The 54,249-nt window shown below is 48.2% G+C and overlaps 4 protein-coding genes and 1 pseudogene across 6 annotated transcripts in view; all 5 read left to right on the top strand.

The window, feature by feature from the left end:
• The first annotated feature begins 10,561 nt into the window (after positions 1-10,561).
• LOC147826033 (odorant-binding protein 2b-like) lies at positions 10,562-15,348 on the top strand. The gene is made up of 7 exons (XM_087183376.1): positions 10,562-10,651; positions 12,103-12,236; positions 13,431-13,507; positions 13,585-13,692; positions 14,941-15,042; positions 15,192-15,197; positions 15,281-15,348. The coding sequence occupies exons 1-7, from the start codon at positions 10,562-10,564 to the stop codon at positions 15,346-15,348; spliced, it is 585 nt and encodes a 194-aa protein (XP_087039502.1).
• Positions 15,349-20,775: 5,427 nt separating this feature from the next.
• On the top strand, positions 20,776-22,078 carry LOC101725796 (MORC family CW-type zinc finger protein 3 pseudogene; annotated as a pseudogene).
• A 4,560-nt stretch (positions 22,079-26,638) lies between these two features.
• Positions 26,639-31,781, top strand: LOC147826032 (lipocalin-1-like). The gene is made up of 6 exons (XM_087183375.1): positions 26,639-26,754; positions 28,036-28,242; positions 29,272-29,345; positions 29,427-29,537; positions 31,519-31,617; positions 31,753-31,781. Exons 1-6 carry the CDS (start codon positions 26,639-26,641, stop codon positions 31,779-31,781), a joined length of 636 nt encoding a protein of 211 aa, XP_087039501.1.
• A 13,614-nt stretch (positions 31,782-45,395) lies between these two features.
• LOC110350146 (von Ebner gland protein 2-like) lies at positions 45,396-51,069 on the top strand. 3 transcript variants are annotated; one of them, XM_087182975.1, is made up of 7 exons: positions 45,406-45,548; positions 45,815-45,971; positions 47,483-47,616; positions 48,675-48,745; positions 48,828-48,935; positions 50,641-50,742; positions 50,852-51,069. In XM_087182975.1, the coding sequence occupies exons 2-7, from the start codon at positions 45,873-45,875 to the stop codon at positions 50,878-50,880; spliced, it is 543 nt and encodes a 180-aa protein (XP_087039101.1). In that variant the 5' UTR covers positions 45,406-45,548; positions 45,815-45,872; the 3' UTR covers positions 50,881-51,069. The 3 variants fall into 3 exon arrangements, with proteins under 3 accessions (XP_087039102.1, XP_087039101.1, XP_021117454.2); XM_087182976.1 differs by lacking the exon at positions 45,815-45,971 and having other exon boundaries at positions 45,396-45,548; positions 50,852-51,068; XM_021261795.2 differs by lacking the exon at positions 45,406-45,548 and having other exon boundaries at positions 45,559-45,971.
• Positions 51,070-52,773: 1,704 nt separating this feature from the next.
• The window catches only part of LOC110350127 (odorant-binding protein 2b-like), a 6,270-nt gene continuing 4,794 nt past the window's right edge, over positions 52,774-54,249 (top strand). The window contains exons 1-3 of the mRNA XM_021261563.2: positions 52,774-53,004; positions 53,512-53,645; positions 53,870-53,940. Of these exons, the coding sequence (XP_021117222.2) occupies positions 52,774-53,004; positions 53,512-53,645; positions 53,870-53,940 (436 nt within the window). The remainder of the gene's footprint in view (positions 53,005-53,511; positions 53,646-53,869; positions 53,941-54,249) is intronic.

Raw genomic sequence — 54,249 nt, 5'->3', positions numbered from 1 at the left:
TTCAAATACTCTTGGCTTCTTAAAGCCTATTAAAAGACAATACATATGGGCCTGTTGTGTGTGTGTTAAAATATATTAAAAGAGTTTATTTATTTTTTCCTCCTGGGTCTTTACTAGATATAAACTTACTAAGCTTATATTAAAATTATTCTAAGTTTATATTAAAATTCTATATATACATAGCAATAAACTGTTCTTAAAATATCAATCTGCACTTAATAACACTTTTGAAAAATGTCTTAAAAAGGAATGATTTTATGTTTCACCAAGATAATTTCTTGTGTTTCCTGCTTAGGCTTTTAACTACTTAAGAAATGGAACTTTAAGAAAGTCAGGGTTTGTTTAAGTGTCTGTTTCTTGTAAAGTCTTTTTTTGTTTATGTTGTTTTAGATAACTACTTTATAATTCTGGTTAGACCTGGTTTATACCTCTGGGAAAGTGAAAAACAATTGTTCAAGATTATCATAGTGTATCTGACACCCTAGATATCTGTCACGATGTATTTCTGCATCTAAGGACAAAAAGTACTGTGTATCTAAGCTTTGTCGCAATATTATGCAAAATTTATAAAATTAAGGGTATACTGGGGCCGGGGGTTTAGCTCAGTGGTTTCGCCACCTGCTGCGCAAGCGCAAGGACCAGAGTTTGATCCCCGGTACCAAAAAAATTAAAATTAAAATTAAAAAAATAAATACAATTAAGGGTATATAGGTTTACTGCATGCAAAGTAACCAATAAAGTCTTTTTTTATATGATATACTTGGATCTGGGCCATGAGCATAAAATGGTCCTGATATAATAATGTCAGTCATAAGTGTTACCTGAACATGCTGCATATACAGTGGGAATCACCAATTGTCTTGTCAATTGCTAAACTCTCTTCAAAAATTTAAAAAATAACTGTTGGCTTTTGCCACCCACATATTTAATTCCTCTAGGCATTTGCAGTCAGATTCATGAAAAGGACTCTTAAGTACTCTCGCTGACAAAACTAGACATAAATTATGTTTCTTGTTTCAGGACTATTACAGTAGCCTTTATTTTTGCTCCTCCCAGATTTGTTTTGTTTTGTATCTTCTTTATAAAACTATGTAACCATTGCCTGTCCACTCTGTGCAAAAGGACAACTTTTAAAAACAGCCTGCATGCTATTTTGAGATGACAGCCATGACCTTTAGGACAGATAAATTATGACGCTCCGTCCCAGTAGTAATACTAGCATCTGTGCAATAAAAGCAACACTACTGTCCTCTGGTCTCACTTCATATTTCAGGCTGCCCCAAACATCTGGAAATATCACAATAGTTAGGATTACAACCTACTATCCCTTCTTCCAGACTATTGGAACTGAATTTTGGGTGTTCAACAAGCAAGACTGGAGATGAAAACTAAGGAGGATAAAAGGGCTAAGACAGCCGGTACTTGGGCCTTTGCCTTCCAAGGCCAACCAGGACCCAGGTAACACTGGGACACTAAAATGCCCTGCAACTCTGGTGAGCCACCCTCACTAGGTTTGTGAGGATGCTGGAGACTAGGAGACAGCCAATGTAGACTCTGTGTCATTGGAGGGGAGATGACTCCAGTGCTTCCGAGGGAACCCTATGGCCACGTCCTTGCTAGCATTTGTTATTTATTGAGTTCCATTCTCACTGGTCTAAGATGGAAACTCAGTGTTGTTTTGATTTGCATTTCTATAATTGCCAAAGAGGCTGAACATTTTTTTTCATGGACCAATTGACCATTGTAATTCTTCTTCTGAGAAGTATCCATTTCAACTGCCCATTTTTGATTGGATCTTTTATTGGGGGGGCTAATTTTTGAGTTTTTATAATATTCCAGATACTAGACCTCTGTCCAAAGAGTAGCTGGCAAATTATTTTTCAATCTGTAGGTTGTCTCTTCACTCTGTTGTGTGTCCTTTTGGTCTGCAGAAGATTTTCATATGATATAATCCCATGGATTGATTCTTGGTATTATTTCTTTCTCTTTTTTTGATATTATTTCTTGTCCAATTAGGGTTCTGTTCAGAAAGTTCTTCCTATACCCATGGTTTCAGGAGTTTTACCTATTTTTTCTTCCTGTGGATTAAATGTTTCTGTTTTAATATCTAGATTTTTATCCAGTTTGATTTGGTTTTAGTATAAGGTGAGAGATATGGGCCTAGATTCAGTCTTCTGCATGTGGATTGGCATTTTTCTCAGCATCATTTTGTTAAAGAGGCTATATTTTCTCTAGCATATGTTTTTAGCCCCATTGTCAAAGATAAAATGGCTGAATGTGCCTGGGAATTTTCAGTATCCTCTATTGTGTTCAATTGATCTGCAAGTCTATTTTCGTGCTAGTATCATGATGTTATTTTAATCACTGTGGCTTTGTAATATAACTTGAAATCTGGATTTGTGGTGGTTTCTTCTTTACTCTTGTTGCCCAGGATTGCTTTTGGCATTGAATCTCTTCTGGTTCCACATAAACTTTAGGATTGTTTTTTCTAGTTCTGTGAAGATTAGTGCTACTATTTTAATTGGGATTACATGAAATCTATGTGTCAATTTTAGTAATATGGCCTTTTGGGCAATATTTATTCTGCCTATCCAGGAACAGAGGATGTCTTTCCATTTTCTGATGTCCTCTTTGATCTTTTTTTTTTTGTTTCTGAATTCTATAGTTTTCATGGTAGAGGTCTTTCACTTCTTCAGTTAGATTAACTCCTAAGTTTTTAAGCTTTGTTGAAGCTGCTATGAATGGGATTGTGTTCCCAGTTTCCTCCTAAGAAGGTTCATTCCTGTATACATGAATGCTATTATGTGTTTTGATTTTGTATCCTGTCATTTTGTTGAGTTTTCTTGTTAGTTCTAAGAGTCTCCTGGTGGAGTTTTTATGTCTTCCATGTAAAGGATTGTTATCTGAAAATAAGGATAGTCTGCTATTTGTATCCCTTTTATTTCTTTTTCTTGCGTGATTGCTCTGGCTAATGTTTCAAGTTCTATATTGAACAGTTTAGTCATGATTTTAGATGGAATGCCCTCAAGATTTTCCATGTTTAGTATAATATTGTCAGTGGGTTTGTCATGAATGGGTTTTAGGAGTTTGAGGTAAGGCCCTTTCTACTTATATTCCTTGGATATTTTTTTTAAAATCATGAATAGATGTTGAATTTTTGTCAAAAGCTTTTTCTGCATTTATTGTAAGGATCATGTGATTTTTATTCTTACTTCTGTTTTTGTATTACATTTATTGATTTTCATATGTTGAACCATCCTTGAATTCTTGGAGTAAAGCCAACTAGGTCATAATGATTTGTTGCGTTCTGCCTGCAAATATCTTATTGAGGTCTTTGGCATCTATACTTATTAAGGAAATTGACTAGTGGTTTTCTTTGTTGTGTTGAGTCTTATCCAAGGATATCAGGGTAATTTCAAGGAATGAGCCTGGCAGATTCTTTCTCTTTCAATTTCATGGAAATGTTTGCAGAGTATCGGTGTAAGTTTTCTCCTGAAGTTCTGGTAAAATTCAATAGTGAATCCATTGGGTCCTTGGCTTTTTCTAGTTCTAAATTTTTATTATTACCTCTATTTCTATGCCTGTTATTCGTTTGTTAAGGGTTTTATACCATATTTGTTCAATTGTGGTAATTCATGCGTTTCTAAGAATTTATGCATTTCTTCTAGATTGTTTATTGGAATATCAATTTCAAAATACTTTCTTATAACCTTTAGATTTCAGTGATGTCCACTATGATTTCACCTTTTCCATTTTTATTTGTATTGATATGAGTCTTTTCTTCTTCTGGTAAGCTTGGTTAATGGTTTATCAGTGTTGTTTAACTTTTTTTTTTTTGGTACTGGGGATCGAACTCAGGACCTTGGACTTGCGAGGCAGGTGTGGTGCCACTGAGCTAAATCCCCAGCCCAGTGTTGTTTAACTTTTGAAAGGACCAGGTCTTTGGTTCATTGATCCTTTGCACTTTTTTCAGTCTCAATTTCATTGATTTCTGCTCCTACTTTTATAATTTCTTTCCTTCTACAAATTTTAGGTTTGAATTGCTCTTCTTTTCCTAGGACCTTGAGACTCATCATTAGGTTATGTATTTGAGATTGCTTTATTTTTAAAATGTAAGCAGTCACAACTATTAACTTTCTCTTAGATCTACTTTCATTGTGTCCCGTAAGTTTTAGTATATTGACCTGCCATTACTTTTGATTTTAGGACAGTTTTTATTCCTTCTGTAATTTCTTTTGTGACCTACTAGTTATTCAAAAGTTTATCATTTAATCTCCAGGCTTTTGCACAGTTTCTGTGGTTTGTTTTGCTGTTGATTTCTAGTGTATTACACTATGATCAAATAGTATGCAATAGATTATTTCTATTGTTCTGTATTTATTCAAGCATGCTTTGTAGCCTAAGATATGATCTGTTTTGAAGAAAGTTCCATGCACTGCATTTTGTTGCTGTTGGATGAAACACTGTCTCGTTACCAGTATGCACTGGCCTTCTTTGTCTATTCCAGTCAGTTTTGGCTGAGTCCACTTTGTCTGAAAATAGGATAGCTACTCCTGCTTGCTTTTGGGCTCCATTTGCATGGAGTATTATTTTTCATCCTTTCATTTTTAGTCTATGTATTTCTTTGTGGATAAAAATATGTCTCTTACAGGCAACAGATAGTCGAATTTTGTTTTTTGACCCAATCTGCTAGTCTGTGTCTTCAGATTAAGGAGTTGAGACTATTTGGATTGAATGTTTCTGTTGAAAGTTATTTACTAAATCCTGCCGTTGTATTATTTTTCCAGTGCTAATTTATTTTTTCTCTTGTTTAACTACTTTTCCAGTTAGATGTATTCCTTCTTTTGGGCTCCTTTGTAATGTTGACTTCACTATCTCTGTCTAGGATTTCCTTGGGTACTTCCTGAACGTTGTTCTGGAGCTCAAGACAATTCCTGTTCACTGAGTGCATCCAAGGTAAGTTACACTGACTGACACCAGCCAGTTTATAGGCATCATCACACTCTATATTCTCAGGGGCCCAGCTTGGGCACCCATTTTACAGATGCAGCAATTGAGACTGAGAGATGTGCCAAACCTTTGCATCAGTAAATGCTTATGAGAGGCAGATGTAGAAGATTGCAAAGCATCTGTCTGCATGCTGGAGACCCAAAGGGTCCAGTTGAGGGCTTGGAGCCCACAGCAGTGTCCCATGGAAGTCCGTATCAGGAGGCTGAAGGAGGTGGGAGACTGAAGGATCTACACCAGAAAGGCCCAAGGGCCAGTGGTGGAGGCTAGAGAGTCTGCACTGCCAGGGTGAAGGCTCTATGCCAGAAGGCTGAGAGAAGACGCTGGAAGCCAGGAGATGATGTCCAAGACCAAGATGAGAACTGAAGTTCCCCGGAAGGAAGAAAACAGCCAAAGCTTCCTAAAAACAAAACAAAACAGAAAAACCAAAATTGCCAAAAAGCAGCTTCTCCAGGAAAATCAGAAGCATTTAATCTTCCCCTCCAGTTCTCCTTTTATGCCATTCTGGCAGTGATCCTCAGGTGGGTCTTCCATTCCCAGAAGCACACTGACTCGGTTCAGCTGGGTGTTCCTACTCAAGGTGACCATTAAGTAATCCACCACAACTATGCAAGGGCGGGCAGGCGGCCTGAAGACTGAATGGGGACTTCACTCCACATTGGTGGCAGTGTAAATCACAGGCTGTAGCACCTGCAAACCGAAAAGGATAAGTACATGGGAGCTGGTGTTTTCCGGAGAGACGGTGGCAAGCAAAGTGGAACAAAGCATCCTGGTCTTGGATTGGGGTCTTGGATTGGGGACCCTGGGGTGACCGTACTGCTGATGAGCTATATATGTCTGCTTGCAGGCATCAATGTCCCCCCTGTGTTGCCTGTGTCCCTCCTGTCTTCCTGTGGGCTCTGTAGACACCCTCAGTGCATCCTAGTCTGCAATCTGGTGCTAGCCAACAACATAAGTTAATGCCATGGGGAGTGGCTTTCCAGGTGGGATGAGGTGTCCATTCCAGGACTCACTCATCCAGGCCCCTCATTGCTCTTCTCCTGCTACCTCACCTTCCCATAGCCCCTCTCTGTGTTCCCAAGATCATCGATGACAAACAATTTGTTCCTCAGAACTTGTCCACCTTTAGGGACCCAGATCTGCCAGGGCTCCCTGCTGCCTGAGTGACTTCACCAGAACTCTGGGCTTGCTGTACTTGAGTGTCTTCCTGTGTGAAAGAGGGACAAAAGGCCGCCCTTGTGGTATGATGGAAGGAGTCCTGGCATGTGGACATGGAGAGGGAGGCAGAATTAAGTCCCAAACTGATCACCAGACAGAGGTGGAAACTGTGCAAGAAACAGGGATGCAGGAGTTGAGGAAAGAGTGAGGGCCGCCTGCCTGGAGGACAGGAAAGGCCACCAACAAGGGACACCAGGCCGGGTCAGGCCACATGACAGTCACAGAAGAGACAATGGACAAAGGTCACAGGAGGGAGGTTTCCTAGGGGAATGACTTAAATATCGGGGTTAGAGAGCCCTTAGGGAAATTAAGGAGGCCCAAGAAGATTTTTGCTGGAATGCTATAATTTGGTCATGAAAATGCATCCCAAATACCCAGTCGACATTGAATTTACTTGGAACTATAACAGCTATTTTGCTAAATATAAGATACATTTATTCTTCATATCTTTATTTCATTTTCAAGATGAAATGGCAAGCAAGACTTTTCTATCTCTTTCAAATACAGAGCTGTTTTAAGGAAGTGTATCCTTCATTTTTCCTATTAATCCTGCTAACCCTGAAGCCATGACCTCTTACACCGTGGAGTGGATGTGAATTTCACAGAGGCGGAGACCTGGGGAGTCCAGGTCAGTATTTGCTGAATGAATCAATGGATCTTTCTCTCTCCACTTCTGATAACGCTGATCCCCCTGGGCCAGCCAGCAGCAGGGCCACCTGAGGAGGGACTCTCCCACCCAGGCCGGCCAGGTCCCTCTAACTACCTGGCATGTGGCCCAGCAAAGAAGGGCCCTACACGTCGCTTCTCACACAGTAGGAATAACAACCCACCAGCCCAACCTACCTATTTCTCACTTAACAGATGGGAAAACCAAGGCTCAGAGTGACTTGGGGTCACCAACCAGAAAATCTGAGTAAGACCAGGGCCCTCACCTCTCACTCGGGGGCCTGGAGTCCTTCCTGAATGTCATCCCTCAAGGCAGCTTCCTTGGGTCCCAGGGTTCTGGGGTGCCACTGATGGCCACGCCCTCCCGTCCTGGAGCACTCACTGAGCCACAGTGCAGAGCCATCCCGGCTGCTGGGCTGGGTGAAAGGTCAGGGAAGGTTTGTCAGTGGGTCCTGGGCTGTCCCATGTTGGGACTTCCAATTGGATGGGGCATGCTGGAACCAGCTTGGTGTAGGAAGGACAAGTCTTCTCCCCAGGCATCAGGAACAAGGTTCTTAGAAATGCAGCGGCAGAGGTCCCTCCTGTGACATGCAGGCACAGGCTCTTCTCAGGCAGCCCCATGGAATCCTATAGGCTCTGGGTTCAAATCCTGACTCTGCCACTCTGTAGGGAAGAGTGGGTATTCTCAAGCCAGAGGTTTGCCTACTCTACTGCCCTCATGGACTTGTCAGTGTGTGATGACTCCTGTGGGCAACAGAGGCCCCTGCAGGGACTCGGTGACCTCCAGCTGTTCCTGCTGATGCCACCCTGCTGCCAGCCCACCGCTGCCACTGACCTCCGCCCCCTCTGTTTCCTCTGTGGGGCAGGGTCTGACTCACCCCACTTCCATGCTCCTCCAGAAGCCTGTCTCCACCCTCAGCTGGGATCCTGCATCAGACCCGAGCTCCAGCCCTGGACACGGGCCTTGGCTCATGTCCGTGTGCCTGTGACATCCAGTGTCCTCAGTGTTGACACCTGCCTCACTGTCACCCCGACAAGTGTTGTCTGTCCCACAAGCCAGCTCTCAGGGTGACCAAGGACTGAGGTTCCTTCCCCCTGAGGCAGCCAACCTGAGCTGCCCTGGGACCCTGGGATGGGGCTGCCCAACTGACTCTCCCTTCACCAGGTAGAGAGGGACTCAGGCTCCCAGGAAGACAGAGACACAGGATCAGTCAATATGACAGCAGTGATCAGTGGCACTTTCCTGGGACAGTTTCGTGTGCATGGTGACTTCTGCATGCTGACACCCAGGACAGTTCCCACAAACACACGTGTAAAGTTCTATGGGGCTCGGCTTCACCATGCACAACACCTTCCCTACCCTGTTGGAGAAGCTTAGCAATCCCTCAGTAAAATCATCATGACTTTAAACATCTCAAATAGAATAAAAGCTCTTGTGAACCTTTACCTCTGTGATCTTCAGACTCTGATCTGTGTGTTTTCAAGATGTTTAATGGGCGCATGCACAGCCGTGGGTTAGGGTGGCAGAGGGAGCCACACCTCCATGGCAGCCAGATGTGGGCCTTGGCCGCCAGATGTGGGCCTTGGCCTGGGGCTTCCCTTTCCGTGAAATAAGGAGAATGCAGCAACTCCCTGCTAGATGAGAAGCTGTGCCCAGGGTCTGGCCAGCACTTGTCACATAGTAGGAGCTCAAAGAAGGGAGAGGTCTCATGATAGCTAAGTCTAAAATGGGCCCTAGAAGTTGCCCACCAGCAGATGAATGGATAAAGAAAGTGTGTATATGCACAATGGAGTATTACTCAACCCTAAAGAATGATAAATTTGAGTCATTTGTAGGAAAATGGATATACAGAGAGACCACAATACTCAGTGAAATAAACGAGATACAGAAGGTTAAATGCCACATAATTTCTTTTATACAAGAAACCCAGAAGTATAAATAAAGAGCAAAGTAAAAGGTAGATGACGGAAACATGGAGGTAGACTTTGTGGAGATGGGAAGGGAATCTGGGGTTAGGGGAGTTGGGAGAAGGGGGAGAACGTCAAAGCGTAACAGGAATTAGTGAGGCAGGAGTTAGGATCCTATCAGGAATAGGGACAGCAGACCCAAAACGGAGTCGGGGAGCCCAACGTGGAGCCTGCTGAGCCGCGACCCTCGAGGTCTTACAAAAACTCCTCCCAGGTGTCCCATGGCTGTCTGGGGCCCCCTGGGGCACAGTCAGGTGGGCCATTGGCTCAGGGCACAATGGCCCTGCATGGATACTGCACAGATTGGACCCTAAATATACCATCTCCCATAGGGCAGAGATTATATTGCTTATACAACGGCCCGAGCTCCCTTTCAAATCCCATAAACCCCTAGGCAAAGAGTCCTTGTGGGTATCCTACTCAGATACCCCTCCTGGCTAGTGGGAGCTTTATTTCCTTGCCTTTATATCTTTAAAATAAAATTGTTTGTACCATACCTCCTCCTCCATCCGTGGTTTCATTCTTTGTCACAGTGGGGTGCAACCCGGGTGCTCTGGTAACAAAAGGTTTAAGATGGATATGTATGTGTGTGTGCCAATCCCCAAGATAAATGTAAGTATTATGCATCACAAACATGTACTGATAAAAATACAGTGGATGCTGCTTCTAAGTGCCAGCCAGTGGAAAGACAGGCCCATAAATATATTATGTTGTGTCCTCATCCATCTTATTCACCAGATCTGGCACTGTGTGACTTCCGGCTCCTCCTCAAAGTAAAAATGAACATGAAAGGTAAATGTTTTGAACTGATTCCATGACAGTGCAACTAAAGATGTTCGTGAAAGAGAACTTTCATAACTGCTTCAAAAAATGGCGAGAATGATGGGAGAAATGTGTTGAATGCAGAGGAAGTGTATTTTGAAGGGATTAATGGCAATGTGTCTTTACTGTCAGGATTGTTTTTTAATTAGGAGAAAAACAAAGAAAGGTGTGAGTCACTGTTGGTGTGTCATTTTCATGCCACTGTTTCCAGCTAAGGCCACTGCCCCTCCCCCCGTGACCGAGGCAGTCTCTACAGGACAAAAAGAAGCTAAGGAAGGCACAGGGCACCCCCAAGACTTAGCATTCCCATGTCCAAGACACCGTGAGCCTGGTCTTGGAGGTTGGGTGAATGCTATGAGCAGCAATTCCAGCCCCTGCTGGGTGGTGGCAATCTTTGGTAGGTGTACAGGACAGCAAGGGAGAAGGAGGGCCGTTGATGTTCCTCATGTTCAAAGGTCTGGGATAAATGTGGAGTCATGACAGCTTTGATTTGGGCAGGGACAGGGACCCGGACCCGGACCGGAGATTCCAGAGAACCTGTCAGGACCAGGGCTGAGCCAGACTCCTGGAGTCGGGATGGAGCAGAAGGAGCTCTTGTTGTCATCTTCCTGGCTGCAGATTCCAGGGGCGGGCACCTCCCGCTCCGATGCCACCCTCCCTGGGACAATGCTTCCTCGGAATGTGTCCAAGGACAGTCACCATGGCTAATTACACAGATTACCTCCGGCCATTCACAAGGTCCAATCAAAACAAGGCAATTGCCCTGCAGAGCAGATGGGGGGGACTGCAGGGGAGGGAGGCAGGGTCCTCCAGGGCCACTTGGTGTGTGATAAAAGGGCATCGGGAGGCTGGCTGGGAGCACAGAGCTGACTTGGGGACCATGCAGCTGCTCCTGCTGGCCACCGGGCTGAGCCTTTTCTCTGCAGTGCCAGCTGCCTTGCCTCCGCTGCTTCCTGCCCGTGCTGAGGAGGTGACATCCCTGGGGAGGCGTGGAGAGGGACCTGGGGTTCCAAGGTCAGGGTCTAGACTGGATGAGAGTTTCATATCCTTTGATCAGAGCCCCAGCGGGGCTTGCCAGGATGGCCTGTATCACGCCCTTGGGTCTGCTCACCTGAGCAGTGGGACCAAGGCAAGCACTCCACCTTCCTGCCTCCCAGGAGGCTGCACAGAGGCTGTGTGGCGGCTTAGCGAGGCCGCCCCAGTCTGTCGCTGTGCTGGTCGTTACCATCGCTGTGGCCCAGGGCTCTGCTTCTTCACTCTGTCTGCCGTGGGTTCCAGAGAAGCCTCTTCCCTCCATCAGAAAGGATGCACCCCAGCATTTTCATTTCCAAGTGGAAAGCTCACACATGAGAGTCTTCACAAACCCAAGAGTTTTACATTTTTAACTCTGACCCAGGTGGGTTTATGACAAGATTTAAGCCCCTGGAGAAGGTCCGACTTAATCCCGGTCCCCAGTGCTGACGGATAAATGTGCCTGGTTGCAGCTTCCTGTATCTACTGGCCTGGTCTCCAACAGGTTCGGGGCTCAAGGCCATTGTCCAGACACCCCAGCTCCACCTAGCAGCAAGTCCAGCTCCTGGCCCAGCCATCTTGAGCCCAGGGCCTTCCCACGGGGATGTGCAGCAGGCCTCTTCCCCCTCGGGGAGCTGGCCAGCTGCCATGTTCTCCTCCCTGCTCTTCCCGCACCAACACCTGGTCTGGATCCTCCCCGATCCTTGCACCTGGGGCCGACATCCATGAGACCTTGCGGGCCTCACCCACACCCCCAAGCCCCTGGGTAGAGGTGGCGAATGATCTGAAGAGCTGTGAACAAGACGGACACTGCATCTGAGGTCCAGATGGAGCCCTGGATTTAAGGACTCTGCGACTGTTGAATTCAGCGATATTTATCCCTTGGATCCAGGAGAACATCAATGAGTCCAGTGTCTAGAGGACCTGGGGAAGGAAGCGTAGACCAGAGCCTGGGGGCTGCTCCCAGCCCAGCAGCATTGACTGTGGCCGTCTGCCAAGCTGCCCCTCAGCCAACGCCTTGCCTTGCCGTCCCCCATGCCTGGTTCCCCCCTTATCTGCTGTCTGTCTTCCTCTCTCACTCCCTGGTCCTTTGGGTTACTTTTCCCACCTCCCCCTTGGAGGTCTGTGCAGGGCCCTGGTCAGAGCCACCCCCAGGAAGTGTGTCATCTAGGTGGACCCCTGTCCTGGCCCTCCTGGCTCAGCCTCCTGCTGATGGAGAGGGGCCATGCTGTAGCCAGGACCCCCCCCCCCCACCAAAGCCTCAGGCCCTGCAGCCTGCACTGAGGCTCTAAGCCAAGGCCCCAAGCCGAGGCCCCTCCCGCCTCTGCCCTCTCTTTGGCTCCAGCCTGGGTCCCCTTTTCTGGCTCCCCTCCCCCTGCTTCCCTGCTCAGGGATGGCCTCCCCCTCCAGCTTACAGGAACCTGGTACATGGTACGCTGGGCAGGAGACATGCCTATTCCCGATGACACGAGGAACCACCCGATGCCTTCCTTCACATTGCGCACAAACAGTCAAAATAAGTTGGAGTTCAGGATGAACCTCATGTGAGTACCCTGTGCCCAGGCTCCCCTCTCTGCTCGGGGCGCAGAGCCCACCTTCCACCCTCATCTGAACTCATTCTGTCCTCTGTGTGGAGTAAGTCCTCCTCTCCCCTTATCCCTCTCAGCGATGTGCCTGGTGACCTCCCTAGCTGCAGGGACAATGCTCACTCTGACGCCGACCTCCTCGTTCTGTGCAAGTGCTTGAGGTGGCCTGGGCTTTGCCATACAGCACTACCTGCTCCTGGAGAAGCCCTGTGCTGGCCCTGTGCTCATTTTTATGCACAGACGGCACTCTGGGATCCTTCAGGATTCTTTAGCAGATTCTCTCGACTATTAGGAGCCAAGGATAGACCCAGGACCTTGTCATCTGAGAAACCCATTTGGAGAAACATCTGGAGACCCAGGGAAGACCTGGCCTCCTAGGTAGGAGATGGTCAGGTGTGAGCCAGGGGCCAGGCTGTCCTGAATTCACAGTGTGGATGGGGCATTGGCTCTCCACCTGGTCAGCTTCTCCCTAGTTGGTGTCACCTGGAGAGGGAATACGGAGCTCACAGCAAGCCACGCTGTGGGGGCTGTGGGCTGTTATTACAGAGAAAGTCTAGCTATCTTGCTGGCACATGAGTATCATCCCAGCTACTCAGGAGACTGAGGCAGGAGGATCACAAGTTTGAGGCCAGGCTGGACAACTTAGTGATTCACTTTCTCTAAAAATGTAAGTTAAATGGATGGATGGATAGATAGGCAGACAGAAGACAGATAAATAGGTGGGTTGGGAATATCACTCAATAGTAGAGTACCCCTGACTTTCATTTCTTTTTTTTTTCTGACTTTCATTTCTAATACCACAAAAAAGAAAGTGCTAGCCAGGAGTTCCTGAGCCTTGTCCTCTAGACTAGGATAGGAGCCTCCAGAGGGTGTTAGAGACCCCCAGCCTGGGCTGCCTGGGGTCTTACTTGGGCTTGCGTTTCTGCCGGGTGCCAGATCCTGACCAGCCACAGCTGTTTAAGGAGCCTTATGTGCCAGTACAATGTAACATCTAGTTTCAGTTATCCCTTGCCAGCCCCAGGCTCCAGGGTCCTGGGAACCTGATGGTGGGCTGGGCACAGAGGTGAATCACCCTGGCTCACAGCAGAGAGAAGTGAGGAGGGACTGGCCAGGTATCAGCCTAGGGAACCATGTTTATATCCTGTGTTCCAGGAAACCCATTGGGTGCATTGAGTTCAAGCTGCCCCTGGATACAGGAGATGAACCAGGCACCTTTGTAACCCGTAAGTGTCCGGGTGGGAATGCTTTCTTTCAGGAGAATCTGGACAAAGAGACCCAATGCTCACATGGCCTGTGTCACCTGCAGGGTGGAAGCACACCATCTACGTCTACTTCCTGCCAGGGAAAAATCACGCCATCGCCTACTTCAAGGGCTACATGAACTACATGTACTACCAGATGATGATGGTTATGGGTGCGTCCCAGCCCTGTCTGAATTTGTGAGACTTCACGGTCTAGGCATGGGGAAGGGGAGCCATCTTCTCACCCAGCTCTGACCAGTTCCCACCCAGGGAGCCCTTGCTGAGATCCCTGGACTCTGGTAGGGAGAGGGATGTCTGAGTTCTTGGATCTGCTCATCCTCAGCTCTCATGGAACCAATCCTGGCGGCTGAAGCCCATGGCTCCTTGGGACCCATTAGGCCCTGGCTCCTCCCTTTCCTCCTCCGTGACTCTTGGCACAGTCATACTCTGACCAGACCAGCTGGTCAAGGCCCCTTTGCTCCCAGAAACATGGAGCTTCGATGTCTGGAGACGTGGCTGTTGTCAGGACAGAGACAGTAGAGTCCTGTCACTCAGGGGCAGAGGCCAGAGCTCTGCTCCAAACCTGCTGTGGGCTGGACACCCCACCAGAAGAGCAGCCTCCCCAAAGGTCAGCAGATCCTCTCAGCGCCACTCCACTGCCAGAGCCTCATCTCCACCCTGAGGCTCACAGCTCTCCCCACGCTCTCTGATCTCTGTCAGAGTCCTCCAGTGCTTCTGCTCCAAAGACTCTTCCCAGTTCAGAGCCCCACAGGGCTGCCTCATCAGCCTAGCACAGCATTCCTTGTCCATCTCCCGTGCCTCCCCACACTGCCTCCTCATCTGGCCATCCCTGCCTCCTGCCTCCCGGGGGCTCTGGGCCTGAGGGGTCCTGTGAGCACTGTGCAAGGGTCTGGGCCGGAGCAGGAAGATGCAACAGAAACCCCACTTCCTGCACACTTCTGAGAGAGATTCCAGGACTATGGAGGCTGGGCAGAGCCCCTGGAGAAGCTGAGGGAACAATGGCCCCCAGATGAGACTCGATGGGCAGGGGAGTCTCTATGGGCCAGGCTGGGGGATAGGAACTTGCTCAAGGGGGGCTGGGGGCTGATTCAGCAAGAAGGGTACAGACATGTGGACCCCTCTGTTTCTGCTTTATGCTCCCTCACGTCCCTCACAGAGGGGCTGGGGCAGGGCACCCCCAGGCCCACAGTGTAGGCAGTTCTGCCGCTGTTCCCTGCTCACAGGGCCCGGGGTGCTGACATCCGTTTCTCACAGAGCCTTCAGATTGTCCTGGCAGCATGTGGAGGCCCTGGGGAGTGTGAGCGTCCAGCTTGGAGTGAGGGGCCCCACATTCCTCCTCATACCCACATGGACATGGGCATCTCACCTTCCCATGCCCACTTTACCCATCTGACCTGCAGCCCACACCCTGGATGAAGACCCGAAGGCCCTGGGGATGTTTCAGGAGTTTGTGGACAGCAAGAATCTGAAAATAAATGAACTCATTAACCCTCCTCGTACTGGTAATGAGAAGGATTTTTCCTGATTTCCTTTCCCTTTCACTCATGATTTCCGTTATCCCCGGGCTATACCTTCACCTTTTCTTTTCTTGAGTCAAATGGTGACTACGTGAACATGCCTCCTTGCCCCTTATCTCCTTCCGGGTCCACAGATGCCTGTAAGTTGGCCAGAGAGACTTAGTACAAGGAAGGAGGCCTAGGAACGAGGAGCTGGCACTCCACTGCCTTTCACCACCCACAGGCAGAACTCGCAACGGCAAGAGGACAGGACCCAGCTCCCACGTCTCCCCAAGCTTCTGCTGTCAATAAAGTCGGTCAACTTCCTCTGGCCATATGCATCACATGAGGTCTACTGGGCTTGGATTTTTTTTGGTGTAGGGTTGGAACTCCATGTCTCCTGCATGCTGGGCACATGCTCTACCACAGAGCTGCTTCCCCTGCCCATTTGATGTTCTTTTGAGATAAGATGTCCATAAGTTTTCCAGGTTGGCCTCAAGCTCAGCCTTCCAAGTAGCTCAGATGACAGGTATGTGTCAACACACCTGGCCTGGGTTTTGTTTTAGCAGGAGTGGCAAGAGGCTCAGTCATGACCCTGATGATCAGGAGGGAGGGAATTTCCATCACATTCATAGTTCTCTGCACACAGGTGGCTGTCACAGCAGCAGGGCCACTGGTAGAGGAGCACAGCAAGCTGGGAAGATGGGGAGAGGGCCTGGGGCAAGAGCCTGAGAGGGGGAATCATGGTGACAGAAAGGGGCCAGGCTTACAAGTGGCGAGTGGGGGAGATTCTAGAAGTCTGGACTTTCAGAGTGGTCCCTGGTGGTCTGATATCTGGTGCTGGACAGTGGCCCAGGTGTGAGTTTTTTGCATTGGCGAGGTAAGACTTACAGGTGAGGTCTTTACCATCCCTGGAAATGAGCTAACTTAGGAGGGCTGGACTCTCAAGGGCAGCAAAGCCTGGATTCAGAGCACCAAATATGCAGAAAATAGGACAACACAAAAATGCTCATAGCTGAGTCCAGATTCAAAGGAATGAGAAATTAGCCTCTCCTCTCCTCAGGAGAAGTTTATATGGGGCAGACTGGAAGATCAGAGGGGTGGGGAGACTGATTCAGTAAGAAGGTCACAGATATATAATACATGGTGTCAAATGCTCACGTATTCCACAGTCTTTCCTATGTCTGTGGTTATTTGCACGAAAAGTACATTCAGCACCTCCTAAGGCAGCACCTCCAGTTATCATGGAACTATGAGGTTCTGACAGAAAGACTCAGAACAAAACGAAGTCTGCCTGTGTGTGAGGTTCCTAAGGGGCAGTGAAGGCAAGTTCTTAGCTCAGCCGGTCCCTTGTACAGTCTCCGCTCACTAGTGAGGCAAGCACTGTGGATGTACTACTACTCATTGTAGGAGAAAAGAGGGTTAGAGGACCCCAGAGGGGTCCTGCACCCTCCCCAAGAAGAGCACTTCCATGGCCCAGGCTGGAAATGTCCTGCTCATGAGGCCTCGGAGGTCAGATCTCCAGGAACCTCCTCTTCTCACTGTGTTGTCCTCTAAAGCTGTCCTTCATGGAAGAGGCGGGGCAGCTGGGGCAGGGCATCCCTGAGCCCAGGATATGCCTGTGCAGGCAATTCTGCACCTGTTCTCTGCTCTCCTGGGTCAGGGCTGGTGGAATTCGTCTCCAGTGGAGCCTGAAGATGACAGAAACATACCTTCAGTCAGCCTTGTAGGGGGCCCATCTGCTTCAGTGCTTTGTGCCCAAATGATACTCAAATGTTCCTTGTGTCCTAAGGCTTAGGTCAGGGCACTGGGCTTTGAGGTCCTTTCAGGCACTGGGACCTTGGGTGGATACCCTCCTCAGTGCCCTGGACATCCATGGGTAATAGCGATTTCCCTGAGGTCACTGAACACAGAACTAAATAAGCCAGTGAGTAGAGAGAAGCCCTGTTCAGAGGAGCTCACAATGGCAGGGACTGGGGATAGGGTTTGGGGCTCTTGAGGGCCTCACAGAAGCACAGGAAGGGAACCATAGAAACAGATGAGATTTTGCAGGGCTGGCTCCTCAGATATGTCTCCTTTGCAGCTAGAGCAATGTAAGGCCTTGTCAATAGGGAATGCTGGAGGATCACCTGCAGCAGGGGCTTTCCTGTAGATAGATTTCAGGGTCTTATTCTTCCTTCTTGTCCTACGGTGCTTGACTGGCAAGCAGGTTGCCCAGTGGAGCTCACCTCAGTGCTGGCAGCATCAACCTGGGCAGGATCCTAGAGAATTCCATGGGTTCCCTAGCCCACTAGCACCAACCTTGTCAAATCTCTGTGCCACCCCAGGGCCCAGGCACACTCTGTTCAGGGTGACTGTGTTGAATTTTCTACCCCAATGGTGGAGAGAATCTTGCTGATTTCTGCTATTTCCATATTCTTTAGCATTTCCTTTGCCTTATAGTAAGCTCTGTCTTGTTACCAGTTACTAACTCTTCGTATTAAACTTTGCTCAAGTTCCTGTGCAACCTGCTCCTGACACTCCCTATCCTATTAGTCAGATCTTTTATTTTCTGTGTTGTGATGTTTGACAGTTGGCAGTGCCCACTGGTGGCAATTCTGGAAGGTAGTGCTCTGTGCTGCTGCCACAAAGACTGGGAGACTGAGGCCTTGTCCTTCCCATTGATCATATTTTAGATAACAGGCTTTCACGTCCTTGGAGAGATACTACTAAGTTACATGCAAATTCAGTGAGAAGCCTTGTTTAGAAAATGCGCTAAGAAAGGGCTGTCTGGTGTTGGCCCTAACTGACAATTCTCCTGGCAGCATGAGGTCCTCAGTTGCCTTAGGGTCCTGGCCTGATGTTGCTGGGATGTGGTCACCTTAGTGTGGGGTGGCCTAAAATCATCATGTGCCAAGAGTCTTGGAGTTCCCAGCACATGCATGATGATGTGCTCTACCAGATTTAACATTAGAAGGAAGCTCTCTGGGCCTAACACCCTTACCACCTACCCCACCCAGATGCTCCAGTAGCAGATTCCAAAGATGGGAAACTCTGGTCCCCTCAGACAAGGGAGGAGGCTCATAGTTTGGGGATCAATACTCTCACTTTCACCTGAGCTTTTATAAATATTCCACTTCCATGCATCAGGTCTCCTCCTTAAGGATCCAACTATCATGTGAATGACGTGGTTTAATTCAACATACCAAACATACCAGTTTAATTCAACTTAACAAACAATTCTTTGAGCCACACTATTAAATTCTGCATCTGAGTTTTCAGCCATTGGTGCTACGTGGATATAAGAATTGTTCCTACATTGTTGTTGGGTTTTTTCCCATTTAGTTTATTGGTACATTTTAGGTATAAAATACAGTTAAATTCATCATTGGGATCTTGTACTTTACATGATGCATCTTGGTTCTTATTTTTTCCCCATTCCCCTGCTCTCCCTTCACCCCCTCCACCCTTCCCTATTTACAAAGACTTTGTTTCCATGTTTTTCCTTTTCTCATATTTTTTCTTTTCCTTTCTTTCCTTTCCCCTTCCCCTTCCCCTCCCACTTCCTGTATTCCTTTAAACATTTTCTTCCTATTTCACAATATCAGTTATACATTTTGATTCTTATTTGCACTTTTAGTTTTTCACACCAGAGAAACTATTCGGTATTTACACGTGTGTCCTATTTATTTCACTTAAGAGTATTGCCTCATTGTGCATGCACTTAGCTATAAATGTTTCTAGTTTCTCATTTTTTAGGCTGAGTAGTACTCCGTTTTAGAAAAAACCCCACAACTTCTTTATCCAGTCTCCAGTTGATGGGCAATTGGGCAGTCTCCAAGTTTTAGCTATCACAAACTGTGCCACTACAAACATGGGTGTGAATATATCACTGTGATATGATTCTTTTAATTCTTCTGGGAAGATGCCCAGTAAAGGAGTAGCTAGCTGGATCAAATGGGACTTCCAATCCTAGTTGTCTGAGGTATCTCCATTTTGATTTCCACCAGTCTGCACCAGTCTGCACTCCCACCAACAATGAAGAAGCATTCCTTTCTCCCAACAATCCCACCAGCACTTGTTATTGGTTGATTTCATGATAGCAGCCATTCTTTCTGGGATGAGGTGGAATCTCAGCGTTGTTTTCATCTGCATCTCTTGAAAGGCCAGTGATGTTGAACATTTTTTCATATATTTATTTGCTGCTTTTACTCTGTCTGAGAAATGTTGTTACTGCATTGCTGAATCTGCCTGAATTGGGTTGATTGTGTTCTGTCTGCACTTTGTATTATTTTGGTTCTAGGGTCCTCCCAAAGAAGACTTGCTGGGAGACCTGCAGAAAGAAACTCAGAGTCAAAAATGGCAAGCTTAGAGAGAACTTATTGGGTAGAAAAAAATTACTGTATTAAGCAAAGTAATCTTTTATTGAAGGTAATGGTACACTTGAGAAGGTTCCAAGCATACAGTAATTAGAAATGAAAAAGGTGAAATCACAACAGACATCATCAAACTCCATAAAATTATTAGCAACTACTTCACAAACACATATGCCAGAAAGTTGGAGAGTTCAGAAGAAATGGAGAGATTCACAGATACATATGAATTACCAAAAATGAAACAAGAAGACTTAAAAATCTTGAACAATGCAATACCAGGCAATAAAATTGAAACAGTAGTAAAACACTATCAAGTAAGAGAATCCCAGGACCTGAGGGATTCACAGTCAAATTTTACATGAATTTCAGGGAAGATCTAACACCAATACTCCTCAGAGTCTTTAATGAAATTGAAAGGGAAGGAATACTCCCAAAGTCATTACAAGAATCTATCATTACTGTGATTCCAAACCTAGACAAGGATCCAACCAAAAAAGAGAATTACAGGCCAAGCTCACTAATGTACATGGATGCAAAAATCTTTGATAAGATATGGCAAGGAGAATGCAACAAATTATCAAAAAGACTATACACCACAACAAAGTTGGCTTCATCCCTAGAATGCAAGGATGGTTCAATATAAGCAAATTAATAAATGTAATTCATCACACTAACAGAAGCAAAGACAAAAATCACATGATCATCTCAATAGACATAGAAAAAACCTTTGACAAAATCCGACATGCATTCACAATAAAAACCCAGAAGAAAATAGGTGTCTGAGGACCTTACCTCAATCTGATAAAAGCCATCATGACCAACCTACTGCCAACATCATAATAAATGGGGGAAAACTGAAAGCTGTCCCTCTAAAATCAGGAACAAAACAACGATATTCACTATCACCACTCTTGTTCAACATAGTCCTCAAAACATTAGCCAGAGTAACCATGCAAGAGAAAGAAATAAAGGGACACATATAAGAAAAGATGAAGTTGAAGTATCATTATTTGTAGATGACATGATCTTCTACTTACAAGACCCCAAAAACTCTACCAAAAGACCCCCAGAATTAATCGCCAAATTCAGCAATGTAGCAGAATACAAAATAAACACACAAAAATCAATAGCATTCCTATACACTAAAAGTGAATTCACTGGAAAAGAAATTAAGAAAATAATACCATTCACAATAGCATCAAAAAAATTAAATAAGAATTAACCTAACCAAGGAAGTGAAAGATCTCTACAGTGAAAATTACATCACTTTGAAAAAGGAAATTGAGGAGGACATCAGAAAATGGAAAGAGGCCTCCTAAAACCGCCCCACCACCTTCCAGTGTGATTGCTGCCGGGTTGGTCCTGGCTTTGTAGCTCCCTCATGATGGCGGTGCAGTCACCCAGCAGGATCCACCTCAGCGCGCTTTGCCGGAAGTTTTTACACACAAATTCAACTAGTCATACCTGGCCGTTCAGTGCAGTTGCTAAACTAATAGCTTTGGCTTCAGTGATAAAGTTACCATCAATGGTCATGTCCCAGCTGGATTGTATGGGAATGGATTCAAGTCTGGCTCTATGTGCTTGGATAAAGATGCAATCGTTTTTACCAAAAACAGCGAAAGCATGAGTGCGGGCTTCTTGTCACAGACCTACCTGGAAGCCATCAAAGCAGAACACGTGGTTGTCCCAATGTCGCCTTCAACAAGCACTGACAGATGATTAATTTAGAAGAATCAAAAGTGAGCCTTGCTGCAATTCTAGAGTATTCTCTGTTTCCTATGGAGCAAAAGCTGCTGGCAGAACTTCATGCGATTACAGGTAAGAAGGGGACTCGGATCATCATTTGGAATCTTAGAAGCTACAAAAATGCAACAGAGTTTGATTTTGAAAAGGATAAATATGACATCAGAATTCCTGAGGATTTAGATGAGACCACAGGGAAGAAAGGGTACAAGAAGCAAGAAAGGACAGACCAGATTGCCCCCGGGAGTGACTATTCCCTGAGAGCTTATTGCAGTGCATTATATCTAAAGCCAAGAATGCAGATCATCTTGCCTGGACAGAAAGTGAAGACACAGCTAGTTTCGAAGAGTCTTGCCTACATTGAACGTGATGTTTATCAACCTAAATTTTTAACTAGAACTGTAAGAATTACTTTTGTATTCAACTGCAGAAATAAAGATCATTATGGGATAATGATGTATCACAGAAACAGACACATCAAAGTTGATGAAAAAGTTGGATGTCAGCTAAGGGCAAACAACATGGGTGTTGGAGTGGTTGGAATTATAGAGCGTAATTTCCTTAAGCCAACTCATAATAAGCAAGGTTTTCACTACACTAATGAGTACAGGCTTACAATTACGGCACTAGGAGAAAAACTGAATGATTACTGGAATGAAACGAAAGTGAAGAAGAATACAGAATAGCCTCTAAATTTGCCAGTGGAAGATCTACAGAAAGGTCCTGATCAGACACGGGTTCAGTGAGATGTCTGCCTAAAGTGGCAAAAGTTACCAGATGGGATAGATCAACTTCCAGAAATATGGTATTGCTCCAATAACCCTGACCCACAGTTCAGAAATTGTGACGTTCCCAAAGAATCTGAAGATGAAGATTTGGTACATCCCACATATGAAAAAACCTACAAAAAGAACAGCAAGGAAAAATTTAGGAGGCATGAATAGGTAAATGGATGCAACTTGAGAACATAACATTAAGTGAAGTAAGTCAGACATCTGATTAAATATCACATAAAGAACAAAGAAGAATATATATATGCAAATAAAGAGCAAAATAGAAGATAGATAAATAGGAAGTAGGGAGACGTTCAAATAATTCCAAATTGCTTATTCCATTGTTTCAAAAATATTTTAATATATATACTAATTTGTTTTGTTTATGCTACTAGTGTTTCTTAGTTCTGTATCATTTGGTTTTCTGTTTATTTTCTGGATAAACAACTGGACTATTTTTGATGAGGTGCTGCACCATGTTGTTTTCCAACAGCTGGATACAAGTATTCCAGTTTCCACAATCCTTGCCAGCCTTTGTTATTACCTGTTGTTTTGATTCTAACCACCCTAGTGGCCATAAAGTGGTATTTCTTAAAGGGTTGATTTGCATTTTTCTAATTACTAATCATGTTGCACATCTTTGTATACATGGTTATTAGTCGTCTTTATAGTTTCTTTAGAGAAATGTCTACTAAAGTCAATTTTTTATTTTAATTAAGATGTTCATATTTTTATTGTTGAGTTATAAAATGATTTTATATCTATTTTACATTAGATCCTTATCAGATAAGTGCTTTTCAAGTATTTCTTATCATTGCCAGGGATTTAGCTCAGTGTTTCGCTGCCTGCTGTGCAAGTGCAAGGACCCAAGCTCGATCCCTGGTACCAAAAAAAAAAATAAAGTAGTAGTAATTCTTCTCATTTTTCAAGTATATCTTGTCATTTCAAATTTTGGTAAAAATCCTTTGATTTTAGAGTTTTCAATTTTGATGCACTCTAATTTTTGTTTGGTGTCTTTTTCTTTTGGACCCGTCTGGAGCATGTGTTGTCAGAAGGATTGGCTTACTCTGTAAGAGTTTTATAGTATCAGTTCTCACATTTAGGTATTCGATCCATTTCAAGGAGGTTTTTGCATGTGCTATTGAGAAGTCCAAACTCCTTCCTTTGTAAGTGTGTGTCAGTTGTCCCAGAGCCACGTGTTGAAAAATTTGTTCTTTCTCCATTGAATTGTCTTGGCCCCTCCACTGATTCTCACTTCTGCATGGCTGGGTGTTGTTTTCCTTACATTTCTGCAGTCGTTTCTTACCTGAGCTTGTCTTCTCAAGACTGTGAAACCTGGAGGACCACTCAGCCATGAAAAATGAGAAAGGAGAGACATTTACAGCTAGGTGGATGCACAGTGAGGCGATACTCCTAAGTGAAATAAACAGGACACACATGGGTAAATACCGAATAGTTTCTCTGGTGTGAGAAACTGAAAGTGTAAATCAGGACTAAATGTAAAATAGGTAATGTGAAATAGGAAGAAAAGGGGCAAAGGGGAAGGAAGTGGGAGGGCTAGGGGAAAGGATAGAAGGGAATGGGATTAATATGAGAAAATGGAAAAATAGGAACAAAATCTTTGTAAATAGGGAGGGATGGAGGGGTTGAAGGGAGGGCTGGGCAAGAGTGAAAAATAAGAACCAAGAGAGACTATGTAAAGGTGCAAATTTCCAACGATGAATGTCATTATATTGTATACCTAAAATGTACCAATGATTAGAATGAATAATCGATAATGCAAAATAGGAAGAAAAGGTCCAACGGGGTAGGGGTAGTGGGAGGGGCAGGGGAAAGGAAAGGAGGGAAAGGAAAAATGATGAGAAATGGAAAAAATGGAAACAAAGTCTTTGTAAATAGGGAAGGGTGGAGGGGGTGAAGGGAGGGCTAGGAATGGGGAAAAAATAAGAACCAAGATGCATCATGTAAAGGTATAATTCCAAATGAGAAATGTAATTGTGTTGTATACCTAAAATGTACCAATAAAAGAATTTAACAACAACAACAAAAAGGACTATGCAACCCTCCCTTTTAATGATGACCTGACACTTTGCTGGCTGCTCACGCGGCCCTCTGCAGAGCTCCGGTGCACTCTCCACATTGCCCCGTGCGTGTTTGTCTCATGTGTTCTGGTCGTTGCAGTTCCTTCAAGTTCCACCTTCATCTCCTCCCTCAGTGAGGCCCCTTTGCCCTGTTAGATACCTTCTCCACCATGGGCTTAGCGCTGTCATGACATCTGGTGACTTCATTCACCTCCATTGCTCAAGATCATAGCCTGAATTTTCTGAGGTCCAATGTTAAAAAACAATCCTTTCATTGTTCTGACCCATCTTCCTTTCTCTTGGTGCATATGTAAGTCTACAACCTGTCACTCCTTCACCCCCGAGTAGATGCAATTGTGCCATCATTCTGGCCTTGACTAGGGCACTGTCTTTCAAACTGACTCCTCTGGTTCTGTACTCTTCCCGATATCTCTCCTCAATGTAATCTCGAGTGACCCTGTGAAAATATGCTACATCCTGACTCTGTCAGAGCCCTCCACATCCTCCCCATTTCACTAAGAGTAAAAGCTAAAGCCTCACCATGGCCCACGGTTGCTCCTCTCTGTGTCCTGTCTTTGGCCAGCCCTCCCTCTGTCACTTTCTCCAGTCTGTTCCTGGGATGTTCCTGCACCCTCTCCCCACTCCAGGTCTGAACTAGATGTTCCTTCCACTCGCACTTATTTTCTACCTGATTTGTTCATGGCTCTTTCCCTCTACTATCATTAGTTCTGTGTTCAAATGTCACCTGGGTTAGGCTGACTTGGATCATTCCATTTAAAACCCAAGCACCTCTTGTCCCCATAATTGCTGTCCAACTTGTTCCACTTGCTTTTTCCCATAGAATTTATTACTTTTTAATAATATATAATTATGTGAATCAGAGTTCAGTTAGGAGTCAGAACCACGTAATAGATTGAACAGAGGTACTTTGTGTAATGAACAATTAACAAGAGTGGTGTCAGTAGTGATATCATTACCTCAGGGTTGCCAAAGAACAAATAACAAAGGGATGGATTAGGGGACAATCTCATCCACAAGACTGGGTTCACTGCCTTGAGGACTCACACCCACCTGAAGGTTTTGATTGCTTCACACTGGTGTCACACTGCAGGCCCTGGCCACTATGGGGCGGCGGTTACCACTGTGCTCAGTGGAGCAAGTGGAACCAAGGAGAGGTCCCCAGAGTCATGCTGTATGTGCCCTGACCCCTGTCCAACTGGACTACCCATCATAAGGGGCAAGGACCAAAGAGATTCTTAACAGTGTCTGACAAGCTCGACTCTCCTAGAACAGACCCCAAGGTCTTCATAAGTCTGTAGACTTCTTTCTTAGAGGCAACTTTGATTGGGCCCGGAGAAGCACCCTGCTGATGCCAGAGTCTGCATGCTCAGCGCACAGACAGAAGCCTCCACACCTCTGGAGCAGACACTCAGGAGAGGGGCTCAGCAGTTGGAGCACAGCTTCTCCCGACTGCAGCTGGTCTGGGGTGGGACTGATGCTCACCAGTTGCCTCTCATTGCCCCTCCTAGACTCCTCTCACCCCAAGACTCTGAAGGTTCCCTTCCTATTTACTTGTGGGGAGCAGGCAGCCAGTGCCACCCACACCCATACCCCCCTCCCCACATCTGTTCAGTAAGGGGTTTGTGAAAATCCTCTGTCACCTGGAATCATGCTGTTCTCCCCCAAAGAAGGCTTCAGTCTGGATCTGCCATACCCTCAAGAGCACTGGGATCCAACTCAAAGACAGAAATGACTCTGCTGAGTCTCACCAAGCTCTCCCCACTGTTTCCTCTGTGGTCAACCTGAGGGAAAGCACACAGACCATTGGTTCTTCCATCCACACCAGGTTCTGGAACCTCAGGCCACCTTTCCTTTCCATTGTAAGAGGTGCAAATCCCAGCCTGATGCTGCTCCTGTTGGCTCACACCCTGGCCTGGTGCCTCTTCCTTCCTTCTGAGCACTAGATGTCTCCAAACAAGGGTTCTCTGATTGTTCCAGGGAGTGAGCTGGTGCCCTGGCCTGATCCACTTCATACAGAAACCAAACCCTCCACTTAGGCTGATGGAGGGCAGGCAGAAGAGCACAGAAAGCCAGCAAGGTCCCCAGGGTCTTCACGGGGGAAAGATGGAAAGACAGGATACAGGAGCCAGGGCGTTAAATCAGCTCTCAGGAACCTAGCCTGGGGTACACCTCAGGCATCTTGGGGAGGTGTATACAGTGGGGCTAGGAGCTGTGCTTAGAGTTTGAAGGCTTGGCACCAGTGGGGAGGTGTAGGGACTTCACTGTTGGTGGAAATGGGGAGCTGGGTGTGAGGCACATGTCAGAGCCTGGGCTGGTCCAGTCCCTGGGGAGGGATGGAGTACAAGAAACTCTTGTCATCCTCCTGGATCCTGTTTTGGAGACTCTGCACTTCCCATTCTGATAACATTCTCCCTGGGATAAGGTTTCCTCAGAGGGAGTCAAAGAGCTCTCAGAGGGCCTGATTACACCACTCAACATCCATTCACTTCCATCCAAATGAAACAATGCCCTCAGCTGGACAGTGAAGATTACAGAGGCGCTGTACAGGTCAGAGGGGGTGCAGTCCGGCCCTCAGGGCCTCCAGTGTGGGGATAAAGAGCAAGAGGGTGACCAGGAGCACAGAGCTGACATGGGGACCACGCAGCTGCTCCTGCTAACAGTGGGGCTGGGTCTGCTCTCTGTGATGCAAGCTAAGAGCCCCACTCTGACTCCTGCCCTTGCTAATGAGGTGACAGTCTTGGAGGGGTGGGGAGGGGCTTGGGTTCTGAGGCCAGGTCTGGGAATAGGGTGAGAACCTCAGGACCGAGGACCGGAGCTACAGGGGGTGTCAGTGGGGTGCCCGTGTTGTGACCTTGGGTCTGTGAAGCAGAGCAGGTGTGTCCAGAGATCCCCAAAGACAGCATGGTGTCTTGCTGCCATCTGGGAAGGCACAGAGAGAGCTGGGATAGCTTGGGGAGCTCTGGAGAGCTCCTGACACACTTCAAGGCTTGGTCACCTTATGCGCTCCTGAGAAACTTCTGTCTGTTGGAGGCGGTGGGCATTAGAATTTTAATGAAACACTCGTGCATGACCAGCTACATAAATGTGGGGATTATCTGAGATGATTTTTTTTTTTACTTTAAAAATTATGCTGTGTTTTGTGACAAAAATCAAGGCAATGGAGATGAGCAGACACTGACCTAGGCTCTGTCACTGTTGGATAAAGGTGGCAGCTGCTGCTTCCTTATCTTTGATATTCTTGTCTTAGAAGCTGAATCTACCTGATGCTAAGCGGGTCAAACCCTGTGTCCAGGGAGCCCAGGTTTCTCCAGCAACAAGTCCTATTCCTGGGCCCATCCATCCTGGGCCTCCCCGTGGTAACCCCAAGTGCTCTCCTGCCTTCTCCAGGGGTGGCCAGCCACTGGCCATGCTCTCAGTCACATGGCCCTGGGGACCTCAGATTCCCTCTCTGCCCTTTCCATTCCAAACCTCTGGTCTGGATCCTCCATGTCCCTCTCACCAAGGGCTGTGGCCAGATATTCCAGGACTCATGTTCCAGGCTCCTGTGACTGTCAGATGCTTGTGGATACAATGTCAGCACTAACTGCTTTTCAATTGCAGGAGAACATCGATAAGTCCAATCACTAGAGGACCCAGGCAGCTGAAAGAGAAAGGCAGGGGCTGGGCCCCATGGGCTGGCCACAGCCCAGTAGCAATCATTAGTTTGACTCGCATCCTGCACCAGCTCTGTCTGCTGTCACTCTCCTGTCCTCCTGTCTTCTTCTCCTAAACACAAAGGTTCCACCTCCCCCAGTCTTTTGATGACTTCCTCAGGTCCTCCTTGGTGGCCGGTGCAGTGTCCCTGACTAGAGCCCACCCAAGAGATTTGTTCCCCAGGAGGGCCCCCGCCATCTGGGCCCACCTACTGCTGATGGAGAGGGGCCACGCTGGGACCAGGCCCCTCCTTCTCCTCAGGTGTCTCCCCCACCCCAGCCTGCTCTGGGGCCCTAAGCCAAGGCCCTCTCCCCACCTCTGCTTCCACTTCAGCTTCAGCTTGGGTCCCCTTTTCCTGATTCCCTCTATCCCTGCAGCCCTGCTCAAGGATGGCTTCCCCCTCCAGCTTTTAGGACACTGGTTTATAATAGGCTGGGCAGGAGACATGCCTATTCCTGAAAAGAAGAAGACCAGCCCACTGCCGCCCTTCATGTTCGCCAGAAACAATTTGAATAAGCTGGAGTTCAGGATGAACATCAAGTGAGTGCCCTGCATGCAGAATCCCTTCTCTGCTGCTGGCTTTGTGTCCCCAGCCCCAACCCTTGTCTCCCGTGTGGTCCCTGAACCCAGCCTGTTACCCTGCCTGGAACACGCCGTCCTGTCCCTCATCTCAGCAGTGTTCCAGGAGATGGCCAGTGAGTGCTGCCACGGTCCTCACACTGACACAGAACTGAGCATGGGTGGCCTGAGGTGCCCCTTGCTGTGCTCTGTGACCCGCACTTTCCAGCCCAGGGCTACTTGCTCCTGGAGAAGCCTTGGGCGGGTGCTGTGCTTGTTCTATGCACAGACACTGCCTTAGGATCCCTCAGGATTTTGCTGTGAATTCCAGGGTTTGTAAGAAGCCCAGGCTGGAGTACAGGTAGATCCAGGACTCTTGTCATCTGTGAGATGCATTAGGAGAAACATCTGGAGGTCCAGGCAGGCAGACCTGGCCTCCTCGCCAGGGGCAGGGAACCAGTCTGTTCTGAATGCAGTGTGGGCTGGCCACTGGCTCTGCATCTACCTGGCTTCTCCCTTCCTGGGACCACCTGGAGATACAGGGGTCGGGTAAGGGGGTGCATGATATGCCACGTCCTTGGGGCTGTGGGCTGCTGTTATAAAGAAGTGCTGACCAGGAGTTCCTGGCCTTGTCCACTGGACCAGCATAGGAGCATCCACAATGCCCCAGAGAAGCCAGCCTGAGTTCCATGAGGTCATGCTTGAGCCTGTGTTCCTGTAGGGCATCAGGTCCTGAATAGTCCCAGCTGCCCAAAGGGCCTTACACGGCCATAGAAGGGACCCTCTGGTGCCATTTCAGGCATCTCTGGGCAGCCCAGGCTGGTTCTGGGGCACTTGATGATGGGTTCCCCATGAACTAGTCACGTAGTTGAAGAACCTTGGCTGGCCCCAGTGACAAACATCAGGAAGAAGTTGGGGGCTGACCTTACAGCTGGGGTCTCCATGGGTGCAACCATGGAAGGCATGGGCAGGCATCTGGGCCAAGAACCATGCTTGGATTCTGTGTCCCAGGAAGCCCATTGGATGCGTTCAATTCAAGCTGCCCCTTGATGAAGTCCGAGGAACGCCTGGACACTACCATGCCTGTAAGTGGCCAGTTACACGTTCTTTCTCCAATGAATCCTACAGAAAGTGACCTGATGGCCACAAGCCCATGTCATCCACAGGGTCGGGTCATTTGGTGATCATCCGTTTCCTGCCAAAGGGGAAGGATCATGCCATTGCCTACTACGAGGGCAAGGGGGTCCAAATAGCATACAAGATGTCAATGCTGATGGGTACGTTGAGCACTTTCTGTGTTTGGAGGAGTTGGCTGTGGACTCCTGGGGCACAAAGCATGTACTGTACACCGCTTCCCTGCCTGACCCCTCTGCTCCCCCTCAGGCAGCCTTTCCTGGGCTTCTGGGCTTCTGGTGGGAGAGGGATTTTGTAAGCACTCCACCTCTCTCATCCTTAGCTCTCAGATTGCCAATCCCGGTGCTAAGGGCTCTGTGTGCTCAACACACCCGGCCCAGCCCTCCCTTTCCTCTTGGTGCAGTCATACTCTGACAGGGGATTTGTTGGGGCCTCTTAGCTCCAGGGACATTGGGCAAAGTGTGGAGGAGGGTGCTATTGTCATGTGGACATGGGTGGGGCCTCTGGCTCTGGCAGATGGAGGCCTGAGTGTCACTCACCCTGCAGGACCCTCCCCCTGGGAGACTGCCCTGCCCAAAGGCCAGCTGAGGTCAGATGGAGACCTTGACCTAATCTGTCACCACCATTCACCCACAAGAACCACATCTCAGTCCTCAGACTCCAAGCTCTCGTGGCTCGTTCTTAGCATGCTTAATACCTGGGCTTCAAGGGTCTTCCCAGACCTGGAGCTCCCTCGGCTGCCTCTTTCACTCTGGCTGACCCTGATTGCAACCCCCAGGGAAGCTCTGGGCCCACAGATTCCCCAGCAACTTCCTGTTCCAGGGCTTGGGATGGAATGGGGAGGCCTGAAGAGAAGTGCCCACTACCTGCACATGGGCCCCAATTTCATATCATGATCATGGACCGCAGGTGCCCCAGGTGCTGTTCAGGTATCCCCAAGTCACTTCCTAGATCGTCCTTGTCTGTCACTTTATTATCTTCGGGACACGATAACTGATACCCACAAGTTAAAAGAAGAAAGGTTTATGTTGGCCCATGGTTGGTAGCGGTTTCAGTCCACAGTTGGCTGGCTCCAGGGAACGGCAGAGGGGCAGGGAAGAGAGGCCTGGCAGACAGGAAGCAGAAGGAGTTACAGGGAAGAGGGGCGAGACAGACCCCTCCAGGCCATGCCCCCAGGGAGCCACCTCCTCTGACCAGGCTTCACCTCCCAACAGCACGTTGAGCTACCAGGTCATCATGGACAACCCACTGACGAGCATCGTGGCTCCATGATCCAGTCACCTCCCTCAAACCCCACTTATGAGTGCGTTTAGGGGAATCTAGACATAAACCATAACATCCCCTAGGCCAAATTTCCAGTGTTCCGCCTCTCCTTTGGGCCACTCTAATTCCAGTGTAGGAGAAATCTCCACTGCAAACAAAGCTCACGTGGGGTGTGGCCTGCAATGTGCACACTGCCTTCAGTAGGATTTGTGGGCAGAATGCATATTGCCACTGAGGCTTGGCCCCGGGGACAGACTTTCAGACCAGGTCCCTGCAGGGAGAGGCTGGGGCCAAGGAGACTACAAGGGGCCCTGCTGGAACTCAGGGCTCACAGTAGGACATTTTCCCTCCAGGACAAGCTTCTTTGTGGAGCAAGGGACAGTCTGGACAATGGGATCCTGCTCCGGAGGGGCTGTGGGCTGACCACTGACCTTCCCGTCCTCTGCTTCCTGCCCAGCCATTAGACCAGGGCTGTCCCGCACAGAGGGGCTGGAGCATGGAGCCCGGGGTGTGCACATTCAGGAAACTCCACATCTCTTCTCTGTTCTCCTGGGTGGGAAAGGTGCAGCCTCTTACCTATAGAGACTTCAGAGCCACCCACGGAGCTGTTGGCTTCCCAGGAGGCCCGTCCACTCAGGTGGCTGGTGTCCCAAACAAAGGGCAGAATGATTCCTGCCTGAAGGCTTCCCACTTGGTGAGCCTCCTTCTCAGAAGGGTGCCCTGGGACAGCAGGCTTGAGTCTGCCCAGTGCCAAGAGGCCCTGGAGGAGGTGTCAGATATGGGCCTGGAGGGATGGCCCTCCTAACCCCTCCTCACTCTCACACTAATTGGGGGACCCTGTCTTCGGACACTCACCTTCAGGCCGCACCCTGGATGAAAACCCGGAGGCTAAGCAGGTCTTCGAGGAGCTTATGGACCAGAAAAAGCTGAACAAAACAGTCATCTACCCACCCACTGCCGGTAAGGAGAAGGGATTTTTAACTTTCCTTCCTTTTTGTTCATTATTTCCCTTCATCTGGCTACATATCCTTGACATTCCTTTCCTTCTGGGAAGTTGAGCTCACAAACATGCCTTGTCTCTTTCTGGGCCCACAGAGACCTGTGTGTTGGCAAAAGAGTCCTAGTGATGGACAGAGCACTGCAGCAACTGCCCAAAATGAGGAGCTGGGATCACGCTGCCCTTTGCCGGCTGCAGGCAAAACTCCCTGGAGCTGGAGGGACTTCAGTGAAACTTCCACTTCTGCTCTCAATAAAGCTGGCTAGTGTCCCCTGGCCATAAGTGACACACAGGGTCTAATGTGACAGGTCGTTTTAATCATGTGGGGGAAGACACTCAGATATGACCATGATGATCAGGAAGGGAGGAATTTTTTATGAGAATATGCTTAGTTCCCTCCACACTGGTAGCGTCTCACAGGGCAAAGCAGCAGCATGCAAACAGCAGGGAAGAGAGACTTTGGGGTGGAGGAAAGGGAACACAGAGAGGCAGCTGCAGGATCCGATAGTGTGGGTGCTTCCAGAGCCCTGAGCTCTTGGGATGACTCAGAGTGGTCTGGAACCTGGAGCTGGATCTCGGTCCAAGGTGGGAGCCCATAAAGGAGGGCAGCCGGGGCTCTTTGCATGTGAAAGATGAGGCTTCCAGCGAGGTGGTTACTATCTCTAGGAAGTAGTTAACCTGCGAGGGCCCAGCCCTCCTGGAGTAGAGGCTCAGCTGTCAGAGCAAAAGCAGAAAATAGAAAAACAAACTCAAAGCCAAGAGAACTTGACCCACCTCTCTAAAGCAGAAGTTCCAGTACCTGGTGTTCAATTCTCACACATATCTTTCCTCTGGCCACAGTTATTTACATGCAAAATACACTCAGCCCTCCCAGGGCCACTCCCTCAAACCTCATGGAACCAGGAGGCTCTGACTGACTCAGGGCAGGATGGGATCCGCCTGTGGACCAGGTTTCTGAGGGGCAGGGACATCTGGCCAGAGACTTGTGCAGTGGAAAGGCAGCTTATCTGCCCTCCCCCAGGCCCTTGCATAGTGAGCAGGAAACCCCACCAGGCAGCCATGATGAATGTGCTCGCTCTAGGACGGAAAGGATGCATAGAAGGAGCCCAGAGGACCCGGCACCCCCAAGACAAACATCTGCACAAGCCAGGCTGGGAGATGGGGTCCGACTCACAAGGGAAAGGGGGGCATAGATCCAAGTTTTTCACTGTGTTGTTCCTTCCAGGTGTCCCTCACAATGGGTCAGAGGCAGGAGTCTCTGAGCTAGGCTGCCCCTGCCCCCCACTCTCTGGGCGGGACGGGGGGTGGGAACCTTTTCCTGTGGAGCCTTAGGAAAACAGAACCACTTGGGGTGTTGTCCCTGTCACGAGAGATTCTGTACCAAATGAGGCCAAACACACACCTTTTGTGCCTTGAGGCTAGGCAGAGCAGTGAGATTTGAAGTCCTCTCAGATCTGGGACTCTGGGGTAGACACCGGGACCGGTGCCCCATCAACTGAACACAGAACATCAAAATGAGCCAGAATGTAGCCAGGAAGCTGTCCAGAGAAGACCCCACTGGAAGAGCCTGGAAGGGGCTCGGCACCCTTACTGGGTTCACCCCAGCCCCGGCACAAGGATGGGAGTGCTGGGAAGGAATGGGAGTTTCTAGGGAAGCAAGCATGGAGGACAAGCTTCCTGGGCATGGAGACCCACAGGAGTCTCCTTGTTTGACAGCTTTCCTGGCGTCCTGTGTCTTACATAAATTGTGTTGTGATGACACAGTCCAACACCATGATCCTTGGACTGCTACATATGAGGCATAACTTCTGACTACTTGCAGCCCCAACAGGGAGAGCAGATTGCCAAGCAAGGCGAAGCGGAGTTGCTTGCACCGGGGGACAGGGTGGTGGGAACTTAGGAAGAAGTTAGCATATAAGGTACGGGTTAGCAGAGTTTCTTGGGGCCCCTGTTGTTGGCTAATGTGAATAATTTTAGGGCGGAGAGACTCCAGGGCATGGTTTTTTTTTTCAATTGCTAGGTGGTGCTGGATCCTGGGGCAACTAGGGCTCAGGAGCTGATGTTGGGCTAATCCAGTTGCCCTGGAGGGGGAGTGAATGGCTCTCATCCAGATCCTCAAGACTCGGTAAAGACATCGTTTTAGGGCTGTTCTGTTCTGTTCTGTTAGGGCTCTGCCTCTGTATCTCAAGAATGGATTTTGGTCCTTATGAAGTTTCTGTTCTTTGCAATAGGTGGTCAAATGGCCAGAGCCATATCCCATCAGCTGGACTCTGAGGTCAGCTGCAGATGGACAGTGACAATGTGCATAGTAACAAGTGCCCACGTCTCTGCATTGCTCTTCCAGACATCACAAAGACTGCCGCAGAGAGCCCACAAAGGCACTGAGGCTCAGAAAGTGTCCTGGCCCTCATGCTGTCTCCAAGGGGAAGGCAGCATGGGCAGTGACAGAGCCCAGGCCACGACAACAGCTTAGGTGATTGTGTGATCTGTGTGGGACACCACGGTATCAGTGAGGGAAGAAGGCAGTGCAAGCTGAGGCTCACCCCAAAAGGGAGCACCTGTGGAAATGCTGAGATCTCGCAGAGACCAGAACTCCTGCTGTGGGGAGCAGGAAAAAGACACTTGGAAGGTGCTGGACCAGAGATGACTACCTGCAGTATCTGGAGGAGAGGGGTAATTTTGGAAGAGGTAATTTGCCCTCAGAAAATGAGATGAAGAAAGCGAAGCAAATACATGGACAATGTGAAAAATGAAAGAACAGAGATGGCTCATCAGGCTCCAGCACCACCATTGACTCAAATGTCTCAGTTCAAGTATTGGATTTACATTAAGAGTGACTGCTCTAGGGATTCCTATAGCATCCTGAACTTCATAGTCTACTTGGAACTAGCATGATGCTACTTTCCTTTGTGGCTGAACACCTTGCAGCTACGGGAACCCCTTCTTGCTCCATCCTGCTTTAAGGTATCACTAACTTTTATATCCTATTTACATATATTATAAATGTCACAATGGAATGGTATAATCCTTGCTTTAAGCAGATTTCGTATTTTGGAGTGTGTAATTGTTATGACTTATATCTAGATGTCCTTATTTCTCAGTTATAGATTAATAGCTCCCTACTTGAAATATAAACAGACCCAGAAAATATTTATCCCATCTTCCATACCCCCTACTTATATACATACTGTCACCCAAATGATCATACTTCATGCAACTCTCTGGTGATTTATACAACACACACACACACACACACACACACACACACGAGGTATTCTAATAAATACAAACACAAACACATGTACTTCTCCTGAAGCATCCAATATCTACACAACTAACCAGCACATCACAAATATGCAAATATTATGGTTTGTGTCTAGATGACCCCCCAAAGCCTCATGCAGTCATAGATCGTAAGTGGTGCCTTTCAGAGGTGGCTGGATCTAGAGTGCATGATGCTGGGATTAAGTGTGTGATGCTGGGGTCAAGGTTGTGTGATTACTAAATTGGTCCACTGATTGATTTGGCCTAATTCTGGGTGTGGATGGTGAGAAAGCCCACCCTCTGTGTAAGTGTTACCCACCCTCAGGGTGTGTAGCCTGGATAGAATGTAAGGGACAGAAAGAGGGCTGCTGTTGTTGCTTGCTGCTTCCCTCCTTTGCTGCTTGCTGCCTTGCTGCCTTCTGCCTTCTCTCTTCTGCTTGCCAGGAACTGTTTCTTCTCTGCCATGCCACCCTGCTTTGGAGCCAGCCAACAATAGTCTGAAACCTCTGCAAACTGTGGGCTGAAATAAACTTCCCCTCCTTTTACTTTGGGACTTGAATATTTTCTCTCAGCCATGAGAAAAAGCAACTAAGACAGCAAATATTGCCAAATATTCACATACTTATACTACCGGCATAGACAAAAATCACCGTCTTAGTTACTTTCTCATTGCTAGGACAAAATGCTCAATACCCACAAGTTAAAGGAGAGATTTATTATGGCTCAAGTTTGTAGTTTTCAGTCTATAGCCTGCTGGCTCTAACGCAGGTGGCATGGGAGACAGGTATGGCAGAGGAGAAACAGTCCATGGCATGGCAACAGCCATCAAGGGAGGAAGGATATCTATATACACCCTTCCAGGCCACACCCACAGTGACCCACCTCTTTCCACCTGACTTCCCCTAGCAACCTTGCACCAAGATATAAATCCATCAGTGAACTAATCCAGTATTACACACCCATGATTCAATTACTCCCCAAACCCCACCTATGAGTGCATGACGTTTTGGGGATACCTCTAGATAACAATCACACACTCCAAAATACAAATAACTCTTCCATCTTCTAAACTGCAAAATCATACTGATTTTACAACTGCACACATTCATCTCACTAGTCCAAGAAAATTAGTCATAACTCTGCAATCTCACACTGAAGTACACACACAAATCATGAGGATCACAGAAAGAAACATATTGTCATATAGCCTGGCCCAAATACACTAATACTCCTCCCACATTTCCCAATTATGTAAAACTGTGGTATCCTGAGCCTTCAGAAAAGAAAGAACATTTCTTCAAAACATGCACATCTAGCTGGGTGTGATGGCACGTGCCTATAACTTTGGAGGCTGAGGTGGGAAGGTTGCCATGAGTTGGAGGCCAGCCTGTGCTACATAGTGAGTTCAAGGCCGGCCTTGTCACAAACAACAAAAAACGAAATGAAAAAACCAAACAAACAAACAAAACATGAGGATCCAGATAAACATAAGCAAAAATTTTTAACATTGCCCATTTTCCCATGTACATATTTCTTCTAAATTCATGGCAAACACAAACACAAAAACCAGCATTCATGCAAGAGAACCTGCATGTGAAATAGTCCTAAACCCAAATTGCAAACATCTAACATCAATTACCTTGGTATACATGCATAATATCACACCCTCCAAATACAACCAACCCTACACAGTTGCCCAAAAATAGTCAGGACTTTCCCTCTATCCCAAATGTCCATGCAGACACCATCACCTACACAGGTAAATACCCATATCAGATTCTTACCAACCAATTAAAACAAATCCCAAACTATGAATTCATATGAACTCATTATCAATACATCCCAAAAGACACCTAGAACAAACCACTTTTGCCCCAGGGATTCCTACAGATCCCAAGAGTTCATCAAGCGCAGCATCACATTTTTAGAAATCACCACCCACCATTTTAATGACCCTAAAAATAAAGACCAAAGCTTCCTCCCACCCTTGAGCATAGTCTTCTCAACAGACCACACACACACACACACACACACACACACACACACACACACAATGTAATAAAGTTTCTTGAGGTAATACATGCATAGCGTGAAGTTTAGTAATAAAATATACAATCTCTTTATTGCAAATTCCTTTGAGTCAGCTGATTCTTACCCTGTTGTAGTGTTGATTTTTTGCCAGTTTTCTGTAATCACGGTACCCTATGCATGCAACTCACTTATTATATGACAACACTGCCCCAATCAAAAGCATATTATTCAACTTTGGAAGCTGCTGACATCACTGACAGATGGTGTAGTCACATGCTAATGGTGGCCAATATTTCTGCTATTGTAACAAATGCTTAAGTGAAAACAAGGAAGCTGCCACTGAGGTTCAATCATTTTTCAGTGACACGAGCTTCTACTCTAGAAAGCAGGAGGATGCTTTACAAATACAAGCAAACTCCAAATGAGGATTCTGCATCACAGATGGTATAAGGGACACAGACAAGACAGGCTGTCAAGCTCATGCCACATTATTGGATGCCACCCTCCCTCCTAGCTCTATAACCCACAGGAATGGTACAGGAGTCTGGGCCAGCACGGCACTAGCCCAACCCCTGGTAAAAAAGCTTAATATAGGGCTGGCTTGTCTCAGGAGGGGGATAGATCACAGGTAGGTGTGTGGTCCCACGTGACATACTGTTGCCAGCAGCCCAATGGGAAGCACAGAGGAAAGTGGAGGAACATACTATGCAGGTCTGGCTCTGAGTACCCATCACACTTGCTTTTGGTAGTGCATTATGTAACCCCCATGCCAGTGTCCTCTGCACTGGCACCTGTGCATTGTCCTCAGCAGGTTCACATGGATGCTGTGAAGGGTTGGAAGGCAAGGGCATGCTGGAAAGCCTCTGCAGCCCAGGGTGTGCACAGGCACAGAGGGAAGGCCCTGGGTCTGGAAGGAACGCTGCAGGAGACCAAAGAAATGGCAGAGCAGCTCCTGCTCCAAGACTTCTCAGGCAGAGGGATGCCCTCTCATGGAAACCCTGTGGCCTGCCCTCCTTAAAAGGAGCATCTCTGAATGACCATTCTTGATTTTCAAAATGTTACACCAGAGCTGGGAGCAGTAGCATACATGCATAATTTCAATATGCTGGGAGCCTGAGGCAGGAGGGTTTCAAGCTCGAGTTCTCACAGAGGGGAAAATCCCTGCTTTATCACACAGGCAAAGGTAAGCCAGTAATAATTAACTAATTATTTAATCCTAAATATTAACTAGATAAAGATCAACATCCACAAAATATGACTGAAGAAGACAAAAATTAAGCACACTACTGACCCCTAAATTATCTGAGAACAAAAAAATATTAAGTGACATAGGTCAGACACACAAGCTCAAATAATGCATAGTTTCTCCTATACAAGAAACACAAAATATATATATATTTTTATAATAATATGTGTACACTATATATATATAAATGAAGAGTAAAATAGAAGAGATATAAATACGAAATAGGGAGAAGCTCCAATTCTTCCCCAAATTATATATTTTTTGTTTCAAAAATATTTTAACATATATGTTAATTTGTTTCATTTATACTAGTAGTTTATTTTAGATTGTTGAAAAGAAAGTGTTGTGTTATTATCTGATAGCTAAATCTTAAAAAACAGCCCAAATGCCCATCAACTGGTGATTGGATAAAGAAGATGTGTGCTTTTTTTTTTAATAAAATGGAGCACTACTCATCCATAAAGAAAGACAAACCAGAGACTTTTCTAGCTAAATGGATGCACCTTGAGGCCACCCTCTTAAGTGAAATAAACAGGACACACATGTGTAAATACTGAATTGTTTCTCTTGTGTGAGAAACTAAGTGTAAATGAGGACAAAAATGCATAATAGATATTGTGAAATAGGAAGAAAATGTTCAAAGGGGAAGGGGAATGGGGGGAAGAAAGAGGAGAAAGAAAAATGTATAAAGAAGGGAAAATGGAGGGCCAGAGATTTAGCTCAGTGGTTTCACCGCCTGCTGCGCAAGCACAAGGACCCAAGTTCGATCCCCGGTACCAAAAAAAAAAAACCAAGAAGGGGAAATGGAGACAACGCTTATGTAAATAGGGAGGGGTGGGGGGGTTGAAGGCAGGGAAGGGAAATGGAAAAACATAAGAACCAAGATATAGCATGTATAGGTACAAATTCCCAATGATGAATGTGATCACAATGTATACCTAAAATGTACTAGTAAAATTAATGAATAAAAAAAGGATCCTTTTGCTTTCTGTCTTATATTCTGAGTAACTACTATGAAGACAATGACACACAGTGTATTAACTATTGCTATTCTCTTATTTTGTTATGAAATTTTGATTTTTTTCATGAAATAAAAAAATGATTACAAAGCACTGGTATCTTCAAAGAAACTGAAGGTACCATTGCTCATTAAAAACCTTCTCATAGTGGAGTTGTTCTCCAGTATGAATTCTCTGATGTTGATTACAACATGACAAAATGATCACAGGCTTTTCCAGAATCTTTACATTGGTAAGATTTTTATGTGACACAAATTCTGTGGTGTTGTTTAAGATTTAAATACTGGCTAAAGGTTTTGCCACATTATTCACATTGGTAGGGGGTTCTGTCCACTATGAATTCTCTGGTGTTGTATAAGGTTTGAGCAGTATTTAAAGGTTTTACTGCATTCTTTACATTTTTAGGAATAAATTTTATGATGTTTTGTGAGGGTCTGACATCAATCAAAGGCTTTATTTCATTGTTTACATTAGTAGGGTGACTCTTCAGTATGAATTCTCTGGTATTAAATAATATTTTTAAAAATTGCCACAATTTTTATATTTGTTTTGTTTCTCTCCTTGTATTGCCTTTCTGTTGCATAGTAAAGTTAGAGTTTTGATGCGAGGATTTGACACAATCTTTATATTTGTAGGTTTCTTTCACCAGTAGGAATTCTCTAGTGTTGAATTTTTGTCACCTTCTTCATATTTGTAGTGTTTCTCTGCAGTATGAATTATTTGGTGTGAATAGGGGTTGAGCAATATTAAAGGCTTTGCCAAAATCTGTAGATTTGTAGGATTTCTTTCCAGTATGAATTCTCTGATTTTGATTAAAGGTAGAGTAATCAACAAAGAGATTTGCCACATCCTTTACACTTATAAAGCTTGTATTTAATATCATCTCATAGATAGTAATTTTTGGGCACTAACCAAAGATTTCTTATGTTTATCACATTGGCAAGTGTTCTCTGGAGAATGACCGCATTGATGTTTACTAAGATTTCAGCCATGAAGAAAGATTTCATGAATTTAATTACATTGATAAGTTTTCTGTTCAATTCAAATATCCTGGTAATTATGTAGGGAATTACTCTCACTAAAAGTCTTCTCATTTTCATTACATATGTCATGAGTTTTCCATATATCTATATCTGGCTTTAATAACTTCCTGTATTTAAAAAAATTGTATATTTTGGAACAGAAAATACATATTTGGTGATTGCAGAAGTTTTCATAAAGGAAATCTCAAATTGATCACATTTAGAAATTTGTCCATTGTTATTCAACTCTTGTTTACAAAAATGTTTGAATGAAAATTTTATCCATTGCTACATTTGAAAATTGTTCAAGTAATTAACTGAATCACGGACTAGACCCACTTTTGGCTTCCCCAAATTTCCTTTGAGAGAAAACTTGCTTAATAATTTGATGTGAATTCTTATTTATAGAAACACATGATCATTACAAGTGTCACAAATTCAGATATTTTCTGAGATGTTATGCATTTTGGATCTTTTTCAGCAGTGAAGTTTCTGTTATCCTTAGTTGTCACACATTGGTCTGTGCATTATAAAATGTCTTCTCACCTTCAGACTCACCAAAAGTTTCCCAGTCTTTCTGTAAGTGTAAATGTCTAAAGCCACAATTCCCATGTTTTTTGTTTAGCACTGTTTTTTTTTTTTTTTTGGTACCAGGGATCAAACTCGGGTCCTTGCACTTGCGAGGCAAGCGGCTGAACCACTGAGCTAAATCCCTGGCAGCACTGTTTTCAATGAATGTTTTATACTCTGCTCTGTTGAAAAGCTTTGGGTATGATGAGAAGGCATAGCTGGATGTATGGCATTGTCTATTGACTCTTCACACTCCATTTTCCATTGAACATAAAACTGCTCTAAAACATAGTCTAAATTTTTTTTCTAAAGATTAAATGATAAATTAAAAATTCTGTCTATTATAAAAGTGAGATCCTGGGGATGGTGGTATAATTGCTTCTGGGCTGGATGTGTAAATGCTCACACCTGACACCTACCGGGAAAGGACTGAGGACAGAGCATAAAAGTCACCATGGGACCCCACTGTCCCCAGTTCTCTAGGCCTTAGGATGGCAAAGCTGTCTTCACAGATGCAGAAGCACCACGCCTGTGTCTGCCACCTCTCACCCAAGCTGCCCACTCTTCCCTGGGACATTGTCAGGGTGTTCCCCAGCCAGGAGCCCATCTGCAGGGTGAAGATGCACCTTCCCATGGTGAATTTGTTTTTTTAAAATATAAAATTCCCAGAGATGAAAAGCATTTTTGCCTTGTGTGATTCACATTACTAACTTGGAGCTTGCTTTGTCTCTATGAGCACATTCTGTTACAGAATATCTGAACCGGGAAACAGATGGCACACAGAAGTTCGGAGGCAGTAAACAGCTTTATTTACACTGGTGGACCTGAGATCTTTGCCCAAAGAAGTCAGGCCCAGAATATCGGCGGGCCAACAGTTTTACAGGGTTGCAAGCAGGAAGTACAGAAGCAGAAGCAGAGTATTTGGCAGTCTTTGGTTGGTTAGTTATTTGACATTTTTTACATCTATGAGGTTTAATTCCACTGGAGTTTCCCTGATAATACAGCAAGCAAAGTTTACACAAAGCAGAGCAGTGGAGGGGGAGCCAGAACAGAGTTCTGGCAGGACTTTCTGAGTCATTACCTTTCTGTGGTGACAGATTACAGAAGTTGTCATGGCTACTCAGGTACATTCCACAAAGAGTATAGTTACCCAATTAACCCATAGTTGCTTAATAGCACAGTTAACTTACTGTTGTCCAATTGAGTTATTGTTGTTAGCAAAATATATCTGTCCACCTAGAAATTCCCTTTCAATTCCAGGGTAGCCTCCTCCATCAGAGAAACTTGTGCTTTAAATCTGAGGAGAAATGCAGAGAGACTGCCATGGAATTTAAACCCCATTGTGGCTTCCACAATGGTTTCTCATAAGACAAATGCTTGCTCTCAGTTTCTGGAACGCTGTGGTTCTCCGGCACTCCATCATGTGCAGTGACCTTCTGCTCTCAACTGCCCAGGAAAGAAAACCAACACAGGGGTTCCCAGACATGTGGGAGAGTGTGGCTCCCCTTTCCTGCCTGTGGGGAATCCGGTTGGCTGATCCTGGTCTCCTTGGCATTGCTCACTCCCGGGAGCTCAGTTTCAGCAGGAAAGGCCAAATGAACACACAACTTTTCTGAATCCCAACCAAAGGATGAGTTTCACATGCAGCAAAGTCATGTAGAAGGCTTTGGACAGAAAACCAATGAAGTGCAGTAGCAGAGAAGTTCATTTTCCTATCTGTGTGGTTTGCACTGCCAGAAGAAGAGCGAACAGGGCTATTCTGGTGACCTGGGAACAGGCAGGGTGTGAGTCGCGATGTCCCTCTATGCACGCGGAGGCTCGTGGCCTTTGCCATCAGGCATGGCTCGACTCTGTTATGTGGACACTTACGGTAAAAGGGAAAATTTGACCTTGATTTTTCAGTAGCTTGTAATCCTGCACACACTGAGAGCAGATTACACACATAAACATTTGAGAGTTGAGCACCCTAAGCTTGTGAAAGAGCCAGTTGCCTTGTGTGTTGCGTAGGAGCTGGAGCTGCTTCCTAATTAGTGTCCCACAGAAGAATCCCCACTGCAGGCTCAGCCACCCCCCACCACCTCCAGTCCCGGTTCCTTACTGGTCCCAGTCTCATGCCATCCCCTCTACCTCTCCAGGTGGAACACTGTTACCCAGACCATGCCAGGATGAAAAATAACACAAGCTGGGGGCAGAGGGGGGCTCTGCCATTGCCCACCAGCTGTGTGACAAAGAGGGAATCCCCTGGGCCCCAGGGCTCACCGTCCTCGTTTGCATCATGAGACGGTGCATCTGCAGCTCCTGCCTTTGCTAACACACCATGATATTACGATGCTTGGACCACTGTGTGAGAGCCATGGCAGCCCTTGGGGAGCCTGTAGGCACCCCAAGAACCCTGCAAATTTGGGGGAGCTGAGGGACTGGACACCTGGGGCAGCTCCAGATGGAAGCAATAGGCAGTGGACTTTCCTCTTTTCATTTTTTTCAGCTTGAAGTCCTCACTACTCTTCTGAGAAGATTGAAATCTGATATTTCTCCAGTGCTTTAAATCACAATCATGTCTAGATTGAATGTCATCTTTAAGAAATAATAACTTGAGATTGTCCATGGTGGCAGAATTTTATTTAATACTGAAGAGGTTAGGGGCACAATGGAGAGAATTCAAACTCAGAGCCAAGGAAATTCAGCTCCAATGCCAACATTCACCATGGCCTCCCATGGGTATTATGCCCTTTGAGTCTCATTTTCCTTTCCTGCCAAATAGGGTGTGTGGGAAGTTTGATACTCCTGTCCTCTCAGACACACAGCAGTGAGCCGATGAACTCCCCCCGGCCATTGTGAGCTTCCTGGTGACCATGGCCTGGCCAGGGTCATAAGGGGAAGGGACTGTGAGACCAAAGAGAACCAAAGAAATGAACTCCCCTCATACCCCTCCCCTTATAGAGGACTGGAATTCCCCACAAGAGAGCCGCTTGCTCTGCTTCTGTAAACATGCTTTATCGCTCCCCGGGAACAGATGGTGCCCGGCGCCTCCCTGTAACCACTGAGCCCTGTAGCTACAGAAGGCCCCATCTCGGCAAGATAGGTGGGATGAAAAAGAACCGGGTTGTGAAAAAGTATTTCACAGCTGGCTGAAGGACATAGTGGCCTCTCCGTGAACTTCTTTGTTCGAGTTGCCTATAAACCTGTACCTTCCCCTGCTTCGGGGCTTCACTTCTCCTAGAAAGTGGAGTCCACACGCATGAATAAACTCCTTTTAGTTATAACTCTGTCTTTGTCCCGGTGTTTGGTGATTTCCTGGCTGGCGTGGCACAACAGGGACAACCTGCCAATCTGTCTTCACTCAGTAGAAGGCACTTACAATCCTTCAACCAAAAGTTCCATGGATTTCGACATGAGTGCATATAACCACCACTCCGGTGAAAACATAGCATCCACCCTTCTCTGAGGGGTAGACATACATTCCAAGCTACCCAGTGGATATCTGAATTCTTGGTGATACCAAATGCTACATAGACTGTTTATTCCTGTACATGAACAACTGTGGTAAAGTTCAGTTTCTAAAGTAGGCATAGTAAAAGATTAACAGCAAGAACTGGCAATCATATAGAACAATGACCAGACTAGACAGTAATAAAATCACCAGAATCACATTTCTGGTGTGTGTGAGCCTGAGTGCCTTTGATAGACTTGAGGGAAATAAAACTAAGAAGTTTCATTTCTCAGAATTTCTAATTAATGACCAAAGTAGCACAGAGCGGGCAGAGGATACAGACAAAAACCGTTTTTGAGCATGCTCAGGGATCAGGTCCCCAGAGTCCTGTTGATCTCTTCTGTCCTCCTCCCTTCTCCATCCTGTTGTAGTTCTTCCTGGACATTGTATTTCATTCATATGTTTAAATTGGCAATTTGATAAACATTATTAAGGTATTGTTATACATGAATTAAAATCATTTCTTCATCTACCTTTTTACTTCAATTTGCTTTTTGACAAGCAAAAATGTTTTAATAAATCTTAAGTGGGTTCTACTTTTTTGAGGACTTCCCCAGTGGAGGGAAAGACAGCAGCTCAGCTTGCAGGAGGCGGGGGCTGCAGGGCGCCCTTGAGCCTCCGCGAAGGTGTTTGGAGGAGGGCTGGGTGCTGTGCTCGGAGTTCCAAGGTCTGGGCCAAATGGAGAGTGTGGTGACCTTGTCTTTGAAGGGAACTGAATCCTTAGCCCTGGACTGGGACCCAGGAGAGTGTGTCAGAACCAGAACTGGCCCAGGCTCCTGGGTGTCGGGAGCAATGCTATATAATTTTAGGGAAAAATCATTTGGTTAGCCTAGCTCTCCTGCCTACAGCCCAGCTATGGAATTCCGAGACATAATTCCATTTTGGCCTCCGGTCACAACTGAGATCTCAATGATCTGGTGATGCTGTGATTCTTCAGGACAAGATTACACCAGCTGAAGACAGCCTGGGAGGAACAAACATCTGCTCAGTTCCTCATTGTTCTTGGATTGGTACATCTTGTTTACACGGATGTACTGAACTCTCCCTGTCCTGAGTCATTGGTTACATCTGTTTCTCCCGATGTACTGAATAAAAGGTGTGGTAAGCTGGGGCCTTTTCTCTTTGCCGCCCAGAGCAGCACTGATCAGACCCAAAGCTCAGCTTCTTCTCAGTCTCATTTGTCTACCTTTCCTGTAATTCGCCGTGTGCTGCCGTGGCTTGCAGGAGACTAGGACTCACTGCAGAGGTTCTGGTAACGTCCCCTTCCCCTGTTCCCTACACCTGGGGAAGGACAGAGCACAAGGAGCCCTTGTCATCCTTCTCCTGGCTCCGTATTCCGGGGTGGGGACTTCACTCTGATAACATTCTCCCCGGGACAAGGCAGGCTAGGGCAGCCGGGATGGCTAATTACACAAATTAGCACCATCCATTCATGGAGTCCAAACCAAGCAGGGCAACCAGCCCTGCAGATTTCAGGAGGCTTTGTGCAGGCAGCAGAGGGTCAGTTCCTGCCTTCAGGGTGGCCCAGCACCGGACAAAGCTCAGCAACAGCAGGGAGAGCAGGAGGAGCGTGGACATGGGGACCGTGCGGCTGGTTCTGCTGACCTTGGGGCTGAGCCTCTTCTCCGTGGTGCAAGCTGACATGCTCCCTCTGACTCCTGCCAGCTCTGAAGAGGTGACATCTGTGGGGAGGGACAGAGCTGGGACCTGGGTTTCCGAGGTCAGGCCCCAGGAATGGGTGAGGGCTCAGGAATGTTGATCTGAGTGGCAGGGGTCCTGTGTTATGCCCGGTGACATTCCTCGGGTGGTGCCAAGCAGTGCCTGGGGGACAACATGGCATCTTCCTGTGCTCTAGAGGCTGGGAGTGTGCCTTAGGGAGGCCTATCAAGGGAGTTCCCGGCACGGCCCTGCCAGCCCCACTGCCCAGAGACACGCTTTGCTCCTCTGTCAGTCGTGGGTGCTGGAGATGCTTCTTCCAGGCACCAGTGGGTTCTACACAAGTTTCCACTTCCCAGTGAAAGTCATGCAGATGACCACTCATGGATTGTCCCTAGAATTTTTTACTTTAAAAATTAGGCATTTTTATAACAAAATTTAAGCCTCTGAGATGATCAGACAGCAGCCCAGGCCACCTCGCTGATGGATAAAGCAGGTGGCTTCAGGTGTCGTCATCTTTTTTTAAAATTTATTTTGGCACTGGGGATGGAACTCAGGTGTCTTCATCTTTGACACCCTCTTTCTGGAAGTTAAACTGACCTGGGCCTGAACAGGCTCTCGGTCAAGGCCAGTACCCGAGCATTCTGGGTCCCTCAAGTGGAAAGTCCGGGTTCTGGGCTCACACATCCTGACCCCAGGACCTCCCCACAGTGACCCGAAGTCCTGCTTTCTCATCTCGGGGAGCTGGCCAGCTGCTGGCCGTGCTCTCGACCACCTCGCCTGGGGAACACCAGCTCCCTCTTTGTCATTTGCACTCCAAAACTGTGCTCTGGATCTGCCCTGTCCTCTCGCCAAGGGCTGCAACCAGACCTTCTAGTTCTCACCTATGACCCCTGGGTGCGGGAGAGGAATGAGGTCGCTGTGTGTGGTAATTAGCACAGTCTGGGGTGGAGAGTCGCATGTTCGAGGCCCCTGGGACATGCAAGTGCCTGTGTGTATGTGGTCAGCAGCAGCTGCCACTTGATACCAGAAGAACCTTGAGGGGTCTGATCCTTAAGGAAGGAGGCACTGACTGCACTTTTGGGATGGTCCTGCCAGGCAGCCCTGGATGTGGTCATCAGATGAGCCCACGGGGCTGAGTCAGTGCACAGCTTTGCTGTCTCTGTGACTGCTCACCCCTGCCCTGTCCCTGGTGGGGACATAAATGAACCTGGTCCTTTGGCTGACTTTTTCTCAGCTCCTCCTTGACAGCCTGTGCAGGACCCCTGCTCAAAGCCCCTCCCTGGAGTGGCATCACCCGGGAAGGCTCCTGCCCCTCTGTCTGGTGGTGCCTGCTCCCAATGGACAGGGTCTGCCTGTGCCCGGAACCCTCCTGCCCTCCACAGTCTCAGACACCCCAGCCTGCACTGAGGCCCTGGGCCAAGCCTGCTCCTGTGCTACGCTACTCCACACCAGCCTGGGTCCCCTTTCCCTAGGTCTCCCTGGCCCTGCAGCCCTGATAAGGTTGGATCCCTGTCCCCCTGCCTGCAGCTTTTAGGAACCTGGTACATAATACGCTGGGCGGGAGACATGCCTATTCCTGGAAGGAAGAAGACCAGCCCACTGCCGCCCTTCACGTTCATCAGAAACAGAATCAGTAAGCTGGAGTTCAGGATGAACATCAAGTGAGCGCCCTGCACGCAGCCCCTTCGTTCCCAGCTGTGCCTCCTCCAGCCCCCCCCCCCCCCCCCGTCTCCATGCCCTCCCTCGCCCCACTCGGCACTCTCCGGAATTCAGCGCCCTCTCCCCTGATCTCAGCAATGTGCCAGGCGGCCTCCGTAGCTACAGGGACAGTGCTCACACTGACGCCGAGCTGAGCACAGGAGGCTGTGGGGTTTTCCTGTCACCTTCTGTGCATTCGCTCACTGTGACCCGGGCTTCCAGCGGCACTGCTTGCTCCCAGAGAAGCCCAGTGTGAGCGCTGTGCTCATTTCCATGCAGAGCCAGAGCCTCCAGCTCCTTCGGGATATTATTCCAGGCTCCTCGACCAGTAAGGAGCCCAGGTTGAAGCAACAGCAGATACAGGACTGTCATCTGGGAGGAACACCTGGAGTTCAAGGGCAGGAGCTGGCCACCTTGCTGGGAAACGGCCCGGGCTGGGCAGAGAACCAGGCTGCTCTGAGCTCTGAACTCTCGACATGGGCTGCTCATGGGCTCTGCACCTGCTTGACTTTTCCCCTGCTGGCACCACCTGGCACACATGGGGGAGGGGGTACAGGGTCCACAGCAAGCCACTTCCTGCGGGGTGTGGCCTGCTGTTACAAGAAGACCTGGCTAGGAGATCCTACATCCTAGACTTTGTCCACTGGGCTAGGACAGGACTCTTTGGAAGGCTTCTGAGAACCCATCCTGGGCTGTTTGAGGCCTTTCTCAGGACCGTATTCCTACTGGCTTCCACAGTGACCAGCCATAGCCACCCAAGGGCCTTCTGTGCCTGTAGACAGCACCCTTGGCTGTCACACCAGGCATCCTTTGGTGGCTGCAGGATCCACGGTCCTGGATACCCAAGGGATGGCTCCTTGGGGACTCCGGCCCCAGAGTCAAAGAACCTGGGCTGGTTGCTGAGTATTATGCATCAGGAGAAAGTGGGGGGCTGACCTCACTGCTGGGGCTGTTGAGTGGGAGCAAGGAAGGGCTGGGCAGGGGTCTGTGCTGAGAACCGTGTTTGGATCCTGTGTTGCAGGAAATCCACCGGATGTTTTCTGTTCAAGCTGCCTCTGGATGAATTTGATGCCATTGGCGTCTTCCATGCCTGTAAGTGGCCAGATGGGCATTCTTTGTTCCATGGATCCTGTGGAAAGAAACCTGATGGTCACATGGCATGTGTCACCCACAGGGTCAGGACATTTCATCATCATCCAGTTCCTGCTGGGGAAGGATCATGCCATTGCCTACTACCAGGGCAGGATGGACAATACCATCTACAAGATGATGATGCTTGTGGGTGAGTTCCCGGCCTTGCTGTGGCTATGGGAGTTGATCAAGGGCTCTGAGGCACCAGGCATGGACAGGCTGCACTGCCTTCTTGCCCAGTCCCCTCCAGCTCCCACCCAGGGCGCTGTTCCTGGGATCACTGGACTCTCCCTGCACTCGTGTTAACATCTCTGGTGCCTGGACCCCACACCTACTCGTGTTGGCATGGCTCCTCACTTCCTTCTTCCCCTGCACCAGCAGCTGGTGTGGTCATGCCCTGATGCGGGGTTTCCCTGGAGCCCATCTGCCCTGGGCACACTGGGCAATGACCAGAGACACGTGTTATTGTTATGAGGGAGCAATGGGGCCCTGGCATCTGCAGGGTGGAGGCTGGAGCTCTAATCAACTCCCTGCCACCACCAAGAGTATCCTCCTTCCAAGACCAGCAGTTCTCAGGTGGAGATCCTGGACCTGACTTTCACCACCACCCATCCATCAGCCCCATCTCGATGCGGAGGCTCAGCTCTCCCCACCCTCTCTAACCCCCGCTGGAAATCCCAGTGCTTCTGCACCAAGGATCCGTTGTGACCTGGGCACTCATAAATTTCCTCCCACTCTAGTCCAGGATCCCACCTCCTCCCTTTCCTCCGGATGCTTCCCCGGGTCTGGCCACCCCTGTCCTCAGTCCTGGGAGGCTCTGATCCCACAAGTTACCAGCGATCATCAGTGCAGGAGCTCAGGCTGAAGCGGGGAGATGTGGACAGGGACACTCAGGACCGCGTCATTACCTCGGGCCTCGGGGCCCTGAGTGCTCCACAGATCCTTGCAGATGTCACTCCCCACCTCCTGTGCTTGATCGCACTCCACATGCTCCCCACGCCTCAGGGCTGCCCTGACTCCAGTGAGGGTGAATGTCCACACCTAACATGGCTCAGGCGGGGTGGGGTTCCTGGTGTGCAAAGTGCCCTGGGCCGGACTGGAGCCGAGGACGGACGAGGCCAACAGCTCTCCTCCTGAGGACCGGAAGTCTCAGGAAAGCCTCCCTGGTGGGCACTGGAGGGAGCTGGGCAGGAAGGCAGTGCACCCTGTTTGTCCCCAGCGATCCCTGACATGCAGGGAGCCTTGGGCAGGATTCGGGGGTGGGGGCCGTGTTGCCATCAGGAGGTGCCTGGGCTACAGCCTCTGAGTCCAGGTCCCCCGAGAGAGAGGCCAGAACCAAGGAGACACTGAGGTCACTGAAGGAGCCAAGAACACACAGGCCGTGTGCGGGTCACTGATGAGTGGCCCTCTGCCCTTGCCACCTTGTGCCTCCTCCCATCATGACTCAGGAGCATCCTACCTGGACAGACCGGGGGAAGCCAAGGCAGGATGTCCCTGAGCCCGGGATGTGCCTGTTCGGGGACCTCTGTCCCTTACTCTTCTCTCCAGCACCAGGTCAGGTGACCCTCTTCCTGGGGAGACTTCAGAAGGGAGAACCGGCTGGAAGACTGCTGGCCTCCAAGGAGGCGAACCTGCTTAGGGGGCTGATGTCCCAAACAAGGCTCAGACAGGACTCCTGCTGAAGACTCCTACCCGGCCGGTCTTCACAGGACGTTTGCAGTGGGGCCTTTCAAGCTCTGCTTGGAGTCCTTCCAGTGCCTGGAGGGAGAGGCCCTCCCAGCCCCCTCTTTCCATCCCAGACCGGGGTGGGGGGGTTCCTGTCTCCCCTCCCTGACCCTCACCCATCTGGTCTGCAGGCCGCACTGTGGACGAAAACTCAGATGCCCTGAGGTTCTTCCAGGTGTTTGTGGAGAAGAGAGGACTGAACAAAACACTAATCATCAGCCCTCCCCATGCTGGTAAAGAAAGAAATCCATCCTTCTTCCTTCCCTTTTATCCACAATTTCTCCTTAAAATGTGAGCACGTGAATGTACCCTCTTCCCCTGTCCATCTCTTCTGGTCTGCAGACAACTGCAAGTTGACCAGAGATTGCTAACACATGGAGAGACTGCTGCCAGGCTGTGTAAGAGCGAGGACCCCGGCCCACAACCACGCTTCCCTACCTGCAGCAGAGCTCCCAGTGCCGAGAGAGAGCTGCGCTGTGCCCACACTTCGTCACATTTCTGCTTTCAATAAAGTGGGTCGATGGCCAAGTGTGTCACATGGTGTCAAAAGGTCCAAACTTTGATTTAATCAGGTGCGGGAGACGCTCAGACATTGTGATCGCTTTTCATCACACTCGGTTTCCGGTTTCCTGCACACCGGGGGCATGCCCTGGGCACAGCAGTGGGGCGCGCTGAGCGGGCGGAGAGGGGTAGTGGTTTGTGAAAGGTGAACAGGATAAGGGCAGCACTTGGGGAGGGTGGGGTGACATCAGCAGCGGGTAACTACAGACTGGGATTGGGGGACGCCCCGGCTCTGGAGTGTGGCCCAGGTGTGGGAGCCCATACAGGAGGGCGGGCTTCACAGGTGAGCCCTCGGCTACACCAGGAATTAGCTAACCTGGTAGCGCCAGGCACTCTGGGAGCAGAGAGGCCCAGGTGCCCAAGCACCAAAAAATGCAGAAAGTAGGAAAACATAAAATGCGTGTAAGGGAGAGGTGTAGGAAACGGAGACAGAAACTTTGGAGAAGGAAAGTGGGACGAGCAGGAGGAGGAGAGGGGAATGTAGGGAGGGTTATAAAAGAATCAAAAACAATCAAGAAATGGTGTAGATGACCAATTCCCCAGAACCAATGAAGCTATTAGGTATACACTACTACTACTACTACTACTACTACTACTACTACTACTACTACTAAGTGCATCGCTAAAAATACAACTGGAAACATGAAAATGCACATTGCTGAGCCCAGATTCAAAGGGAAGAGAAATTGACACCACCTCCCCATGGGAGAAGTTCCACTGTATCATGGCCAATTCTTTCTGCAGTTATTTCCATGGGAAGTGCACCCAGCCCCTCCTGATGCAGCCCCTCAAATGCTGTGAGACCTCAAGATTCTGCCTGGATCTCAGGATGGGGTCTGCCGTGGACACGGTTCCTGAGGGGCAGGCCCACCTGACCAGACGCCTGTGCCATGAAAAAGTACCGGCATGTGTCTTCCTTGTGCTTCTTGTCCACTTTATCCAAAGAGACTAAGGTTTAAGGTTGTTGTGTGTGCATGTGGGTGGTCAAAGGTGGTGAGGAGAAGGCCTTTGTGGAGTTGGGGACCCTACTGGGATGAAGTTAAGGATGTTGCATGAGTGGGTTTCTGAAAAGCTATGGCAACACCTGGTCCTGAATCCCACTACACGCAGGATGGGAATGAAGAAACCAACATCCATGGCGCCTCATTCATGTCAGGGGTGCCTGGGAGCCTGAAGTTGTAAGTTCCCTAATCAGAGAGGAAGCCTTTGAGCCCACAGAGGTTAAATGACTTTGGTTTATTCCTGTAGTAGGAAAATTTTTATGACCTCCTAACATGTGTCTAGAACTCTTCATGCAGCCACAATGAAATTATGAACCCAAGGAGTCAACTCCCTACTCTTAAACTGGAACTGAGGGCCTGGGAGAAAGGCACAGGTAGAGGAAAAGGGCAAGACCTATGAGAGGAGGCGCTTGGGTACAGAATGAGGCAGGGGTCAGGAAGTAAATGTGTCCCCTGGGCAGAAAGCAAAAATGGCTCCCCTAGAACGTGGCCCTGGCCAGCCATGGGTGCCAAGGGTGAGGAGGGCAAAGAGGAAGCCAGATCTCCTGTCTGCGTGGGCTGGGCTATGGGCAGGACCCTGGAGTGGAGCAGAAACTGGGCAGCACTGTGGTCTTTATCTCCCGTGACATTAAGTTGTGATTCATCGGATCCCAAGAACAACAGCACCGTGTTCCGTGATGGACTTGCATTTGGCCATAAGGGATGTGTGGGAGGGGTGTGGTCAGTGCCAGCTGCACACTGGCCCTGGCCACAGGGGACATAAAGGGCGTCCGCAGAGGAGCTGACACAGCGTCGTCCAGACTCTGGGAGACCTGCTCGGCTGCAAGCACAGCGCTGGAGATGAAAAGCCTGCTGCTCACCCTCATGCTGCTTGGTCTGGGGGCCGCCCTGCCGGCTGAGGGCCCTCTGTCCTTCCTCTCAGAAGAGCTGGATGTGAGGCCGGGCAGGGATGGTGCCTAGGGTAGGAGAAAGGTCCTGGCTTCTGGGCAGCAGGCAGCAGCCTGGACCCTCATCCCAAGAGGTGTCATTTAAGTCCAGCTTCCAACCCTGCACTTCCAGCCCTAAATGGTCAGAGCTCATGGGATTCTGTGGTTCTGCCAGCACACAAGGCTGGTCCCAAGGGCAGGGCTGGAGCAGAAAGCTCTCAGCTTGGCTTGCGGATCCTGCTGAAGAGACACCCACAATCAGAAGGCTTCAAAGGGCAGGAAGCGGGGACTCACCTGGTGCTGAGACCACGTACCCTGAGAGAATGGAGCTGTTAAGGGGGGAGCTGGCCTTGCTCCACAGAGCACAGGAGTGGGGTGTGTAGGACCCAGGCCCTTCTCCAGGGGCTGCAGCCTGGGCTCTCTGGGTGCCAGTTTAGCCACAGACCAGTGTGTCAAGGTTGGTGGGTGGACTGCAGGTGGGGCCACAGTGGGTTCAGGGCTCGGCCTGCTCCAGATCACAGGGCCCTGGTTCCTGAAGGGTGTGGTAGCCAACAAGAACCTGTTGGAGGAGAACAAGCCCAGAAAGGCATTCCCCATGATGATGAAGGCCCTGGAACGGGGGAACTGGGAGGCCGACATCACCTACCTGTGAGTGTCACCCAACGCGGGACCCTCCCTCCACCTGCTATTCTCCCCCTCCCTCACTCATGTTAGAATGTTGGTGACAAGAAGTCCCCAGACTTTGAGAGGGGAGGGACAGCTCGGGCAGGGGTGGAGCAGGGCTCTCACCTGGTCGGGGCTGATGCTCAGGGGAGCTCAGCGCAGCTCAGGGGATACTGAGAGCAGCCACTCCTGTGCCTCCTGATTTCCAGCCGGAAGGGGCGGTGCTATGAGGAGAGAGTTCTGTTGCAGAAAACGGAGGAGCCTGGCAAATACAGTGCCTGTGAGTTCTGCCCGCTGTGCCCTCATTTGGAGCTGTCTGGGGAGAGTGTGAGGGGATAAATGGGTTCCTGGCTGCTCGTTCTCAGCCTCCCAGGAGAAGCCCGCTCTTCCTTCCCCTGGTCTTGTGGCCCCACAGCGGACATCTGAGATCTTGGGTTTGCCCACAGCATGGGCTGGCTGAGCCGCATCTCCCACTGTGTGGTCCTAACTGGGGACCTACAGGGAAACTGAGGCTAAGGAAGCAGAGCAGGGCAGCTGCTCAGGGCCAGTGCCAAGCTCCAGCCTCAATGTCCCTGGCCTTCACCATCTG

Source organism: Heterocephalus glaber, unplaced genomic scaffold, assembly GCF_053883595.1.
Source record: "Heterocephalus glaber isolate CG9 unplaced genomic scaffold, H.glaber_assembly_v1.0 deba00001479, whole genome shotgun sequence".
NCBI lineage: Eukaryota > Metazoa > Chordata > Mammalia > Rodentia > Bathyergidae > Heterocephalus > Heterocephalus glaber.
Note: the sequence above shows the minus strand (reverse complement) of the source record. Positions and strands in the feature narration are given on the sequence as shown.

Coding starts and splice junctions, on each gene's coding strand:
- LOC147826033 (XM_087183376.1), top strand. CDS start 10,562: ATGCAGCTGCTCCTGCTGGCCACCGGGCTGAGCCTTTTCTCTGCAGTG. Junction 10,652..12,102: donor TTCCTGCCCGTGCTGAGGAG/GTGACATCCCTG, acceptor CTCCCCCTCCAG/CTTACAGGAACCTGGTACAT. Junction 12,237..13,430: donor GAGTTCAGGATGAACCTCAT/GTGAGTACCCTG, acceptor CCTGTGTTCCAG/GAAACCCATTGGGTGCATTG.
- LOC147826032 (XM_087183375.1), top strand. CDS start 26,639: ATGGGGACCACGCAGCTGCTCCTGCTAACAGTGGGGCTGGGTCTGCTC. Junction 28,243..29,271: donor GAGTTCAGGATGAACATCAA/GTGAGTGCCCTG, acceptor TCTGTGTCCCAG/GAAGCCCATTGGATGCGTTC. Junction 31,618..31,752: donor CATCTACCCACCCACTGCCG/GTAAGGAGAAGG, acceptor CTGGGCCCACAG/AGACCTGTGTGTTGGCAAAA.
- LOC110350146 (XM_021261795.2), top strand. CDS start 45,729: ATGGAGTCCAAACCAAGCAGGGCAACCAGCCCTGCAGATTTCAGGAGG. Junction 47,617..48,674: donor GAGTTCAGGATGAACATCAA/GTGAGCGCCCTG, acceptor CCTGTGTTGCAG/GAAATCCACCGGATGTTTTC. Junction 48,936..50,640: donor CAAGATGATGATGCTTGTGG/GTGAGTTCCCGG, acceptor TCTGGTCTGCAG/GCCGCACTGTGGACGAAAAC.